The 65,559-nt window shown below is 35.6% G+C and overlaps 5 protein-coding genes across 5 annotated transcripts; 4 read left to right on the forward strand and 1 right to left on the reverse strand.

Annotated features, from left to right (window-relative positions):
- Positions 1-6,531: 6,531 nt before the first annotated feature.
- On the forward strand, positions 6,532-7,434 carry LOC148911600 (somatostatin receptor type 5-like). The gene has a single exon (XM_089029172.1). The coding sequence runs from the start codon at positions 6,532-6,534 to the stop codon at positions 7,432-7,434; it is 903 nt and encodes a 300-aa protein (XP_088885298.1).
- An 11,184-nt stretch (positions 7,435-18,618) lies between these two features.
- On the forward strand, positions 18,619-19,559 carry LOC148911601 (uncharacterized). The gene has a single exon (XM_089029103.1). It carries the CDS (start codon positions 18,756-18,758, stop codon positions 19,545-19,547), a length of 792 nt encoding a protein of 263 aa, XP_088885229.1. The 5' UTR covers positions 18,619-18,755; the 3' UTR covers positions 19,548-19,559.
- A 9,054-nt stretch (positions 19,560-28,613) lies between these two features.
- Positions 28,614-29,504, reverse strand: LOC116286702 (growth hormone secretagogue receptor type 1-like). The gene has a single exon (XM_089029174.1). It carries the CDS (start codon positions 29,502-29,504, stop codon positions 28,614-28,616), a length of 891 nt encoding a protein of 296 aa, XP_088885300.1.
- Positions 29,505-51,791: 22,287 nt separating this feature from the next.
- Positions 51,792-52,960, forward strand: LOC148911602 (uncharacterized). The gene has a single exon (XM_089029175.1). The coding sequence runs from the start codon at positions 51,941-51,943 to the stop codon at positions 52,958-52,960; it is 1,020 nt and encodes a 339-aa protein (XP_088885301.1). The 5' UTR covers positions 51,792-51,940.
- A 2,731-nt stretch (positions 52,961-55,691) lies between these two features.
- Positions 55,692-56,605, forward strand: LOC116290717 (neuromedin-K receptor-like). The gene has a single exon (XM_031697818.1). It carries the CDS (start codon positions 55,730-55,732, stop codon positions 56,603-56,605), a length of 876 nt encoding a protein of 291 aa, XP_031553678.1. The 5' UTR covers positions 55,692-55,729.
- Positions 56,606-65,559: the final 8,954 nt, after the last annotated feature.

Here is a 65,559-nt window from a genome sequence, read left to right on the forward strand (position 1 = left end):
ATGACGAATTTCATGTCAGTAAATTGGCGTTTTTGAATATTTTTTTAGCTTTTTAAAGTGAAAGTCTTGGTATATATAAAAACATCTCTCCACAAAAACAGCAGTATATTTGGTGTAAATTTATATTTTATTTAATAATTAAATAAATTATCTGTAGAAAGATATAAAATTATTGAATGAAAGTTTTCTTTGTTTTGCCGATGGGACCCCGCGATTGGAGGCGAACATGACAAAGCTCCATTTTTCTTGAACGAAAAACATACGACAGTTGGTTAAAAACAACCGAATTATTAAAGACTTACAAAGCTAAATAAAGGACGAATATTTGTTGTAATATGCTCTTCGTGTTATATTTCATCCAGCATTAAAATAAATTGAGCTTATCTATAGAAATTAATATTAAAAGTTTTGAGAGAAAGTCTTTGATTTGTCGGTTCGTCGAGAAAAACGCTTGTCAAAAATGTATATATATATACCATATCAAACTTTCCACATAGAAAAGTTGTCGTTCCGCTCGAGCTGTTTCTTTTACCATATATGGAATGTACTTACCATATTAGGAAATTGGAATATAATTTTCTTCACTAAATAGGCGAATTTCTTGCTCAAAACTGCTCAAATTTACAGTAAATCGAGTGAAAACATCACTAACTAGTCAGCTATCTTGGTTTTGGCCGAAAAAAGACTGGAAATTGTGTAGGGGAGGGGAGCGTGGTTTGTCACCACAGGAAGCCCGCGAATGACAACAATTGTTTGATATGCGATTGTTTGCTAAAAAACGCACACCTGAATTCTTGAAGAACACTTCTTGATCCATCTTTGACTACATGAAAGTGTTTTTTTAATTGTTTTTTGTCTATAACTTGTCCTAAAGCGAATTTTTTTCTGTGCATTTGAGAGCCGCATTTGTGAGTTTGCTTTGACATCAAGCGGGATTACTGTGTTGTGTACAGGGACAGACGGACGGAAGTGACGTCAGCCAAGCCATGAAAAATCAACTCGATGGTTTACCATTTTTTCTTAAGTATGGTGCTCTGCCGCGCGCGCCTTCGGCCCGCGCGGGTGCTCCCTTATTAATAAGTAATAACACGATTTCTCGTTTACGGTCTCCTGCAATTTCAACTCTTCGAAAAACACACTTGAGGCAAATTAATCTCAAATTGAACTCGAAAGCGTGTTATTACCTATACTAATACGTAAATTTATACGCTCTCAATCCTTACTTGGCGTAGAAAAAAAAATTCAAGTTCCAAGACATTTTAACAAGAGAGCTTCCTTCGCTTTTGAGAATCATCATAAATAATGATGATGATGATGATGATGATGATGATGATGATGATCAAGAAAACGAAGAGGCAAATATTTTATGGTTTTACCGTCACAGCTGCAAAAATGTCCAAAAAGTGGTGGAAATCGACTAGATATTATAGCGGAGCACCATACTTAAGAAAAAATGGTAAACCATCGAGTTCATGGCTTGGCTGACGTCACTTTCGTCCGTCCGTCCGTCCGTCCGTCCGTCCATCCGTGTACACAACACAGGAATTCCGCTTGATGTCAAAGCAAAACTTTTCACAAATGCGGTTCTCAAATGCACAGAAAAAATCGCTTTAGGACAAGTTATAGACCAAAAACCATTAAAAAAAAAACTTTCATGTTGTCAAAGATGGATCAAGAAGTGTCCTTCAAGAATTCAGGTGTGCGTTTCTTAGCAAACAATCGCATATATATATATGTTTTTGCGAGCATTTTTCTTGACGAATCGACAAATCAAAGACTTTCTCTCGAAACTTTTTATATTTCTATAGATAAGCTTGATTTTATTTTATTGCTGGAGGAAATATAACACGGCGAGCATATTACAACAACAAATATTCGTCCTTTATTTAGGTTGTTTTTAACCAACTATCGTATGTTTTTCGTTCAAGAAAAATGCAGCTTTGGTCGCCTCCTATTGCGTGGTCCATCGGCAAAACAAGCAAAACTTTCATTCAATAATTTTATATCTTTCCACAGATATTTCATTTAATCATTGAATGAAATATAAATTTACACCAAATATTCAACTGTTTATTAATGCTGTTCGAGCAAGTATGATTATAAAAATGAGCTTAAATTTGTGTTGTTGAGAGATGTTATTGTATAAAGACCTTGTATTTCACTTTAAAAAGCTAAAAAATATTCAAAAACATTTACAAACGCCAATTTACTGACAAGAAATTCGTCATTTCGTATCTTGCATTTCCTTTTGCATTATTTTCCATTTTGTCTCAGTTGTTCTTGTCAAGTTTAACTGAATGTAAACTTCGTGTCGTTCCGTAAAAAGACTTAAGTAAGCTTATTTTCTGCTTGCTTTAACCAGTTTTCAAGTCTGTTTTTTGGTCTCGATTTGTCCTAAATCTCCAGATTTTCGATTTCAATGAAAGACATCCGAGGTAAATTTCACTAGACTTGATATTGTATTGGATTATCTGTAGTTTTCTTTCTTAGAGTAAAAGAGATTCAATGCATAAAACTGTCGGCCTTGGAAAATTTTGTTGAAGAAAATTTTCCAAGAACAAAACTAGCCCCTGGGGGTGGTGGTGAGTTGTGTACAAAATTCCTAAGTGGGAGAGTATACTCGCGCAAGAAAAAAAAGAAAAACAACAACAACAACATTAACAAAGCAATGTACTACATTTCGATTCGATTTCGCTGCATGGTTTTTATTATGGGAGAAATTATCTTCATCTGCAATAAAAAAAAAAATGAAGATTTTTTCCCCCGATCTTATTTTTCCTTTCAGTTTCATTCAAATTGTTCTCCCTTTGACTTCCGTATTGGGAGCTCCGCTTTTAGGCAGTGCCTATATATATATATATATATATATATGTGTGTGTGTGTGTGTGTGTGTGTGTGTGTGTGTGTGTGTGTGTGTGTGTGTGTGTGTGTGTATTATAGTGTCTTAGACAAGAAGAGTAAAACGTGGATTATAGTGGAAGAAACCATATGCACTCCAAGAATGTACAATAGCGATGATAAACAAAAAGGGAAATAAGAATGACAATAGACAGATCACAAAATACACAAAAATAAACATTATCATTGTACGTAGTTATCGTAATGTTTAATTTTCTCGCGGTAAATTATAAAGTCTATGTCTATGTCTATGTCTATGTCTATGTCTATGTCTATGTCTATGTCTATGTCTATGTCTATGTCTATGTCTATGTCTATGTCTATGTCTATGTCTATGTCTATGTCTATGTCTATGTCTATGTCTATGTCTATGTCTATGTCTATGTCTATGTCTATGTCTATGTCTATGTCTATGTCTATGTCTATGTCTATGTCTATGTCTATGTCTATGTCTATGTCTATGTCTATGTCTATGTGAATAAGGATTGAAGAAAAATGATGAAAAAGATATAAATGAATAGCATAAAATAAATAAATATAAGGCAATGGGTGATTAGAACAGTTGAGCGTACAAGACTTATATGAGAGTGTTATGGATATGTATTGTAGATAGGTAGCAATGGTACAGTAAATGATAAAGTACATCGTACAATGTATATTGAGTTAAGAATAAAAGCGTTTCGAGTTTGGGCAACGTTACGCGATGTGGTGGGGAATACAATATAAAGCACAAAAATAAGTAAGCTCTGGGATAGTCGTTCGATCTACCCAGTAGATCGCCTACGGCTCGTGTTTGCACTGATCTGCTCTCGAATTCTCCCAACTACATCTTGGTTTGCATTAGCCTGTGCAAACACAGTAAATGTATTTTATTTGTTGAGTATATATATATTCGTTGTTTTTACTAAAAAGGGCCCGGTTGGTGCTGTTTTTTCCCCGGTTTGTCGGTTTCAGTAACATTTCATAACTTCTAGAAAAGCTTGCCGAAAGTTTGTACTTTGGCAGGCGTAGAACAGTGGATTTAGAGCAGATTCTAAGAAGTACATAAGACTAGCCATTTGAAAGCCTCTTGAGCCGTACTTTGCTCTGTCGTAAGCTCCCAAACATAAAGAAATAGCCGTAGGAAAAAAGCAAATGACATAGGCCAAAGTCACGGTTAGAAAAACCTTGACGAGTTTTCGTTTACTCTGGGCGTCTTCTTGAGCTGCCACGTTCTGTGATAATGCTGCGTTTTCATTGGCTAAATTTGTGAAAACTATACGAAGGTTTTTTATCTAGTGAATATTCATAACACAACCGAAAGCTATCCGCAGCTATTGGGCTTTCCAACTTGCGGGGGGCGTGCTACTTATTATGATTTTTGAATTTTAGAAAGTAATTTTAATTTCAATTTTGTTTTTTTATCGAAAAGGTATGGGTTACAAAATACGGTCTTGGTCAGGATTTTGAAAATTAGTTGCAATAACCTTTTTTGCCATTAAACTTTATTCTAGTGATCGCTTATAGGATACAACATTACTTGTGATGCAATAGGCAGATGTTCACGGCAACTTTTTCATTCTTTTTTTCTACAATTAAATGTGGAACCAATTTTCGAGTAGTTTTCTTTATGTTTTGTCATAAATCTTCTATTGAACCATTTTCAAACCTAGTGTGAAACACTTGTGGTTGACCATACATCTTGATCACGTCGTTCGTGAAACATTGTACATACTATATCCCCCACAATCTTCCAGCTTGTAAACAACTATTACACTATCATGATGCTTCGCTGGTGGTAGAATTGTCAATAATACAAAGAACTCATGAGCGATAAAGTATTGGGGGGATTACATTATGAAATCCTTACAATGACTTTGTCTATATCAAGATAACAATTTACTCATAGAGACGTGCAGCTTATGAATGAGACAAAAAAAAAAAAAAAAAAGTGAACGAGTGGAAGATGGCTTAAAAGAATAGGAGTGACGAACGAGGGGAAAAAGGAAGATGTCATTGGTTATTGGACTTATAATACACTCAACAAAATTACTCGAATCTGATTAGACAAGAGGACTACAATTAAATCCCAAATTTTACTTTGTAGAGTCCCAATTAAATTCTTCAATTTTGTTGAGTGTATTATAAACAAAAAGTTGCACAGTGTTCTCGCACAATTCGGAATTTATAGATACTCGTGATGTTTTGAAAGTTCTCAAATTGGACTCGCTTAAAAGGCTCTTCCAATTTTAAAAACTTTCAAAACATCACTCGTACCTCACTACCATCACTTGTATAAATTCCGAACTTTTACTCGAGATCGTGCGATTTCCTATACTAATTAAGTACTATCGGAATAACAGAAGGAGAAACTAATATGGTCAACATATAGTTTTAGTACATGCGTAATATCAAGCAGGATCGTAGGATCAGGATTTTCACGATAACTTGCCAAGCAACTCACCAACAAAGTTCTCACATACTTTTTATTTTAATTTTATTTTATTACCTTCGCCAACTAAATAAATAACTAGTAATTACACTTGCTGTGGTTCCACTAGGAATTTAACACTGAATTACTCTGGTTTTACTCTCTGTCGATTTACACGGCTGTTACATTTTTTTGCGTTAGACCAATTCCATCGTTGGTGTAAACACCAAGTAAAACCTAGCTATCTGTCAAGAAGTAGACTTCAAATAGTTAGCCTTAGAGTTACACCGATAACTTGTCCTATTTAGCGTTGTTTACTCTGTGGTAAAAGTGCTTTGAAGTATCCTCATTACCAGGGCAACAAACACTAATATCAAAATGTCTACAACAAGAGGTTGCATTCAAAACACTAAAAATCAGAGTAAAAACGGGCGTAACACGGAAAAAAACCCCAAGTTGAACCGCAGCCAACCATCAGTAAAAATGAACAAAAAGAAAATGATTCAAGCCAGGGTAACCGCAACAGAAATGCTAAGGCAATTACTGAGGACGCATGCAGAATAATGAAAAACAGCTGATGTATTGCATGGTAGGTATAAACAATTACGCGGGAAATATTAATTCCCATTAGACAGGTTTGAACTAGCCAATATTCCAATAAGTAGCTGGACTGCAAAAATTGAACAACCAACACACCAACTAACCAAACAACCGCCTTATTATAGTCCCCTTTATTTAATATACTGTAAGTACAAAAGAGTAGCTCCGTGACACTTGTAAGTTATCATTGTTGTTGCCAAATAAAAGAGTTATCTTTTCATACCAAAGGGTTTTAATAGAACTGTCTCCAATGAAGCCGGTGAAAGTGACTGGACAAAGGCACTTTACGCGGTACGCCCACTTTTCTGCTGCAACGTCAAATTTGGTAAGGGCACTTAATATATATAATCTCATCCGATAATACCCGACGCTTAGCTAACAGCAAAATTGCAAGTTTAAAGGTTGATTTGAATATTTGAAACACAATTAACCAAACCAATTGATACACCACTTTAAACCGTGAAGAACGGAGCATTAATTAAGGCTTTAGATTTCCTGCCAATCAAACTTTCTAAAGTGTATTTCTTGAATCTGCCTTGTTGTCGTGAGAAGGTAGGCAATGCACAGACTCGGAGGTGTCTCCCTTGCCAATATTTGGCTATAGTTGCAGGGCATTTAACAAAATGAAATCTAAATTAATCGACGACGCCAAAGACTATTTGGTCGCTATCGCTGGCCCGGTGTTGTACATCTTTGGTGTCGCTGGCAACTCGTTCGTCGTCATTGCAGTATGGAAAAAGCGATCTCTGCGATCAACAACCAACTGTCTTCTTGTTAACCTTGCCATCTCAGATATCGTTAGCTTTTTGTTTTTGCCACTGATGCTAGTTCAGTCCACTCCCTTAAATCCAGATCACTTCGCCGACTTTTTGTGCAAGTTCTTGATTTCTTTTCATATACCAGCAACAGCAAATGTGGTTGCTATCCTCACGGTGACCTTGATGTCCATCGAGAGATATCATGCTTTGGTCAAACCGATGAAGATTAGAAAACGACTTCAGAAAGATACAATAGGACATGCTGTCACCGGTCTTTGGATTTCAGGGCTCCTTCTTACTCTCCCTTACTACATATTTGGTCAATATGATGAAGATTATTTGTGTTGTGTAGTTGGTAAACGGACAAAAGGATTCATAATCTATGAACTAATTTTCCTGGCTGTCATCGTTTTCGTTCCTTTCTTCATTACCAGCTTCTGCTACTTCCAAATCGTTCGTGAACTGTACTTCAAGAACAAAGTCAGACCACAGAACGTGCCATCCGCCGCAGAAGAAGATGCTCGTGATAAGCGTAAACTCGTCAAACTGTCTCTCTCGATAATTTCAGTGTTTGGACTTTTTATGTTTCCTTTGTTTATCACCTTGATCTTAAAATCCATCGATGATGACACCTTTAAACGATACTTCCAGATAGCTGCAGCTTTCTTCTTCGTGGAGGCTGCAGTCAACCCGTTCATCTACACTTTCCAGAGCACGAATTTTCGACAAGCATTTAAAGAGATACTGAAACACCCGTTTTGTGCTTGATCGAGTGTGGGAGACTGGAGAAAGAAATTGATTCCATGCGAGTAGAGTTTTCTGATGATCTAGAACCTAAACTTGGTGTAGTCCAGTCACTAGAACTATCATCTTAGTCTTAGTTTTCTTGATTTACTCAATAGTTCTTTATATTTTATAATCGTAAGTTATATAAAGGACGGCTGGAAAGAGCGTGGTATCATGTGCAAAAAAGCGGACAAAGCTAGAACAGTTTTACTTCTAATTTTGATCTTTAGTGATTGATCTTATAACAAACAAAGGATGTACAATATTTAACGGGTATACGGATAACTGATTGACTCAGTTTTTGATGAGATGAAATGATATGGGACTGTTTGAAAAGAAAATTCTTCCAGATATACTAAGATTATAATTCATATTTTCGAAATAGAGCCAGTCAACTATATGTCTTAATCATTCACGGGTCCGACTCCGACAATAGCGGATCAATCCCCGTTGCAACATTTTGCCCAGTATTTGCCCATATTTTTGAATTTCGATGGCCAACTGCGTTCCCATGAGTGCAACAAGGGGACGTATTAAAAAATACTGCACAAATGATTAAAAAATTTAGCTTATAATACAATGTAAGTATAGCCCGTAATATATACTGATCGGCTGAATACCTATTTACGGCTCGTAGTCCTGCTTACTAACCGTATAATACCTGCTGTATACTTTTCAAAAACGTATTCTTAAAAAATTCAATTTGAAGTAAAACTTTGTAGTAAACATAGCCTTTTGCAAAAAAACAGTCACGTGCTGATATATCACTTTGAAAACGAATCAATTTAGCTCAAGGTCCCTAGGCGGAGGCTCTGTTGTTTGGCAAACAAACTTTAAACTGCTTCGCATCTTGAAATCAAAAGTATCTTATGAAGGAAAAAAGTATTTTCTAAAAAAGTTTGGATACGACATTAGTAATCCAGTAAAATAAAATGAATTCTAATTTTCCTTTTTTTTTTTTTTTTTTTCCTTTTTGCCATCCAGTAATAATCACATGTCAATTTATTGCAAAAGGCCTATTTCACAAGTTTCAAGGGAATGTATGTAGTACTAGAACCCAGGTCCGCGCGGCCAGGAATGGTCATTTTGAATGGAAAATTAAGATTTTGTCGCTTATAGCTCGTCTATTAGTATGGTAAACCCCTATTTTTTTCTTTGAATTCAAAGCTTTGAATATTAATACTACTTCTAAAATAGAAATACTATGTCCACGCTAGTACCACACTGAATTCTCGATATATTTATAACAAGGAACGTATTTCGATGAGATACCGAATTTTGCTTCTAGAATTCAGTTTGAAGCTTATTTGCAACTCGTCAAATGAATCCTTTCTGTCCGGTACTACCTTAACAAGTTATGTGAAATCAATTATGACTAATGACGGTTTGCAGTTTGTGACATGTAGTTGTCATATCTGGCCAATGACAAGCACAATGGTTTCTTTTTTATTTTTCATTGCTATCTCGGGGGGTCCTAAAAGGGGTTGGACACTGCTCGCAATGCATGATGTTATAGTGAAAAGTGACCAATCATAACCTTCTATTTCATGAGAGGAAAAAAACGAAAATGGAGGAGAGAAAAAAAGAAGGCAAGTGCTACATTTCATAGGTTTTATAGTGTTTATTTGTTTAATTTTGAAATGAAATTTTGTAGAATTCAAGTGTACATTATATTGAAGGGGCCATAAAAGCTTAACTTCAAAATCGTGCTTATGACTATTTTTATCTTCATTCATTGCGTATTTTATTTTGAACTGGAGTCATTTTTCCTGGAACTGCTTGCTCCACATTTCTGTTACTTACCCTTGAAATAAAAGGGGTCTCGTATCGAAACTAAAGCAAAATGTAAAGGAGGAAATTACTTTTCATGAGGTATAATCGCGCCACAGAGCGCCCTTAATTATAATATTAGGACTTCTAATATTTGACAAAGAAAACAAAAATACGGCATCAAAGCCACTTATTTGCTTAGATCAATGTAGGATCAGTTACTTCCTTGTTAATACTGAGCTAAATTATCTCTTATCATTATAACATCATTTGCACTGAAAAACATTTTATTTGCCAGAAAACGTCGGTACTTTGTAAGACTCGTGTACAAATAATTATTTTCTTTTCTTTTGAATGTTTTCTAAATCATTCGAAAATATGTGGATGAGAATATAAAATAACTCACTAACTTTCCGCTTGGTCTTATAAATAAATCTTTACATTTCCGCTTCCCTTATTTGTTTAACTCTAATCTCCTTTTTTTTTATAACTGATTAGCGACGTGACTGCATTTATATAATTGACTTGATATTGGTTGATAACGTTTTGATAATTAGGTGTTTTTTAGTGATTTTATTTGTCTATATATTTTTTGTCTTTATATTGTTTAGCATTGAGACCGGTGTGGAATGCTTTGAAATAAATTATTATTATTTTGAATGTATATATTTAAAATAAATTAACCTTTATAACAACAATAATATCCAACACTTAGAAATACATATTTATAAGTCATTACTATATCTATCAAAAATAAAAATTTTTGTTTTTAAAAATGTTTTAATATGTATAATGAATTATGTAGAATAATTAAATTATTGATATAAAGTTATACATAATAAGTTGGAAATTTCGAGATAAAAAAAAAATGGTAAAAAGACAAATTATTATTATTATTATTATTAGAGTGCAAACAATTAATTAATTAACACTAATTACTAGATAGTACAAAATAGTGCTAATTAAACAATAGAAAACAATGGAATTTGCATGAAATTGTGCTATTAAGTACTACTAAAGTTTCATGGTTAAATTGTTTGCACTCTATTAATTAATTAAAATAGTGATTTTGAATCTGTTAAATTTGAAATTCTCTCGATTAGGTCTGTTGGAGTGGAAAACTCATCGTTTATGGAAGTATTCGACCAGCTAGGATAAAAGAAAAACATAAAATGTAATAATAAGAAAAATAATTAACATTGCCATTAGATCCACATATTTCATTTTTTGTAAAAGACGAAACAAAGACTGGGATAATCCTCATTTAATGAATTTTTAGTATTTTCTTTTCAATTCTTTTTACTATTATTGTCTGGGCTTTTTTTCCTTCTTCTTGTATGTATCCGATTACATATTTTGAGCTATAAGCCTTTCATTTCATTAATGTTAAACTGAATTTATTCTTAAGTAGCCAATTGTAAATTAACTAGCTACCAGCGAGATTTGCAATTGTAAAACAAAAAGCATCAAAATAAAGTTTTCATTACTATTATCATTATCATGATCATCATCATCATTATTGTTACTATTACTATTATTATTATTATTATTATTATTATTATTATTATTATTATTATTATTATTATTATTATTATTATTATTATTATTATTATTAACTCGGGAGCTCCCATCCCCCTTCCCGGAAGGGTTTTATGAAATGGGAAACAGGGAAACAGGAAGAAACCTCTAACAAATCTTCCCCTCTAGGTCAGTAGATATTTAACTGACCTTCCCATTCTTACAAAGGCTCAAAATCCATTTTCCTTGCACGCTTTGCCCCTGTTAGATGAATGTCTGACAGCCCTTTGATGCTAGTTAAGTATTACTCACGCCTGGAGCTAAAAACAATTTCCGAGAACAAACTGGCTTGAAACACAATTCGTCTTGCTTTGCTTCATAGAATAAACTAAAACATATTTTTGTACATTATTACATTTGTGACATCTAGAACCCTTCAATGAAGCAATACATTGTTGATGATAAGTTTGTAAGGGTTTTTTGAGCTAATTCATAAACACTTATAACTTTAAGTTAATGGGACAACCATGACGTACAAAAACCGCGATGGCAAATCAATTAAGTCAAGGGCCTTTGTTTTGAGTTTTACAAGGCCTTTTCTTGTTTTCTTGTGGATGACATACTTAAGTTAATCACATTGAAGTTTGCACTTACCTTTCAAAACCTGCCAATCAAATCCCTTCACCTTTCTTTACTTTTTTTGTTTGTTTTTTTTAAATATGTTTTCATATTTTTAAAATATATTTAGTTTCCTCACTAGTATGTACTTTTCCTTGGGCTTCTCAGATTTTGCGTTGGGGTGCTTTCTGCTGCTGAATGCTGAAAAATAACGTTTTTCTTCCTGAAATATAAATTTCTTACAATGTGAAAATGACATACGATTATCACAGCAAAAGAAATGAAGACGACAGAACCAATGACTTAATAGATAAGGTAGCCCAAACGATTCTATGGCGTTCCAATCCCGCCAAAATTCAATGTTGACATGAAACATTCAACTTCATGCATCAACATTCAAGTTTTGCCTGTAACTTTTAAAACTTCGTCCTCCAATACTCAACTTCATGCATCAACATTCAAGTTTTCCAAACAACTTTCAAAGCCTCGTCCTTCAACATCACTGTTTCAAATCAAATTCAGTCATCTTGAAAGTTGAGTATCATTGTGCGTACCACGACCGCCAAAAAGTGTCGAGTGTCAGTATGACGTAACAATCCACAGGTAACCCGGCTGTACAGCTAAAATTATTCCATGGGGGTAGTAGTTGTGTAAATTTTATTCGAATTTGTAATTCAAAATGGCGCAGCTTTCGCTGCGAAGTGTAATTGATGCTATCAATGAGCTCCAGGATGTAGTGGATATTGATTTATTGAGATTAAGAGTCGACTACATTAATAGAATGCGATAGAATGCTAGTCTCACTTGATGTACCCGATAATATTCTGAGCGAAGGAAGGTATCGTGTTTCAATCCTCAGTGAAGTGTGCGCTCGTATTACGATGTTCCCACAAGCCTTCGTCAATGACGTCACATTGACATATGATACTTTTTGGCGGAGTTGGTACGTGTTTGAGTACTCAACTTCCAACTGATCCGATTGCAACATGCAATATATAACGTCCATCCAAAACGTACAATCTACACTATCGAATTAAATGAATTCAAAAATTTGGGTTCAAACGTTTGAGCCTGAAAGTTGTTAGTTAGAGTTTACAAATTCCAAGTTGTTAAATGAAGTTGGATGTTCGAGCCTGTTCGATCTCAAGTTTAATGAAGTTGAAAGTTCCTGTTTGTGAAGTTCGATGTTGGAGCATGTAAACTCCAATGTTGAGGTATGGCATTGAATATTCAATCCCAAGTTTTTTAAGGTTGAAAACTGAACTTCGAAGTTGTATTATATACACTTGAATGTTGATGCATGAAGTTGAATGTTTCATGTCAACATTGGATTTTGGCGGGATTGGAACGCCATACGATTCCAGTATAAATATAGTAGCCGTTAATGTACATAGGTATTGTATAGAGAATCCCGGTCAGCCAAATTGCACAGAAAGCATACTTCATGGTGTTTTCTTTCAGTCTCATCCACCTTTTCGTCGGCTTCACAACAGCGTGGTATCTCTCCACAGAGATTATAGTGTTAGTATAGAAACGATGCTTGTCATAGCAGGAACATTGTAAGATAAGAAAAACTTGCACATAATGCGGTCTGACAGTGTACCATTTGTCAGCACACACTGCCATGAAGTTAAAAATCAAGCAGGCCACACCTGAAATTGCTACATTCACGAGAAGATAGTTTGTAGTCGATCGCAAAGATTGTTTCTTTGATACAGCAATTACCACCAACAAGTTGCCGATAATACCAAAGAAAAAAACCGGTACTCCGAAGAACAACCCAGCTATTATAACTTTGGTATTCATTTCTTAATACTTTTTACTTCCGTTTATAGAGCAGGAAATTGTTTTCTTCCATATAAGCCAGTTTAACTATAAAAAACTAAGCTTACTGGATTATGAGATTCCAATTTACCAGTTTTAATCTGTTTTTATGTGTGAAAAAGACGTGCAAATCATGAACGCAAAAGTTTTCGAAAATTAAAGTTTACATTCAGTTAAACTTAAAAAAGAAGAGACCTGTTTATTAATGCGAATATATATGCATTCCTTTTATAATTTATTCAATATTTTTAATAAATTATCTATAGAAGTATTAAAACTATTGAAGGAAAGTCTTCTTTGGTTTGCCGATTGAAGGCGAACGAAACTGCTTTTTCTTGTACGTAAGCTGAACATACGACAAAATAAAAATAATCCTTGAAGATTTATAAGCTAAATAAAGGGCGAATGCATCTCAGTAATATGTACTAATTGAAATATTACATCCAGCATTAAAATCAATTACCTATGCAAAGTCATTGGATATTAATATTCTGCCGCAATTATAATGATTCCCACGTACTTTCCGTTCCCTGGGGGATTGAAGAGGTTGCTCATTGGTTGGGAACTGATATTTAAGTAAAGGACGCGTGTTTTGGCATGGTTGAACAAGATAGCCGAACTACTGTGTGGCGTGTAGGTTGTTTTGACATCAACCCGGCCTAAACCGATTATCAAACATAGTCTATGGCAGGCCAAGCTCCACAAATCCCTGCTGCTGTTGATGTTGCTAATGCTCTTCCTTAAAATCCAGTAGTACAAGCAGTTTGCTGAAGTAAGTTGAATTTGTCTTTAGTGTTTCTTGTCGTCTTGCTAGTGAGTCGTGCCCGTGGCTTTTCTTATGGGGTTTATCGGTGTTTTGGACGTGGCGACTGCAGTGTGTGTATTCGCTCATGACGTACATTAATTACGGAAAGTTAAATGGCAAACGTGAACTCACTCATGACTGTAGTGAACAAAAGTTACGAAAAGTTAGATTCCAAATGTGTATTCGCTCATGACTGTGGTGAATAAAAGCTACGAAAAGTTAAGTTGAAAATATATACTCACTCATGACTGTAGTGAATAAAAAAAATTGCAATTGTGTACTCGCTTTTGACTGTGGCGAGCGGAAGTTGCGAAAAATGAAATTGTGAATGTGTTCTCACTCATGACTGTAGTGAATGGAAGTTAAGAAAAGTTATATTCCAAATGTGTACTCACTCATGTCTGTGGTGAATGAAAATTTTGCGAATTTAAATTGCGAATGTGTACTCAATCATGACTTTAGTGAAAGGAATGTACGAAAAGTTAAATTGTGAATGTGTACTCGCTCATGACTGTAGTGAATGGAAGTTACGAAAAGTTAATTAAAAATGTGTTCTCACTCATGACTGTGGTGAACAGTTGTGAAAGTTTAATTGTGAATGTGTTCAGTCTCACTCATGATTGTATTGAACGGAAGTTACGAAAATTTAAATTGTGAATGTGTCCTCACTCACGACTGTAGTGAATGGAAGTTTAGACGAAAAGTTAATTGCAAATGTGTTTTCACTCATGACTGCAGTGAATGAAAATTAAGTGAAGTTAAATGCCAATGTCTTTTCCTCGATTGGGGAGAGTAACTCCTATGGTCCATTCTTATTCTGGCATTGGATTGGATTGTAGACATTCCGTTTCGGGTGTGTGCGGTTGCTCTCTCCTGGTCGAGGTCCCCATCCTTGGTGTAGTATCCATAGCAACTAATCATGTATGATAATTAGCTAAGTTGTGAATAATAAATAGTTGATCTAGATATGGCGTCGAGTCACTACATATGGCGACGAGTCGGGATCTAAAAACGCCGAAAAGAAGCAGAAACCAAGAAAAAGGGAAAAGAAATCAACTCAAGAGAAAGAAAATCAACTCAAGATAAACTAGGATCCGACCAGTAAAGAAGAAACAGCAGCGAAAGAAGAAAAAAATCAGAAGAGTCATTCGAGCACGTGCAGAGAAACATGTCCGACAACGACGAAGACCCGACAGAACCACCAGCAGCAGAAAAAACAGAGATCAAAGTATTTACAACAACAAAAGCACTAAGTATTGAAAAGTTCAAAAACCCAGAGAATAGATTAGAAACGGGTAGAGCTTGGGAAGAATGGTTAGAGGATTTCGAGGAAGAAATATCCTACTTAGAAATTGAAAAGGTCAAAGACAAGGTCAGCGCTTTGAAAATTTACGGCGGACCAGAAATCAAGAAACTTGCTCGAAACCTACCAGAACCGATAGGAGAAGAAATCGAGGACGACTACGAGAAACTCAAGAGGAAATTAAACAACCATTTTCTACCTAGGAAGAACAAACACCATGCGAGATACACATTTAGCAAGGAGAGAATGGAATCCAACGAGACAATTGTCAATTACGCGGCAAGGATAAGAGAGAAAGCGAAGGATTGCGAATTCGGAGTCCAACTGGACGAGCGTATCCTAGAACATCTGATCCAAACAGTGTCGAACGAAGACCTCATTAAAGAATGCATTAGAAAGAGATGGAATCTGGATCGATTCATAGACGAAGCAAGCCAACGCGAAGACATCAGCCAACAAGTGAAAGACATGAAAACCGAACACAAGGTGGCGAGACTAAATCGTGGCAAACCACCAACCAAACCACGACAACAAAATAGAAGATCACAGCAAAGACCAAATAACCAGCAAGCAAGAAGACAACAACAAACTAAACCCGGAGGATATAACAACACCGAAAAACCGCGTTACTACTGTGGCAACGCAGGAACACACAAACCAGGTAAAGACTGTCCAGCATACGGGAAGCAGTGTTTAAAATGCGGAAAATACAACCACTTCGCGAAATGCTGTAACAAAACACAGAGACAAGAAAAAGAGAACAGTAGAACCGCGAGACCCCAGAGACAAGTGAAAAAGACCGCAGAATCCAGCAGTGAATCCGACGAGGAATTCCTACAGCAAACAGCCAGCCACATTGACCAGAGAGCCAAAAGCGTGAGATCAGGAGGAAAGACGAATACCATGCGATTAAGAATAGCAGACCTAGACGCAGACATGGAGCCCGACAGTGGAGCTAGCGCTAATATAATGGACGAGTACCAATTCAGAGCACTCAAGCACAGATCCCAAGAGATACAGGAACTGTTTCCAAGCGAAGAAAGAGTAAGAACCTTACAGAGCAAGCTAGAGGTCAAAGGAGAATTTCCAGTAACGCTGAGAAACAAGACCAGAGGAGGGAAGACGAAATTCCTAGTGATAAAGGGAAAGATGGACTCACCACCACTCATAAGCAAGAAGACGCTACTAGACCTAGGAATGCTCAGAATTGAACCAGACGGAATACTAAAAGAACCCAACGACCTGAGAATCAAGACCGTTAGCACAACCTCAGACGACATCGAGAGACTCCTGACAGAGTTCGACGACGTATTCCAAGGAATCGGATGCTTCAAAGAGAAAGATACGGGAGAGAGCATGCAGGTCAAGCTTGAGATGGACCCAGACGCGACACCCATAGCACAGAAACCGAGAAACGTACCCTATCACCTGCAGAAACCCCTGAAGAAATGGCTAGACGAAGGGATAGAGAAAGAGATATTCGAGAAAGTCACACCCGGCGAAGCGATAACTTGGTGTTCACCCCTTGTTGTGCAGCCCAAACCAAAGTTTTCAGAGACCAAGAAAGATGAGCTAGAGCCACACATGATAAGAGCCAGCATTGACATGAGGATCCCCAACGAATCCATGAAAAGAAGCAGATGTGTACAAGCACCGAAAATCGATGACTTCATATACCATCTCCATGATTGCAAAATATTCTCGAAGCTCGACCTCAAACAGGGATACCATCAGATGACACTGGACCCAGAGACGAGAAAAGTAGCGACATTCAGTACACCATGGGGGAATTATCGACCACGAAGACTGATTTTTGGAGCCAAATCTTCTCAAGACGTTTTCGATGAAGCGATGTTCAAAGTATTTGGAGACATCCCGCACTGCCTCAACCAACGAGACGATATTCTGCTAGGGGGAAAAGTTAAAGAGGAGCACAAAGAAATTCTGCAAACAGTACTACAAAGAGCCAGAGATCATGGAATCACGTTCAACAGAGAGAAGTGCGAATTCGCAAAAGAGGAAATCGAATTCTTCGGTCACGTGTTTACCAAGAACGGACTGAGACCATCCCCTGACAAAGTCAGAGCGATCAAAGAGTGCGGAGCACCCAAGAGCAAAGAAGAAGTAAGAAGTTTCCTCGGGATGGCCGGATACTTAGACAACTTTATTGAAGACTACGCAAGCATCGCATCACCACTCCACCGACTGACGAGAAGAGAAGTCAAGTTCCAGTGGGGAAAGAAAGAACAGAAGGCATTCCAGACAATACAAAACAGCCTATCTGACAAGAAGACAATGGCGTACTTCGACCCAGACAGACAAATCATCCTGAGAACAGAGGCAAGCTTCAACGAGGGTTTATCTGCAGCTCTACTTCAGAAGACAGAAAGAGGTATGCAGCCGGTACACTTCATAAGCCGCACAATGACAGATGCTGAAAGAAAATACAGCCAGACAGAGAAAGACGCACTCGCCATCAAGTGGGCCAAAGATCGACTAAGAGTGTACTTACTGGGAGCGCCAAGGTTCACAATCATCACAGCACATAAACCACTATTACCACTATTCAACAAGACAAAGACCAATATGCCTCCAAGGATTGAGAAGTGGGTTATGCAGATGCAAGATGTAGACTATGAACTGATCTATGAACCCGGAAAGGACGAAGCCGACCCATTAGACTACCTCTCCAGGCATCCATTACCCGAGACAGAAGACGACGGCACCGAGAAGATCATCAAATGGACTGTAGAAGCAGAGCATTCAGTAGTTCTGGAAAGGATAAGAGAAGAGACACTGAAAGACAAGACATTGCAGAAACTATCTCAGAGGATAGCGATAGGTGACTGGGAGAAATTCCGAAAAGACAGAGACATAGAACCCTACACACACATAAAGCAAGAACTATCAACAGCGGAAGGATTGATCTTTAGAGAGGAAAGAATTGTACTACCAGAGAATCTTCAAAGAAAAGTAGTGAAGATAGGACACAGTCTAGGACACCTTGGGAAGACAAAGACAAAGAGAATGTTAAGAGAGAAGTATTGGTTCCCGTATATGAATCACATGATAGACAACGCTATTGACCAATGTTACGAGTGCCAGGTTGCAACGAAAGACAAACAAACAGAACCAATCAAGGCTTCAAGTATTCCAGACAAGCCCTGGGACACTGTATCACTGGATCATGGCGGACCCTATCCTGACGGACACTACAACCTAGTCATTATTGACAAAAGAACAAGATACCCTGTCGTAGAAAAAGTATCATCAACTTCTTTCACAACCAACAAAGAGAGGTTGAAACATGTATTTGCGGCATACGGGACACCAAGGAGGATAGAAAGCGACAATGGACCACCATTCAACTCAAGAGACTTTGAAGACTTCGCAAGAAAAGAGGGATTTCAACATCACAAGGTAACACCATTACACCCTAGAGCGAATGGAGAAGCTGAAAGGTTTATGCAGATGCTGAATAAAACAGAACATATAGCGCACCTACAAGGCAAAGATAAACTAGAAAGTCAGAACGCAATTCATGACATGCTCACCGCATACAGGTCAACTCCACATCCAGCAACAGCAGTATCACCCTACGAGGCGATGAGGGGAGTAGCTGTAAGAACGAAGCTCGATTACATAGCACCCAACAAACAGACATCAGAAGAAGACGAACAGATAAACAAGAACAACGCAAGATACAAGGAGAAGATGAAAGTGCAGAGAGAAAACAATCGAACAAAGGAAAAGAGACTGCTACTCGGAGACTACGTGTTAGTCAAACAAGAGAAGAAAAACAAATGGAGCACACCATATGAGCCCATATTCTATACAATCTGCGATATTCAAGGATCCAAGATAACAGCAAGAAGAACAACAGATGGACGCACAGTTTGTCGGGACGCAAGTTACTTCAAACTAGTCAACACTGTCATCAACACAGCAGATGAAACAGAAACGGTTGGACCAAGCCAGGAAGAACCGAAGGAGACAACAGACACCAAGCAGGAAGACCCTAGAGAGAGAATTCTGAGGGAAACCAAAAGTCATGAAGATCGGAAGAAACCACCGAACAACGAAGAGAAACAAGCGGAGCTGAAGGAGAAATCATCAAAGATGACTCAAGTTAAACAGGAGAAAACCGAAGAGCGAGTGGAAAGAGAAAAACCACAAGATGAAGGAGAGAAAGCAAGCCGACCAAGAAGGGAAAGACGAAGACCCAAGAAGTTTGAAGACTACTATATGTACCCTTAGGGATAGAGGACATGAAACATTGTTATAGTTGAGTTTTATTGTACTTGAACATGAAAAAAAAAAAAAAAAAAAAAAAAAAAGATAACAGTATTTAGCAATGATAATAATTAGGTTATATGATTCAGCAATCATACGAAAGAGACACATGGACATTTGGAAGAAAGGGAGAGATGTAGTATCCATAGCAACTAATCATGTATGATAATTAGCTAAGTTGTGAATAATAAATAGTTGATCTAGATATGGCGTCGAGTCACTACACTTGGTGTCTTGTTGGTTTAGGAACTATCTTTTCTATTTTATCATAGGTTTGTGGTGCAAAGAAGAGAAAGCTTTAACTATCTAGTGTGTTTTCTTTCCCTTCGTGGGAGAAAGTGGATAAACAATTTGTTAGAAATTAAAATCTAGTTGGCTCTCATTCGCTTCAAGCTGGATTTCCGTGGATGAGGTCCCCGTCCAGGAGGGAGATCTAACCGATTTGCCTACCATAAGTGCTTATTATTTTGGAAAAGCTATAATTTCGTGTCCCTGATAGATGTTGTCTTTGGTTAACATGGTTTGAGTCTAGTTTAAAGGTAGTGATTATACAGTCGGTACTACATTTGTGTTTGGGTTTTCAGGAGATAAGGTTTGGAGAGAGTAAAATAAAGTAATGTGTAGATTATGCAAAGTCATTGGATATCAATATTAATATCTTATCGTTTAAAATTCTTCTTGAATACATGTGAATAACTTGTCTTTTGGATTTTTTCTGTTCTTTGAGGGAATTCTTTTAAAATACCATCATTATCTCAGTAGTCAGTTGTTTGTCCGTCGTAAAGTTTGCACATGAAAATCTCAGAGAAATCTGACGGCCGCTTTTTCGTGTTAAAATAGCCATAATTCTTCAGTTTTTGCTTATCTGTACCGTTCAAAACCTCAATTCCTTTCCTTGATAAAGTCTGGTCTTTTCTACAATCGATTTTGAAAGATTTTTTAGAGAACAAGCAGAGATTTCGACGAAATTTGACCATGTACTTTTACTTTACTTACTTTTCGCTACACGCTATCTATCACAGGATAGATAGTGAGTACGTTAGCCAATCAGATTGCAGGATTCGTCATAGTATGCTAGTAGGTTTATACTAATAATTAATAGCATTCCCCCGTAGTTTCCAGTCCCTGTGTGGCACCCAGCCACCCACCCGGTTTGAGCCGGGTTGATGTCGACCCTGGCACATCCTTAGCACTTCGTGCTGGATTCGTTTCCGGTCGGAGTGCGCGTCCATATCTCATTAATAACAATGATTAAGGCAGAACAATATACTATAGAAATATTAAAACTTTTGAGAAGAAATATTTGATTTCTTTATTTAGTTTATTTTATTTTGATAATATGTGGAACGAAACGTACTGCTTTTCATGAAAAGGAGAAATATAGGATTGTTTGCTAAAAAAAAACCCATACCTGAATTCTTGAAGAATACTTCTAAATACACCTTTGACTACATACATTTTTTTTCTTTTGTTGGGCTTACGTACGTACGTACGGAAGTGACGTAGTAGTCAAACCATCAAAAATCGAATCGATTTATAGTGCTCCGAAGGCCCGCGCGGGAGCTCCGCTATTACTGTGCAATTTATGTATTACCTACATAGAAAAACCGCACGCCGGCGGAATTTGAGCCATTTTTTCTTGCATGTTATTTTGCGTGGATTCAGCAGTTCTTATGCTGGCAGCCAGTGTTTATAAAAAGACCAGCTGTTTACCAAGCTGAAACATGTTATCTTGAGGAATAAAAATCTTGGACTTAAAAATCTATTTCAAGTAACTGTAATTTATTCAGTGCCCCAGCCTATTGTTTTGTCTCTGCACTATGTATCATAGCCTCCTTCGCAGACATTCTTAGGGTCGTCACGCAACGTTTCCCTTCCCACAAACGTCTGCTCACTTGAGCCGAACATTGCTTTCCCAAAACTGACCAATCAGCATGAACCTACAAAAAACGAGAAGGTTCATGTTGATTTATTGATTTTTTTTTGGAAAGCCACAGAACAAAAATGGCGTCCTTCGAAGAAGTGTTTCAGCGTATTTGTAGTGTTTACAAAATTAATGATTCAAATTCTCATCAAAAAGAAGCAATTGAAGTTTACATAAATCAAAAACGAGATATGTTTATAAATCTAACAACTGGTTATGGTAAATCACTTATCTATCTACAGTAGGCGTAGTAGGCGTAGTAGGCGTAGTAGGCGTAGTAGGCGTAGTAGGCGTAAAAGGCGTAGTAGGCGTAGTAGGTTTAGTGAAAATCTCTAGGCAATCTAAAAGCAGAACGACCGATCAACGTCGCGTACAGTGTTTTTTTGAGAAAAATATAACCAATCAGAATTCACCTTTTGAGCGCTTGCCATCACGTGGTATAAAACGTGTTGGATCGATTGTGTTGCGGTCACCAAGAAGTTGACATTGGAAGAAGTTGACAGTTCTTGGATTTCCTTACAAATGTACTGACTTTCAAACAAATTATATACTCGGTTTGCTTAGTCAGCTCTCTAAATACATGCGAAATATCATTGCTCTAACTCGATTGAAGCTTTTCTTTTTGCTGTTTCGAAAAGTAACTGAAGAAATCGATCTGAATTTTCTTTTTAAATTTAGTGAATTTGTATGGGAATCCGAGAACGATGTCCGAACTTTTTGGCGACTGTAACGCAATCCAACACGTTTTGGGTTAATTAAAAACGTATAGAATAGACTTTATTGGCAAAATTGATTTGCAATCCAGACGATTGAAAAACTCAATATTTACAATGATATGAATTTGTATAAAATGAATAAATGAATAAATAAAGATATCTACATTAATTAAAACATTATTGATAAATCTATAAAAATGTGTACATTTGTAAAACTGTCTATAATTTATTCATTAGTCCCACTTTCCAATTGAACTTGGTATAAAACTGTTCTTGTTCCCGCCTAAAGCAAAAAAATAGCGAACAAAATGGCAAGTCGTTTCGTGCCGCTTCAATGTCCATGATAGAATTTATTCAAAACTAAGGGGAAAACTAATTTCATGTACTTTAAAGTAAGACTGAAATGTGTTCCCTAATCCAGGGTTTGCCTCGATGTCAATGCTGATTCTCAATATACGGAATGTGGAAAGGCCCAGGATACGGAAGTTACTGTAATAGGGAGTTGGACTCGACAGTCACTTGCGAGATTTACTACGCCGTCTGGTTTTATATTTGTTCATGATCCGTTCACAATTCCATTCCAGTATAAGGGATTCTTCTACAGCAGGGAGCACAGGCGGGATTCCTGTGTTAAACTGGCGGGATTCCTGTGTTCCGCTGGCTGGTCGTACCCTAAAATGCTGCCATTGTAAAATTCTTACGGACTTGCACCCGTTGAATAAATACCATTTTGTAAATAATTTATAAGTTATTTAAATTTCGTACGAAAATGCTCGTAACAAGTATTTTTCCGTTCTAGCTCTTTTTATTATTATTATTTCTTCAAACTTTGTTAATCACACAACTTATTTACTAGATCCTTTTAAATTTTATTTACAACGACTATTTTATTAGTTTTGGGGGGTAATCACGCCATTAGGTTTATTTACATGGCTCCTTTTTACATTCTATTCCTATTTACAACATTTACAACAAAGAAGCAACAAACTAAAGAACAAAGTAGTAGCAAAAAAAAACACGAAGCGATAAAAGAGATATGTATTAGATAGCTGGATATGAATTGAATGAAAACAAATATATATATATATGACTATACTTTTACGCTATGCTGCCCCCTGCCACTCAGAACTATTTATGCTAATGCTGGGGGTGTTTTACTCCATTTACTAGTATGCTTTGAAAGAATATGTTTTGATTTGGCCGTTTTATACTCGATTTTCTGGTTGTGTATCAGAATATTTTAAAGCAAGAAAAAGTGGATATTTTTCCTTTTTCTCTAGATTTATAAAGAAATATTTTAAAACATAAAAGAATTTAAAACACTCATTAATAATTCATAAGCTTATGGTCCACTTGGAGCCACCATACACGTCACGTGCATGAACCTTTATACCCGATAAAGTCCTCTTCATTAGTATTCAAGTGATTTTATATAAAGACACATGTGTCTTTATATAAAGACACATGTGATCTTTATATAAAGACCACTCGAATACTATGAGGATGACTTCATCAGGGATGAAGTATGCATCCAAGTTTAGATGAAGATATAGAGCTTCATCAAGGTCATAGTCAACCCTAATGATCTTTGACTAACGTGCCTGTCTTTGCCTTGGCACGCAATATCCAACGTGTGGGAGCTTCTATTGAATCTGGTTGCGCATGCCCGTGACGTCAAATCTCTATCGAAGTATAAAAATCCATGTTCGTGACGTGTATGGTGACTCCAGTTGAACCAAAATCTTATAAATTGTTCATGAGTGGTTTAAGCAGTTCAAAAAACTCGTAGATCGTGTTTTATCAGGTATAAAAGCACTCGGCTACGCCTCGTGCTTTTATACCTGATAAAACACTCCTGCTCGTTTTTTAAACACTACATAATTAACGACAATATCGTCAACACCTAGTATTATATTATTTACATTGGATTCTGGCAAATATATTCCAAACATTTTAAAATGGTCTCTAATCAGATTTCTAAATACAAATTCTTAGACTCCGCACACTCGACAAACAAGTGGTCGATTATTTCAGGATAGAGAGAGCAAAAAGAATAAGAGGAATAATCTAGAATTCTAAAGCGATGAGATCTCGATTAAGATACAGTATATTAACAATTTGTATTGGAAAAAACGAGAATAGGTATCTATGGAAGCTTTATAAAGATGCTTTGTCTTTATTTTGCCTATTTCAATGTTGTTCTTCCCTAATTTTAAGATGTCTTTGTTTTGTTTGAGACTACTCATTTTTCCTTTCATTTGTTTTTCCCCCCATAAAGCTGGAATTGCGTGAATTATTCCAGCCCACCTCATGAAATCCTTATCCTGAAGTCCTTTATGTTTTGCATGTTCCTAATCAGTTACTTTTTGTTCCGTTCAGCTAATTCCTTCAGAGGCAACGAGCCAATCAGCGCCAAGTGAACATGCACTTGTTAGCGTTATCCCGTAGGAAGAAATTATCGGCTGACTGCTGGCCTCACCAGGGTAGGGTACTGTCTATTTTTTTTTTAATTAAAAAAACTTCGAGGCTGAAATACAAGTTAATAAAAATTTTTAAGGTACCTCTCCCCGTTATATTTTTTGGTCAAATAGGAATTTGATGAGGGGTTTTTTTTTTTTTTTTGCAGCAAGTCTGCTTGTTTTCTTTTTTTACGATGACTCCGTTGTTTCAAAGTGTTTTGATATTGCCCATACATTTTGAAAATTTGCTCTTGTCGGTCTTCTTCCTCTCTTTCCAAAGCAAGAGGTTGTTCTTAAAAGTAAGTTATATAGCACAAGTAAACTGCGTGACAAAACATCCTAAATGACCCAGTAAATCTTCTGTTCCTCGCGAACTACTGTAGTTAGCGTGTTTTCGAGGCTACGAAACCTAAGAAACCATGAGAGGCGAATGTATAGGCCAACAGATAGTATGAGCTTATAAAATCAGCAAAAATACGGTTCTAAATTTTAACAAATTCCTATGAATTATATACCTAAATGTTCAGGAAAGCCCGGGGTTTTCAAATCCACTTCTGTTTTTTTGACAGGTTCTGTTTTATTTCAAGGAGAGTCGATTTTCTATCTTGACCCCGGTTATGTCATGCATTTTCTCTTGTAAAATACATCAAAAAGCGTACATTCAACTAGCTCAAAAAGTACGGTGGTTTTTTTCAATAGAATTCAATCTAAACAATATAATACAGTCCGTGAATAGTTGAATTAACTGAATCCACTTCTGTTTTTTTACCTAGATAGTCATTATTTTGAGAAAAGATCCAAAAACTGTGTTTTTGAAACATAATTTGTATGGGTTCACATGAGGGGGCGTGAGCTTGAAATCGTACCTGACCAAATGTTAACAGATTTTTTCTGATGAAAAGTGCAATTGGAGCGATTTGAGTTGCTCTGACAAGTTTGGATTGTTTTATATTTGGAAACCACTTCTCTGGTTTTGGTTAGACGTGATGGGTAGCTAGGTTTTAGTCCGGACTTCAGAGCTTGGTCTCGATGCAGAACCGATTCAAACGAGACAGAATGACATTTAGGATTTAAGTTCAGTCTAATAACATGACCATCAAAAATCTTCGATTCTGATTGGTTGGCTACTCGGTGATTTTTCCCAAATCATAGTGCAAAAGAATTGAAATCGCAGTGAAAAAAAATAAAAAAATAAAAAAAAATAAAAGCTATTTACATTAAAAAGCAATTACTTTTATTATCATTATTATTAGTAGTATTTTTAACAACAAAAACCCGCAGCAAATTTCGCTTCATCATACGAACGCACGCCATGAAATTAAGCAATGGTCAATGCTTAGCGTGCGTAAATCTATTGATGGTGCACGCCGATAGTTGGGAGAGGGCGATGGTAACGTAAGAGTGTTCTCCGAACTATCCAAGTGCACTATCAATAGACTAGGACTCCAGGGAAGCTGTTCCTAAATGTATTCTTAAAAGTTTTCATTCACAAGAAAGTTTTCAAGTTAATTTGACTGAATGGAAGTCGATTTAGCGATTTTCGTTGGTATGGCGCTTGGCTGCATCACAAATTATCTAAAAATTTTGTAATTTTTTCGAATGCATCAGTGGCTTTACTTGGACTCCAGTAACCATCGTGGTGTTTTGCTGGACTACTGTGGTGACCTGTACGGCGGATTGAGCAAGAAAAACTGAACTAATTGACTTCTCAACTTCAAGACTTGTAGTGAGCTGGCCGGTGGAAGGGCGAGTTTTTTAGTAAGCCAAACTTGAGCTCAAACAAATACGCTATAAACTTTTTATGGAAAGGAAATCAATAGTTATATTTTGCCTTAAATGTACAGAAAGGTAGACCAGTTAGTAGTCTTTTTAGTTTTATCAGAATGCTTGCAATTTTCACCGAATTTTTACCAAATTGACTTCACCAGCGTGCTCCATACGAGTGCTCCATGCATTTTTTCTTCATAGGTGGTGAACCAATCACAGCGTGCGTTATATCTACGCCTCGTGTTTTATACCCGATAAAACACTCCTGCTCGTTTATTAAACAGTACTTAAAAAACTCATGATGTATGTTCTCATATTGTACAGAATTCTTTACGAAATGAACCAAGTTTGATAGAGGAAATTCAAGTTAAAGTTTATGCAAATGAAGACCGATTTATAGCAGATAATATATATTTAGGCACTGCCTAAAAGCTGAGCTCTCGATACGGAAGTTTTCCAAGGACGACAGTTTTAGGCTTTGAATCTCTTTTACTTAGCATCAGAAAAAATCTGTTAACATTTGATCAGCTACGATACACGGTTTTTGGATCTCTACTCAAAATAATGCATGACTATCTAGGCAAAAAAAACAGAAGTGGATTCAGTTAATTCAGCTATTCACGGACTGTATTATATGGTTTAGATTGAATTCTATTGAAAAAAACACCGTAATTTTTGAGTTGAATATGTGCTATTGGATGTATTTTACAAGAGAAAATGCATGACATAACCGGGGTCAAGATAGAAAATCGACTCTCCTTGAAATAAAACAGAACCTGTCAAAAAAACAGAAGTGGATTTGAAAACCCCGGGCTTTCCTGAACATTTAGGTATATAATTCATAGGAATTTGTTAAAATTTAGAACCGTATTTTTGCTGATATTATAAGTTCATACTATCTGTTGACCTATACATTCGCCTCTTATGGTTTCTTAGGTTTCGTAGCCTCGAAAACACGCTAACTACAAGTTAGCAAAAAAAACCCAGAAGATTTACGGGTCATTTAGGATGTTTTGTCACGCAGTTTGACTTGTGCTATATGACTTTACTTTTAAGAACAACCTCTTGCTTTGGAAAGAGAGTAAAAAGACCGAAAAGAGCAAATATTCCAATCTTATGGGCAATTTTTTCCAATGAAAAAACCAAAGATAACTACAGATAATCCAATACATTATCATATTTTGGTGAAATTTATCTCGCATGTATTTCATTGAACTCGAAAATCTGGAGATTTAGGGCAAATCAAGACCAAAAAACAAGAACATTGACAAGAACATCTGAGACAAAATAGAAAATAATGCAAAAGGCAATGCAAAATACAAAATGACTAATTTCTTTGTCAGTAAATTGGCGTTTTTAAATGTTTTTGAATATTTTTTAGCTTTTTAAAGTGAAAGTCTAGGTCTTTATACAATAACATCTCTCACCAACACAGATGAATATATTTGTTAAAAATCTATATTTCATTCAACAATTAAATAAATTATCTGTAGAAAGATATAAAATTATCGAATGAAAGTCTTCTTTGTTTTGCCGATAGGACCCCCGCGATAGGAGGCGAACAAAGCTGTATTTTTCTTGAACAAAAAACATACGATATATATATAGTTGGTTGAAAACAACCGAATTGTTAAAGATTTACAAAGCTAAATAAAGGACGAATATTTGTTGTAATATGCTCTCCGTGTTATATTTACCCCAGAATTGAAATAAATTAAGCTTATCTATAGAAGTATAAAAAGTTTTGAGAGAAAGTCTTTGATTTGTCGATTCGTCGAGAAAAATGTTTGTCAAAAAACTTCTTGATCCATCTTTGACTACAAATCCAAATTTCGGAAGGAACAAAACGAGGACACAAACAAAGTCCCTTGAGGAACACCACAGTTAGTGTCTCAAAATTGTCAAGATTCAATTACCATAATCTTGTCCATCGTATTTCCATGAAGATTCCTTTGTTTCGAAAGTATATCGAAAATGTAGTCTGAATCAATGAAAAAATGAGCTTAATATTGGTTACGCCAATTGCGCAGGGAGAGATTACTAGGTCTATCGAGACAGACGATCATGACTAAAGCACTCGCAATTAATTAGGAGCTGATTTTTTGGATAAATGAAAACTTGGCTTTAATAATGAAGACCTATAGATCGTCGTTACAAGTTAAAGTTAAGAACCTTTCAATATCTGTTTGAACGCCTGTCGAAATTTTGTACTTTGAAAAGCATACAAAAAAGGGTTGATACCAGCCTCTGAGAAAAACAAAATGGCGGCTATTTTGTAGTAGCTTCGGTAGGCTCGTTCATTAAAGAACTTCATAATCGCCAAAACTCCAAAAGGAAGAAGAAATACAACAAAAACCAAAGTGACTGAGAGAGAAAGTTTGACTACATGACGCTTGCGTTGATTACGAAGTCTTTCTGCTGCTGAATGCTCTCCAAAATTAACGTCTTTCTTTCCAAAATATAAATCTCTAACGATATGAAAGTAGCATACCACTATCACAGCAAAGGAAACGAAGACGACGGAACTAAGGATTGAGACTTGATAGATAAGGTAGTCCAAGCGATTCCAGTATAAATATTGTCGACACGACTTTGATGTCTCCTTATAGTAGCCGTTAATGTACATAGGTAGTGTACAGAGAATCCCAGTCAGCCAAATTGCACAGAAAGCATACTTGATGGTGTTTTCTTTCAGTCTCATCCACCTTTTCGTCGGCTTGACAACAGCGTGGTATCTCTCCACAGCAAGTACAGTCAGTGTTAGTATAGATACGATGCTTGCCATAGCAGGAACATTGTAAGATAAAAAAAACTTGCACATAATGTCTGCCAGTGTACCACTCGTCATGGGGATATATTCAGCAAACACTGCCATTAAAGAGAAAATTAAGCATGTTACATCTGAAATAGCTAGGTTCACGAGAAGATAGTTTGTAGTCGATCGCAGAGATCGTTTCTTTGATACCGCCATTACCACCAAACAGTTGCCAATAATACCAAAGAGAATAATCGGTACTCCAAAGATCGACCCAGCTATTTTGACTTTGTTATTCATTTTCTAAATGATTTTTACCTCCGTTTATAGAGCTGAAAACTGCTTCCTTTACCAATATTTTTGTATCAAGGCTAATTGTCAACGATTTAACTTTACTAAAGCAAACTAACATAAAATTGACTAAGGCCTGTTTAACATTCAATATATTGGTTAACAAACAATTGTCGCTCCATGATTAGTTAAAAATGTTTGCTTCCGCTGAGTAATTGGCTGATGCAGTCTATGACGTTCATAGAAAAACCGCACAGGGAAATTTGAGCCAATTTTCCTAAAAGTTCTATTTTAATAAATAACCAGCTGTTTACCAAGCTGTACAGTGTAATCAGTCTTGGGGAATAAATCATGTGTGAACTTGAAATTTTTTGAAAGCTTCAAGTAATATTTCAAAAACGAGTGAGATTGTTTCATTAGTGTTTCCAAACACGAGGAAACATTTGAAAGCACGAGGTCGTAGGCCGAGAGCTTTTATTGTTTTTGAGAGTTTTGAAACCCTAATGAAACACGAAGCACGAGTTTTTGAAATTATTTCTCTAATGAGTTAATAATTTGTTATGCAGGAAAAGAAGTTTCCTTGTTTTTATTTTTTATTTAATATACGTAGAGCAGTTGTATTGGGAAAAAAATAAAATAAAATATAGATCCAACCCAACTTTGTCAGAAAATTCTTCGTTGGCATAGTTGGTGAATCAGTAGACTAACACGCAAAGGTTCCGAGGTTCGAGACATGGTAAGTCCAAGGTAAAAAGAAAAGAAAAAGTTGATTACGTAAGTAGATAGTAGATAGAAGTATAAGAAGTAAAGGAGAGAGGTAAACAAATGAGGCAAATGGGTGAAAAGTGGATGACAAATTTTTCTAGCTATTTTGAGACACCCACGACAAATATGTAGATTAAGAAATATTTCAGCACTAGTGATGAAAATATTTCAAACACTAGTGATGAAAATATTTCAAACACTAGTGATGAAAATATTTCAAACACTAGTGAAAAAAATGGTTTTTCATTAGGTTTCAAAACCATCCACGTGATCTGAAAAGTGCCCCTCCATTGGTTGCTGAGCTTATGAATGAGTTTGAGAAGAATTGGTTCATATTTATCCTTTGATGGTGTTTTTATATGAAGCAGCGTTCAGGCCTCAGTTTCTGGTCATTCAGTGAACATTGCAAACATTGACAATCTTATATAGTTGTCAAAGGAAAACTAGTTGTAGATTTGTTTTAGAAGTCAGCAGAGCATAGTTTAGAGTATGGCTGACTACTTTACTGAGAACGTTCGATTTGTGCACGCGTACAATATAAGCGCAAAAACACTAAAAGTTATAAAATATTATTTTATTAATAAGTATTAAACGATAAAGAAATGTCAGAATTTCTAGCGGTAGGATATAAATAGGCTTTGGTTTAATTTTCCCAAGGAAGTTGCTAGTGTTTGAAAATATATTTTCCTAACTAGTGCTTAATCTACATATTAATCATAGAGATCTCAGAAGGACAACAACTCTCCCCACCCCATCATTTACTTCTTTCTGTCTTTTATTAACTATCTACTTTTAAAAATAGCATTTTTTTCACGGCTCGGTAAATGTTCATCGATAATCGCTTCGCGTTTGGCGAATAATTGTTAAATAATCTGGCAGCTCAATCCAGATTGGCTAAAATAGTAGCCATAAACACATAAAATCGGAGCCTTGGTCTTGCATTCCCGTCGAATAGTGATTGCAACATGAAATTTAACATTGCATGATTTTTTCGTCTTAATAACGAGGGTTCTTGAACTCCTTGAACACACATTGGAAACTTCACTACAAACAAGGCGAAGAACCTCCTCAGTTACAAGTTACTTGAGATCAAGGCACTTCCTCTTTTGAGGGCCGTGAGTGAACTCTTTGACTTAAAACATCTACTGCGAATGCTCTTGATTTTGCTTGATCCCCCAAAGAGCAAATAACTGAATAAGCATAAGTACTCTGAAAGCGAAGGGATTTCACGCCAAGTGATCAGTGAACCTTTATTGACAAGTGCTACTTGGACGAAAATCGCTCCAAAATTAAAACTCTTTCATTCGAGCTGGAGCTTTGCTGAATTAATCATTGATACATTAATAATCACTCACTGGAATATTTTTCTGATATTTTAATTAAAGAAAGGTGCCAAAATGTTGCAGTTACTTTTCATCCGCCATTAATTTGTTGTTACAATTTGGCTCAAGTAATAATCAGAAGGTAACCCATGGTAAGCTCATGAAGCTTTTTGAGTACCATGAACTAAGATGATATCAAATGACACTTGATTACTCATTTCATTGAGGGTATTGTGATCCGAGTAAGGCGATAGTCGGAGTTATGTTTTGTGCAAACAAACTGTTGTCTTTATCAATTCAATTCTGATTGGCTTCAATCCTTTCTTTTCCGATTTCTGGTTACAAAATCTTTCTACGATTGAAATTACCTGGACCGAGTCTAATAGATCCAATAATGACAAACCAGGCTGTTTTCGGATTCTTCTTCCAACTTAATGATACATCAGAAAAAATCTGTTAACATTTGGTCAGCTACGATTTCAAGCTCACGCCCCCTCATTTGAGCCCATGCAAATTATGTCTCAAAAACACAGTTTTTGGATCTTTTCTCAAAATAATGACTATCTAGGAAAAAACAGAAGTGGATTCAGTTAATTCAACTATTCACGGACTTATATGGATTAGATTGAATTCTATTGAAAAAAACCACCGTACTTTTTGAGTTGAATGTACGCTATTGGGTGTATTTTACAAGAGAAAATGCATGACATAACCGGGGTCAAGATAGAAAATCGTGTCTCCTTGAAATAAAACAGAACCTGTCAAAAAAACAGAAGTGGATTTGAAAACCCCGGGCTTTCCTGAACATTTAGATATGTAATTCATAGGAATTTGTTAAAATTTAGAACCGTATTTTTGCTGATTTTATAAGCTCATACCATCTGTTGGCCTATACATTCGCCTCTTATGGTTTCTTAGGTTTCGTAGCCTCGAAAACACGCTAACTACGGTAGTTAGCGAATGGACAGAAGATTTACGGGTCATTTAGGATGTTTTATCACGCAGTTTACTTGTCACCATTACTGGCTCTTGGGTGGTCGCTTACGGGAGAGGAAAAACAATGAAAAATTCCAAAATTTCAATACATCTCTTTCGTGCAATATCATGTACTACACAAATGTTCGTAAATGTACACAGTTTTGCGTATCATTGAAGTTCAAATAACTTGAACTTAACATTGAACTTTTGTTTATTTACACACATATAAATGTTTACAAGTATATATATATATAAAATAGATTTTGAAAGAAAATACGAGATTTTTTGAGGAAAAAATTATCAGTGTTGTTGATGGTACAGTGTGTGTGGCTGTCGAAATAGTGTAAACTTTCAAGTCGACAGCCACTTAAATTAATAGTAAAATGATGTGGGTGAAAGATGGGGGAGTATATTATACCAATTACAGTTTAAATTAATGATAGCTATTACATACAAGAAGAATTGGAAATGGATTTACATTAAAATATATATGCTATTACAAAAAAATTACAGAATTATATATCAATATATACATATGCATATGCATATACACATATACATATATATATGCACATACATGTTTTTAATAAGATAAAAAGTAAAATGTACACATATACACATATACATATATATATATATATATGCACATACATGTTTTTAATAAGATAAAAAGTAAAATGTACACATATACATATATATATATATATAAATATATATATGCACATACATGTTTTTAATAAGATAAAAAGTAAAATGTACACATATACATATATATATATATATATATATATGCACATACATGTTTTTAATAAGATAAAAAGTAAAATGTACACATATACATATATATATATACACATATATATATGCACATACATGTTTTTAATAAGATAAAAAGTAAAATGTACACATATACATATATATATATACACATATATATATGCACATACATGTTTTTAATAAGATAAAAAGTAAAATGTGCACATATACATATATATATATATATATATATATATGCACATACATGTTTTTAATAAGATAAAAAATAAAATGTACACATATACTACACACATGCACTTACATGTTTTTAATAAGATAAAAAGTAATACAGAGCGAATTGATAACGAGAAGTTGTTGGCTTCGTAAAAATGTTTTCAACGATTACTACATACGACAAATAAACCGCTCGTATATATTAAATTAAACTCTCATTTTTCGTACTGGCTGAAAATCATGGAATACGAATAAGGAATTTTTATGAAAATCTCTTTTTCAACCATTACTTTCTTCTAGATCGGCTTCAATTTATCTTTTGTACACGATAACTTCTTTGCATTGGTAGCAATTGGTTCTAACTCTTCAGGATCGACAAAGTGAGAATGTGAGAGTCCAAAGCACTTTTCATATAAGGTATCGAAGATTTAAAAAAGACTAATTAGAATCATTCGTTTAACGACGAATGAGTTGAAAATCATGGCTTTTGCCGTGAGTTTAACAAATTAGTGGTTGATGGAAATAAAACATACAATTTTAGCACTTTTCATTATAAATGTATCAAATATTCTTTCAGCAAAGTTCCATCTTCTATGAAGGATTTTTGATTTTGGAGCGATTTTCTTCCAAGTGGCAGTTTAAGCTTCAGTAGTTATTGTGTAACAAATTCTAATGCAAAAAAAAAAAAAAAAAAAAAAAATTAAAACTCGAAGTATTAGAATATTGTCAGATCGTATATGATGCAATTAATTATAACCTAAAAAGTAGTATAGAAATGATTTATCATTGTTAGATTCTTGACAATTTTAGCAAACGCCTTCAATATCAATTGACGACTTCCAAAAAACTGTATCTTTTATACCTGATTTTTCGGGAACTTTCCTTACAAACAGCGATGAATTTTATTTTTTTATTTTAAATAATTTGCTATAAGGCAGGTGCTACACAAAAGAACAGTTGTCCCCTACGAGGCGCAACACCATAATATCATTGCTATATGAAATATTTTCGCTGAAAAAACCCTTCTTTGACCGGCGCTGTTTTGACCGCAAACTGCTCATTGTCTACAACCAAAATTAGTCACCTTAGAATCGATTAATCAAACATGAATATATACTAGTCGTTACATAATGTAAGTGAAGTGCTGCGGATATATGCAAGACCAAATTTTACCAACAGCCGGCAACAACATACTTGAAAACACTCATCAGCAATATTTGACAGTGTTCATGTAATGTGCTCGATGGGCAGCATAGACGCTCAAATAACCCCACAAAGTATCCTGCAAACAATAACGAAAACGTGCTTTCGATAAAATGCGCGTTTCCTCTTGTGAAGAACTCCGCAATCCATATGTACTGCGGCCGAGCCGAGTATTTACCGAGCATTCTCAGAAGACACGGTACGACATGACCGATGCCGAGCATATTCTGAGCATCATCCGAAAAATCCCGCCGCGATCCAAATTCGAGATTTTACTCGCATACGGTCGACAGGGTTCCCAACATGCAAGAACTGTTGTGTCTAGATTAGTGAAAAATATTTTCAATTTATTTTATGAAACACGAAACACTGAACAGCTTAGGTTATGTAATAGGAGAGTAATACTTATTGAATATGGTTAGGTATGGTTCATTTAACGGAATTATTTTGATTTAGAAACTTGCATCGAAGGGCTGTTAGACCTTCATATATAATAGGGGCAAAGCGCGCAAATGAAATGGATTTTGAGCCTTGTAAGAAACTAAAGGTCGGACAAGTATCTAATGGCCTAGTGGAGACGGTTTGTAAGACGTTTCCTGTTTCTCATTTAACAGAACACACTAAGACAACAATGAAAGAAGAAGAAATGCAACTCTCGGACTTTCATTGGCCAGATGAGACAGCTACGTGACAAACTGCAAACACCTTCATCAGTTATAATTGATTTCACATCACTTGTTCAGTGCTAGCAGGTGCAATAGAGAAAGAGAGAATGAGAGAGAGAGAACTCGCCTGGGCAACCTAGGATCTCGACTGTGCGATAGCCAGGTGACATAACAGCTCACTGATTTTCTGCCATAATTGCTTTTTTTCTAGTTTTTAGTTGAAGTTTTAATTCAACTTGAATTTTCTTAGGCTAAATTTTTGAAAACGTACACCGGATAAAACCGCTACTGACCTACATGAGTTTCTGCAGCTACGCCATTAATATTATTTTTTACAAATTTTAAGATTTGAATAATGTAAATTGACGGAAAACTGCTACTATTGAAAAACCAAATAAATCAGTATCGGTTCATTAGCTGATTCAAAGCTATCTTTCGCCTAAATCGTTGTAATGGAAAACATGTCTATATATCCTACTAAGTATCGTTCTTCAAAGGACTATTTGAAAACTGGAATATTTAAAACCAACAGACAGAGCGAAAGCAAAGGTTATGTGTGTATACCGTTTTGGCCAGGCTTGCGAGCCGTAAATAGGTGCGAGCCTACATCTTGTGGGAAATTAGCTGAGCTAAATAATGATACATTAGTGCTTCATCTATTTGTACAATTTTTTAAATACGTTTCAATTAGTTTTTTTATTATTATTGTTTTTTTTTCCTCTCATAGGAGGTTTCATGAGCGACGAAGTAAATAAATAATATCGATATTAATAATAATAATAATGATAATAATATAATAATAATAATAATAACAATAATAATGTTTGAAAACGTAAGTTTTGATGTGAGAGGTACCCTTCCATTCTTGCAATACGAAGTAAATAAATAATATCGATTTTAAAAATAAAAATAATGTTAATAATAATAATAATAATAATAATAATAATAATAATAATAATGTTTGAAAACGTAAGTTTTGATGTGAGAGGTACCCTTCCATTCTTGCAATACGATTGCGTTTCGTTTTCAAGTTTTTGTTAACTCATCGCAAACAGCCGCGACATCTTAACAATTCTTTGAAAGCCTGACGAAAATTGGAACTTTGAAACGAATAGAGGAGTGGGTTGACTGCAGACTCCAAAAAATACAAAATTGAAGCATTTCTGTAATGCTTTGAACCGAATTTGCCTTCATCATAGGCATTCAAAAACAATGTTATGGCCATTGGAAAGAAACAGATAACATAGGCCAAGCTTACAAACAGAGAGATCTTGACGAGCTTCCGCTTGACTAGTTGATCTTCAGCTATCTCCACGTTTTGTGGTCCAACTTGCTTGGGCTTCAAATATAACTCACGAACTATTTGAAGGTAGCAAAAGCTGATGACAAAGAAAGGGACAATCACTACAGTCAACATTACTATTATTACATAACTCTCTATTGCATCGTCTGGCAAATTATGTCTGCATTTACTTTTTCTTGAGTATCCGAAGATGTAGTATGGCAAGGTTAAGCAAATGGCGAATGCCCATACTGAAATAATAGCGTAGTGTACGGTTTCTTGTCGAAGTCTGAAACCCGACTTCATTGGTTTGACTACAGCATGGTACCTTTCTATCGACAACACAAGAAGTGTTATAATCGAGGCGAAACTCGCTGTAAGTGGGATATGATAGCTGAAGAACTTGCACATGAAATCGGCTAAAATCCCTTCTTCAAACCACACGTAATGTTGTATAGCAATGAAAGGTAGAAACGTTAAGTTGATAATGTCTGATACGGCGAGATTGACCAGCAAGTAATTGGTGGTCGATCGTAAAGATCGCTTTTTCCACACTGCAATTACGACCAAAAGATTTCCAGCAAGACCAATAGAAATAAAAAGTACTGCTAAAACTAGCACCAAAACGTCTCTTGTATTTACGATTACTTTGCTTTTCATCTTCAGAGAAAATCAATCGATCGACACTCAGCTATCTTTTTCAGACATCTTCAAGTCAGGGTCTTATTTTATTTCGTCAGTTGATCACAGTCAGTCAATAGATACGATTGGTTATCAAGAATATAAAAAGAATTTTTTTAAAAATAATACCACTGAAAAGTTAAACGACCAAAGCCAACATTAAGCGAGTTTCAATTCCCGTTTGCTTCTCGATGAGTTTATGGTCATGGAATATTGATACAGCATAATAGTAGATTTAGGGAGCAATATGTAAACAAGATTGAATATCACGTGATGACCTTCAGAAACATCTGTTCGCTCATCAAAGACTTTTAATTATTTTGAGGTATCACTACTTCACACCAGTATATAGCTAATTACAAAACACTATTATAATGATAGTAATAAAAAAGAGAAATATAAAGAATAGTAATAAGTTGGTGTTTGAAGATTTGTAACTTAAGAAAATGCTAATTAAAGCGCAGGAGGCCAAAGTTTTTTGGTTTTTTTTTTTTTTTTTCTTTTTCTTTTTTCGTTTTTGTTTTTTTGTTTGTTTTTGATTGTTGTTTTGGTTGTTGTTTTCTGTGTTAGCATATTTATGTGTGTATGTATATATATATACTACACTGCTGTATCTATTCCATTTATATATAGATAGATAGATAAATATATATAAATTATTTTATTTTCAATATCTTATATTATAAATATATAAATTATTTTATGTTCTTTCTTGTATATTTAATGTTTTTATGTATTATTCTTCTCCCTATGAGTAAATAAAGGTTGTTGTTGTTTATTTCTTTATCGTTTCTTTATCAATTTTTGTTCTTTTTTTCTGATATATTTTATATCAATAAATATCTTAAATGCTTTTATTATTATTATTGTTATTAATATTAATATCATTAATATTATTATTATTAATATTATTATTATTAATATTAATAATATCAATATTAATAATAATAATATTATTATTATTATAGTACACTCAACAAAATTACTCTACTCTGATTGGTCGAGAGGAGTACAATTATAGCGTTAATTGTACTCCATAGGAGTACCGAATTAAGTCGCTATGGCAACACGGCCAAGACAATGTCAAAACAATTATTTTCTATCATTTTGTACTTAAAAAACATATAAATAAAATTTTAAAGCCGTAAGAACTAATCTTTTTTATGCATTTCAGTTGCGCGATGGACTGAAAATCGGCCGCCAAATAGACAAAGATGAATGGCGTCGCGTCGCATTTTTTACTGAAATTTTGTTGAGTGAACTATGAAAAAAAAATCGCACGATCTTCTCGTACAATTTGGAATTAATAGACACTCGTAATGCCGGTTTTGAAAGTTCTTTAATTGCACTCGTCTAAAGGCTCGTGCAATTACAAGAACTTTCAAAACATTACTCGTGTCTATTAATTTCCAAATTGTACTCGAGATCGTGCGATTTCCTATACTTTTTATTATTATTATTATTATTATTATTATTATTATTATTATTATTAGTAGTAGTAGTAGTAGTAGTAGTAGTAGTAGTAGTAGTAGTAGTAGTACTAGTAGTAGTAGTAGTAGTAGTAGTAGTAGTAGTAGTAGTAGTAGTAGTAGTAGTAGTAGTAGTAGTAGTAGTAGTAGTAGTAGTAGTAGTAGTAGTAGTAGTAGTAGTAGTAGTAGTAGTAGTATCCTAAAAATAAACTTTATGGTCGTTATGTTTTATCTAAAATATCCTGACATTTAACGTTTGCTGACCTCGGAAAAACAATAATAAATCAATATCTTCGCAGATGGCTGGAAATCCCCATTTCTGGAACCCTAAGTAACACTTATCTATCACGAAATAAATTTGGTCTAAATATCATCCCCCCTTCAGTCAAGTTCATTAAATGTCAAATGCCTTAAAATCATCTAAGAGCAGCGACATAAAATATCTTTGGGAGTCGTCCAGTAACGGCTCAAATATTTAATATCATGTTTTTCAGTCAACTAAAGAAGTACTCAAGAACTATAGAGTGAAGGTCCACTAATATTGAGCATCGGCCGGTCACGGTCAAAGTTTCGATTTTGCTCATTTTTGGTTTGCTGGAAGGTATTACCAAGCAAACGAACGTGGTGTAATTAGTATTTCAAAAAACCGCTAAAATTCTGAGAAATCCGAGAAAAACGGTTGGCCTAGCGGAGACCTCAAAAGTATGCAAATTTTCAGTTGAATCAAACAGGTCCAAAAACAACTAAAGCATACAGAATAGGAAAAAGATATGAAAACTATATGTTTATAAATTGATAGGAGAGATGTTTGAGACTTGATTGGGTATAAAATAATGGTTTTAGCTATTTATTGAAAGCGGTCAGATGATATTTAGAATTGAGTGGTATTCACACATAGATCTGACCCTTGCTACGCAAAAAAAAAAAAAAAAAAAAAAAAGTCAAATGCCCCCCGTTTTTTTCTCAATGAAACTCACGTCACGAACTATATATTTAGATGTTCCTCTAGAACATATCGAAAAATCAGTTTGGGTCATTGTATTTTATGTTCATACGGAGGCCGTGAACACTGGGTATTTTCGACATATACCGTGACTGAATTAAATCGACAAGTGTTTGTCGTTTCTGGTCGCTTTTTTCTCATTGGTTTCTATTTTCATCCGGAAATCAAACCCGAGAATGCATTTCCTTTTTTAAAAAACCTTTTATTAGCAATTTACATTATTTTAGCAGTTACAACATTCGTTTAGGTAGATTCGGATTTCGGAACAATCCCGGTATTTTATTTTCCTATTGCTATTCGGCGACTTTTTGCAAACTTTTGTACATTTTCATATATCTATAAAAGACGGGTGAGCGCCTTCGAAGTGGATCTTATAAAATAGGCAATGGGGAATGACCGGGATTGTGGAATCGGAATGGAGACTGAGAAGAGCAGTCTCCTTTTACCACTCTCACCTGGGTCTTGTGTTTTCATGAGGAGAAATCTTTCAAATTTCAGACCAGTAATTTCTAATTATCAGAAGAAAAAAAACATTCGTTTGTGGTTTGACCTTTTTGTTTGTGGGGGGGAGGGGGGGGGAGAACCTTTTGCTTTGCTCCCTCCTTCCTTTCTTCGATCCTTCCTTGCTTCCTTCCATTTTCCCCTTGCTTTTCCTTCCTCCCTCCCAATTCCTCCCTCCCTCATTCGTTCGTTTCTATGTTTCTTTGTTTTCTTTGTTTTTTTTTTTATTTGTTTTTATGCACTAAAAAAAAAAAACTTTGTCCTCCTGCGCTTTAATTAGTATTTTCTTAAGCTACAAATCTTCAAACACCAACTTATTACTATTCTTTATATTTCTCTTTTTTATTACTATCATTATAATAGTGTTTTGTAATTAGCTATATACTGGTGTGAAGTAGTGATACCTCAAAATAATTAAAAGTCTTTGATGAGCGAACAGATGTTTCTGAAGGTCATCACGTGATATTCAATCTTGTTTACATATTGCTCCCTAAATCTACTATTATGCTGTATCAATATTCCATGACCATAAACTCATCGAGAAGCAAACGGGAATTGAAACTCGCTTAATGTTGGCTTTGGTCGTTTAACTTTTCAGTGGTATTATTTTTAAAAAAATTCTTTTTATATTCTTGATAACCAATCGTATCTATTGACTGACTGTGATCAACTGACGAAATAAAATAAGACCCTGACTTGAAGATGTCTGAAAAAGATAGCTGAGTGTCGATCGATTGATTTTCTCTGAAGATGAAAAGCAAAGTAATCGTAAATACAAGAGACGTTTTGGTGCTAGTTTTAGCAGTACTTTTTATTTCTATTGGTCTTGCTGGAAATCTTTTGGTCGTAATTGCAGTGTGGAAAAAGCGATCTTTACGATCGACCACCAATTACTTGCTGGTCAATCTCGCCGTATCAGACATTATCAACTTAACGTTTCTACCTTTCATTGCTATACAACATTACGTGTGGTTTGAAGAAGGGATTTTAGCCGATTTCATGTGCAAGTTCTTCAGCTATCATATCCCACTTACAGCGAGTTTCGCCTCGATTATAACACTTCTTGTGTTGTCGATAGAAAGGTACCATGCTGTAGTCAAACCAATGAAGTCGGGTTTCAGACTTCGACAAGAAACCGTACACTACGCTATTATTTCAGTATGGGCATTCGCCATTTGCTTAACCTTGCCATACTACATCTTCGGATACTCAAGAAAAAGTAAATGCAGACATAATTTGCCAGACGATGCAATAGAGAGTTATGTAATAATAGTAATGTTGACTGTAGTGATTGTCCCTTTCTTTGTCATCAGCTTTTGCTACCTTCAAATAGTTCGTGAGTTATATTTGAAGCCCAAGCAAGTTGGACCACAAAACGTGGAGATAGCTGAAGATCAACTAGTCAAGCGGAAGCTCGTCAAGATCTCTCTGTTTGTAAGCTTGGCCTATGTTATCTGTTTCTTTCCAATGGCCATAACATTGTTTTTGAATGCCTATGATGAAGGCAAATTCGGTTCAAAGCATTACAGAAATGCTTCAATTTTGTATTTTTTGGAGTCTGCAGTCAACCCACTCCTCTATTCGTTTCAAAGTTCCAATTTTCGTCAGGCTTTCAAAGAATTGTTAAGATGTCGCGGCTGTTTGCGATGAGTTAACAAAAACTTGAAAACGAAACGCAATCGTATTGCAAGAATGGAAGGGTACCTCTCACATCAAAACTTACGTTTTCAAACATTATTATTATTATTATTATTATTATTATTATTATTATTATTATTATATGGCACAGGGAGTAACTGCATTTATTGATGTAAGAGTATCGCATGTTAATTCCAAGAGCAACCAAAACAAATCCACTTCTACAATCTTCAAGGATCAAGAAAGCGAAAAAAAGAGAAAGTACCAGCAAAGAGTAATCGATGTCGATATGGGAACTTTTACGCCCTTAGTTTTTGGTACAAATGGAGGGATGGGGGCAGAATGCCAGATTTTTCTAAAGCACCTTACTGAGAAATTAACCAAGAAGACAGGGACACATATGCAAGTACTATAACATGGATTAGAACTCGATTATCTTTTGAAATAATTAAGTCAGTACACATGTGTGTCAGGGGGACAAGAACCCCTTTTTTATGGACAATGAATTCTTGAATGACTTTAATCTTAACGCCAATGTAGCGGAAATTTAGAAATATTTAGATTTTAATAATAATTGTATAGTTTTAATATAGTATTATATCAGTGTGAAGAGCTGGACTCGTGTTTTGAGCTATTAATTTATTTTACAAATATGTTTTCATAGATAAATAAGTATATATTATATAGATTTGTTATTTTATATTCATAATCTTTTCTTTTTTGTTTTATAATTATAGCAATATTCTTATCACGTCTCATATTATAATGAATTATTAGTTAATTATTATTGTCAATAAAGTTATTTAAAATATTATTATTATTATTATTATTATTATTTATTTATTTATTTACTTCGTTACTCATGAAACCTCCTATGAGAGAGAGAAAGAAAGAAAAAAACTAATGGAAACGTATTTAAAAAAAATTGTACAAATAGATGAAGCACTAATGTATCATTATTTAGCTCAGTTAATTTCCCACAAGATGTAGGCTCGCACCTATTTACGGCTCGCAAGCCTGGCCTAAACGGTATACACACATAACCTTTGCTTTCGCTCTGTCTGTTGGTTTTAAATATTCCAGTTTTCAAATAGTCCTTTGAAGAACGATACTTAGTAGGATATAGAGACATGTTTTCCATTACAACGATTTAGGCGAAAGATAGCTTTGAATCAGCTAATGAACCGATACTGATTTATTTGGTTTTTCAATAGTAGCAGTTTTCCGTCAATTTACATTATTCAAATCTTAAAATTTGTAAAAAATGATATTAATGGCGTAGCTGCAGAAACTCATGTAGGTCAGTAGCGGTTTTATCCGGTGTACGTTTTCAAAAATTTAGCCTAAGAAAATTCAAGTTGAATTAAAACTTCAACTAAAAACTAGAAAAAAAGCAATCATAGCAGAAAATTAGTGAGCTGTTATGTCACCTGGCTATCGCACAGTCGAGATCCTAGGTTGCCCAGGCGAGTTCTCTCTCTCTCATTCTCTCTTTCTCTCTCTTGCACCTGCTAGCACTGAACAAGTGATGTGAAATCAATTATAACTGATGAAGGTGTTTGCAGTTTGTCACGTAGCTGTCTCATCTGGCCAATGAAAAGTCCGAGAGTTGCATTTCTTCTTCTTTCATTGTTGTCTTAGTGTGTTCTGTTAAATGAGAAACAGGAAACGTCTTACAAACCGTCTCCACTAGGCCATTAGATACTTGTCCGCCCTTTAGTTTCTTACTAAGGCTCCAAAATCCATTTCATTTGCGCGCTTTGCCCCTGTTATATATGAAGGTCTAACAGCCCTTCGATGCAAGTTTCTAAATCAAAATAATTCCAATTTTTTGAAAAACTAACTACACCACGTTTGTTTACTCGATAATACTTTCCAGCAACCAAAAATGAGCAAACTCGAAATTTTGACTGTGACCGCGAATTCTCGTTTTGCTGGATATTAGTGGACACCTGTTCTTTTCTACACAAGAGGAAAAACTAAATCATCTGCTATCACAAGGATCTTTCTTCACAAACATCACGAAATACTCCCTCATGTCATCAATCTGATCTACCGCTCACGCGGTAGCCAAAGAATGTGATCAAAAATCTTTACATACAATATCTAAATATATCTGTAACAAATTAATAAGTAAAATATAATATGTCAAACATTTATATATATGGAGGATTTAAATAATAATAATAATAATAATGATAATAATAATGATATAATAATATGGCTTTTTATATAGCGTCAATATCCAGACGTTCAACAACGCTTTACATTTTCTATAACATTCTCAATAACAGAATTAAAAATTAAAATGTAGAAAATTACTATACTAATAATCAATGCATTTTTATTTTAAACATACATACTTATACATAACATGACATTACTAATGAACTTGGTTTAAATATTCCATAACATTTTAATAAAAGTTTAAAATCATAACAACTAAGAGTTATTAAAATTCTAAAATACATTTGTTTCACTACATATATATGTTGCTATCAATAGACGTCACTTCCGGTAATAGCTCTTTTCTGATGGCTTGTAGAATCTTGGAGGTTGTTTTGATCTCTTTTTTTCTGTCGTAGAAATAGTCAAATGCAATAGTTTGAGGACTTATTTTGACATGTTTTGACTTAACATCCGCTAGTTGCCCCTCAGTCAACCGCTTGTTTGCCCCCTAGTCAACTTCAAAAAAGTCACGTGATTGATAGTAAGCAATACACATACGTAAGATAATTTTTTTTATTTTTTTATTTTTTTACTTAGTTGTACTTCAAAATTGCATTGTTAAGAACTTGGTTTTATAAAAATTGCATTTATATATTATGAAAATTTAAACTCATAACAACATCAGACTAATTACTGCTAAGATAAATTGTACGTTTGTTTAAATAGCCAGGTTTTAAGCTCCCGCTTGAAACTGGTAATTGATACAGAAGACCTAATATTTGGCGGAAGTCTGTTCCATATCTCAGGAGCAGCATTCGAAAAAGCTCTTTTCACATATTATTTAAGCCTGAAGGAACCTTTGGTTAAAGGATTTGATGATGCTGATCTCAGTAGAGCGAGCTGGGTCACATGGCTTAACAAGTTCACGTAGGTAGAAAGGAGCAGCATTACTTAGAGAATTCAATTTGCTGCTCAATAGGCAACCAGTGCAAGCGAAAAAGAACTGGAGTGATATGATCATGTTTGTGACCACAAGACACGAGTCGTGCAGCTGCATTCTGAACATGCTGAAGTTTTTGCGGTTTTTTGGCAAGCCATACAACAAAGAATTGCAAAAATCAAGTCTGGAAGATATAAGGGTATGGACAAGAGTTTCGCATGCTTCAAACACTTATTTAGCTAATTGCTGCATTTGCAGTCTCAACATCCAAGTCTATGTCCTTTATGTTCCTAGGTACTCTTCTTGTGGTTCTTGAGCCCCTAAGGCATAGAAGAGCTGATCTCAAATAATAATAATGTAAACTTTATTATGTTTTTCAAATTCAATCGTAAATCTCACTATATATAGGCAATTTACGATCAGCTACATGAATCTTTTACACATAAGTATATGAAAAATACTTAAAACGCTAATTACACATTTTTTTCTTCACATTTAGTAAAAAACAAAAATAATATTAATGATGATAATAATAATAATATTAATAGTATTAATAATAATGATAATGATAATGATGATAATAATAATAATAATAATGATAATGATAATGATAATGATAATGATAATGATAATGATAATGACAATGACAATGACAATGACAATGACAATGACAATGATAATGATAATGATAATGATAATGATAATGATAATGATAATGATAATGATAATGATAATGATAATGATAATGATAATGATAATGATAATGATAATAATGATAATAATAATGATAAAAATATCAATAATAATAATAATATTATTATTATTAATAATAATGATAAAAATAAAAATAATGATAATAACAATGATAATAATAATAATAATAAAATTTTAACAAAATACTCTCTTTCAATATATATAAATTGCATCCAAGTCAACAAAAACAAAATAATTACATAAATATAAAAGAAACTATATCTTAAAAAAACAAATATATATAAATATATGTTGTAATTTTTTCTTGGATTTTATCCCTTCAGTTATTTGTCTGGCTCTACTCAATGTGAACACTGATCACACATTTGATTTGTTTTTATTATTACTTTTATTATTTTATTTTATTTATTTTATTTTATTTGGAAAGTCCTGGAACTGTGTGTATCTTTGATCTTTGCCTTAGCGTTTTTCCATTCCATGCTAAGTATTGACTTTTATTTTTGTGCATTCGACATCCTGGATGATATTGAAAAGATAACAAGTGGTCTGAAAGGTGGAAAAATAACTGTACATATAAAAATGCTATGATATATAGAAATTAAATCTTGATACATATGAAATATTATAATATTATGATAATATATAAATATAATTGCATTGCAATATTTTCTTTCTTTTTTAGCTTCGATTCTAAGTGAGCAAGGTAGCCAAGACAATTCGTGTTACAGTAAGCTATAATCATGATTACAGTGCGAATCGAAAAACCGTGTGCACCTAGAAATATTTCTTATTTATTTCTTTATATCTTGTGGTTAGAAAGTCAATTCTGATTGGCCAAAGAAGAAAAGAACATTCCACGAATATTTCTAGATGCCCACTGTTTTTCGATTCGCACTGTAAAAGATGATTATCACAATCATAATCGGATATTCACATTGCTCTTAATATTCTACAGAACGAATACAACACCAGACACAAGTGCAGTTTTTTAAGAATGCTGTACCTACATCGCCTTTATTCCCCGTTGCTAATTATTCAGCGGACAGTAGACAGTCGACTGGTGTCTACGATAGTATTTACGAGCAGCCTATCGACCCAAAAAGTACTGCTTATTCAAAGCCAGCTGATGATACGCATCCGACAAACGAATTATGACACAGTAAACCAAGGCTCGCCTTATTACCAAGACCTTGTTCTGCCACATATAACATCATCAAAGTGTGCGTCATGCAACACCAAAATACAAGTCACTTAATGACGGACACCTAAGACCTAAGGCCTAATATAGATATTTAGGCACTGCCTAAAAGCGAAGCTCCTGATACGAAATTAGAGAACCAGGGAATCCAATTTGAATGAATCTGAAAGGTAAAAATAAGATCGGGAAAAAAATCTTCAATTATTTTTATTCGAGATGAAGATAACGTATCCCATAATAAAAACCATGCATTGAAATCGAATCAAAATGCACTACATTGTTTTTTATGCGCGATTATACCATCCCACTTAGAAATTTTGAACACAACTCACCACCAGCCACCACACGGGCTATTTTTGTTCTTTGAAGATTCTTCGACAACGTTTCCCATGGCCGACATTTTTAAGCTTTGAATTTCTGTTTAATTTTACTTTAAAAAAACGAAAGATAACTACAGACAATCCAACAAAATATCAGGTTTAGTGAAATTTACCTTCGATGTCTTTCATTGAAATCGAAATTTTGGAGATTTCCGATTCTTTTAGGACAAATCAGGACTATAAAACAGACTTGAAAACTGGTTAAGGTGAGAAAAAACTAAAGCTTACTTTCGTCTTTCACATAACGATGTTTGGAAAACCATAAGAATTTTGATATTTTTATATTAAATGTATTTTTACCGCAATGAAAATAATAAAAAAACAAATGCTTTGGTAGCATCAGAGAGAAAATTGCCTGGAGATCGTCAACTAACAAAACTTGAGAAATGAAGGCCCTGAACATTTAAACCCAAATGTGTCATCAGTTAAAAGGAAAAAGTTTTCTTAATTACTTCATTGAAATAATTTTATTCCTTACATATGAGAATTAACTACTTTTCGAGTAGATTGAAATCTAAGCTTACTAAATTTTGAGATTCGAATTTACCAATTTTCATGTCTGTTTTCATGTGTGAGAAAGATACGAAAATCACGAACGACTAAAAGTTTTCGAAAAGCAAAGTTTACATTCAGTATTAAACTTGACACAAACAACTGAGACAAAATAGAAAATAATGCAAAATACAAAATGACTAATTTCTTTGTCAGTAAATTGGCATCCGTAAATGTTTTTGAAAATTTTTTAGCTTGGTTATAAAGTGAAAGACAAGGTCTTTATACAATATCATCTCTCAACAACACAAATTTAAGCTCATTTGTATAATCATGGCTAGCTTGAACAACTTAATAAACAGTTCAATGTTTGGTGTAATTTTACATTTCATTCAATATATAAAGAAATTATCTGTAGAAAGATATAAAATCATTGAATGAAAGTCTTCAGCTTTGTTTTGCCGATGGGACCCGCGATAGGAGGCAAACAAAGCTGAATTTTTCTTGAACGAAAAACATATGATAGTTGGTTATAAGCTAAACAAAGGACGAATATTTATTGTAATATGCTCTTCATGTTATATTTCCTCCAGCATTAAAATAAATTAAGCTTTTCTATAGAAATATTAAAAGTTTTGAGGGAAAGTCTTTGATTTGTCGATTCGTCGAGAAAAAATGCTTGTCAAAAAATAATAATATACGATTGTTTGCTAAAGAACAACACACACCTGAATTCTTGGAGAACACTTCTTAATCCATCTTTGAATACATGAAAGTTTTTTTTATTGTCTTTGGTCTATAACTTGCCCTAAAGCGATTTTTTCTGTGCATCTGATAGTCGCCTTAGCTAGTAGTTTTGCTTCAAATTCCTTTGTCTTTCACGCTCATTTTCTATTTGTTCATCCGTGAAGTTTTATCTCAAATTCCTTTGTCTTTAACGTTCATTTTCTCTTTGTTCATCCGTCAAGTTTTGCCTCATATTCCTTTTTCTTTCACGATCATGTTCTCCTTGTTCATAATCGAAGTCCCGCCTGGATTTGCGTTTTCTCTCTCTCTGCTTGCCGCTTTTCTTTGGTGAGATTCCTTCGTTTTTGCCTTTCTTTTTCACACCTCCAGAGTTTTTCCTCTTCCGAAAAAACTCTTTTACTTCTGGCCTTTCTTTTGGCTTCATTCTCCTCTGAGCTTTCTTTCGACATGTCGATTTCGGAAAGAGGTTCCATCGTAAATAGAGTAAATATAAATATAGATATAAACTTGACTAAAAAATTGTGTTGTTATCTTTCGGTATTTCTATACGTAACGCGTCGACATTCCCGCCAAAAAAAAAAAGATAATCTAATCAGCCAATCGGGATTCTTGCATACACGGACGGACGTACGGACGGAAGTGACGTCAGCCAAGCCATGAAAAATCAACTCAATGGTTTACCATTTTTTCTTAAGTATGGTGCTCCGCTATTACCTCAATGGATGAGTCTACAAATCCTTTCCAATCATGGCAATTGAAAAATCCGAATACCAAGAGCTTATTATTTACTAAACAAGAGCAAAATTGATAAAGCTCAAATACCGATAATGAGAGTATGAAAGTTTCCATTTTCATTTACTCGCGATGAATTGAGAAATAACTCGGTTCAAGAAACTTAGCTACAAGTTAAACGTTTTAGTTTAATCATCTTTCAAAAATATTTTGGTGTTTTAATAATACATGCAGGAGGAGAGCAAAAAATAGTATACTCAAAATAAGTAATCTACAGGGCCCGGTTGTACGAAGCCTGGATAGCGCTATCCGGCGGATAAATCTTATCCAGTGGATAAATGTATTGGATAACAGCATCGACTTATCCACTGGATAATGATTTATCCACCGGATAGCGCTATCCAGCCCTCGTACGACCAGGCTCAGATGTATAATAAAATAATGATAATACGAATAATATATGAATTGCGATTACCCCCAAAAAAATGTTTGGTAAAAAAATAATTTAAAGTCAGCATTTCTGGATGATCATTGTAAGTACATATACGAGCCGAATAGTTGAGACTGCGTTGAATACAACCAGCTCAAATTACGTCAACGAACTACTAGCGTTCGAATCGTCAGTCATAATCATCAACCTCCGTTTTACACGAATGGCGCTTATGTTTTCTTCTTATTTATGTCTTTTTTTTTTTTTTACTGAGAAACTTAAGGTTAAAACCAAATAAAACAATCCTCTGCAGCTGATCTTATACACGAATAATATATATATATTTATAATATAACTAGATTATTACGCGCGCTCTGATTGGCCAAAAACCAATGAACTATTTCCCCATGGGCTGCACGCTCTCGCACGCTGATTTCAACGGACGCTCGCCTTTTTTCTCTAAATTTTCAAACCCGATGGCGTCAATAGCGCGCGCACGAGCGAGATGGGTGATATAACGCACGCTTTGATTGGCTGAAATGCCTATGAACTATTTGCCCTTGGGTCGCACGGTAGATTTTTGGTCATATTATAAATCAGTTAGACGACAAAAAAGCGCTCGCCCATGGCGATATAGACGCACGAGAGAAAATATAAAGAACTCTCAACAAGCTAGAGTGTCACTCGGCTTCGCCTCGTGCCACTCTTTCGCTTGTTAATCGTTCTTTATATTTTCTCTCGTGCGTCTATATCGCCATGGGCGCGCGCTTTTATGTCGTCTAACTGATAATTAGCCACTGCCTAAAAGCGGAGCTCCCGATACGGAAGTCGCAGAGAGAACAATTTGAATGAAACTGAAAGGTAAAAATAAGATCGGGGAAAAAAGTCCTCAATTATTTTTTATTCGAGATGAAGATGATTTCTCCCATTTTTTACCTTTGTCTTTAACTGTTTTAAAGTTTTAAAAGTTTAACTGAATGTAAACTTTCTTTTACGAAAACTTTTATCGTTCGTGATTTCCGTATCTTTCTCACACATGAAAACAGATGAAAACTGGTAAAATCGAATCTCAAAATCTAGTAAGCTTAAGTTTTCAAGTTTCTTTCTTATTAGGGTAAGAAAGCTATTTTTTAACTGATGACACATTTGGTTTAAACGTTCAGGGCCTTCATTTCTCAAGTTTCAAGTTAATGATCTCCAGCCAATTTTCTCTCTTATGCTACCAAAGCATTAATTTTATTTTCATTGCGGTAAAAATACATCTTCATATAAAAACATAAAAATTCCTATGGAAAACCAAACATCGTTATGTAAAAGACGCAAGTAAGCTCAATTTTTTGCCCACCTTTGTTGACCAGTTTTCAAGTCTGTTTTATAGTCTAGATTTGTCCCATGTAAATCTCCAAAATTTCTATTTCAATGAAAGACTTCCAAGGTAAATTTCACTAAACTTTATATATTACCTGTAGTTATATTTCGTTTTTTCTTTTTAGCAAAATTAACCAGGAATTCAAAGCTTAATAAAAAAATGTCGGCCATGGAAAACTTTGTCGAAGAATCTTCCAAGAAAAAAACTAGCCCCTAGGAGGGCTGGTGGCGAGTTGTGTACAAAATTCCTCAAGTATACAAAGGTTTTCAGTGCATGTTTTTTATTATGGGAGACATCTTAATATTGATTTTTCCGATTCTAATTTTATCTTCCACATTCATTCAAATTGTTCTCCCTGTGACTTGCGTATCGGGAGCTCCGCTTTTAGGCAGTGCCTAAATATATATATATTACATTTCTTATTTTGTATTATATTATTAATTCGGAGGATCGACCAAGCTGGAAAAAAGATTAGCTTTACCTGTTACATCCTCAGTAAATAAAGTGTTATTATTATTATCATCATCATCATCATCATCATCATCATCATCATCATCATCATCATCATCATCATCATCATTATTATTATTATTATTATTATTATTATCGTTCACCTTTGGTCTAAGACATCGATGGACATACTACCTCAGAACACTACCAGATATTGAAGATCTACTAGAACCACTAGAGCGTGCTGTAGCGGATGTGTTAATACCATCAATTACAGAACACAATTGCACACCGATTGAGCGAGATATCCTGGCATTGCCAGTGCGGATGGGGGGACTTGGATTTACAAACCCAAGTCAGGTCGCAGCCTCAGAGTACACAACGTCAATCAAGACAACTGCTCCACTTGCTGAACAAATAATATCTCAAACGCATAAACCACCAAATGACACTACAATGAGAAAATTGCAGCAAAATGCACGTAAGGAGAAAGATGAAAATCTACGTGAGTTGGTAGAGAATTTGAAGAATTCCTTACCCCAAAGGACAAAGAGAGCTGTTGAGCTTGCTACAGAAAAGGGCGCATCTAATTGGCTGACGGTAATCCCCATCAAGGACATGGACTTCGATTTGAACAAAAGAGAATTCAGAGATGCTATCGAACTTAGATACGACTGGGAAACCACTGACAGCCCATCGGTATGTGTGTGCGGGGATTCGTTTAATGTGGACCATGCTATGATCTGTAGACGTGGCGGATTTGTTATTCAGCGCCACAACGAGCTGCGCGATCTTGAAGCAGAACTGTTGAGCATGGTCTGCAATGACGTTGAAATAGAACCAGTACTTCAAGAAGTTACAGGAGAAATACTGACCAGAGGTTCTAATAAAGCTTCTGATGCTCGCCTTGACGTTCATGCACGTGGCTTTTGGGAAAGGCAGAGATCTGCATTCTTTGATGTTAGGGTGTGTCACCCAAATGCAGAGTCCTACAAAGACCTCACCCCCCAGCAAATATACCACCTGCATGAGAATGAGAAGAAGCGCAAGTATGCTAGCAGAGTCTTGGAAGTTGAACAAGCGACTTTTACGCCATTAGTATTCACTACAACTGGAGGTATGGCAGATGAGTGTAGAAGATACCACAGTAGGCTCGCCGAACTAATTGCCAACAAGAAAGGAGAAGATTATGCCACCACTGTATCCTGGATACGAACAAAGGTTTCTTACTCCCTTTTGAGATCAGCTCTTATATGCCTTAGGGGCTCAAGAACCACAAGAAGAGTATTTAGGAACATAAAGGACATAGACTTGGATGTTGAGACTGCAAATGCAGCAATTAACTAGATACTTAACATATATATATATATATAAATGTTTGCCATTATTACTATTTTTTTAAACATATACTATTAGGATTAATTTTTACTAAATAGATTTTATGTTCTTTTTATAAAAAAAATTATTATTATCGTTATTATTATTATCATCATCATCATCATCATCATCATTATTATTATTATTATCATTATTATTGTGAACTTTATTGATAAAATCTCACTAAATGTATCAACATCATTGCGGGCTTAGCCTAGGCAATGTGGACTAAGTATACTATATAGTATTTACATTATTATAAAAGTAATAAATAAAGAAATAAAATGAAAATATTATTATTATTATTATTATTATTATTATCATTATTATTGTGAACTTTATTGATAAAATCTCACTAAATGTATCAACATCATTGCGGGCTTAGCCTAGGCAATGTGGACTAAGTATACTATATAGTATTTACATTATTATAAAAGTAATAAATAAAGAAATAAAATGAAAATATTATTATTATTATTATTATTATTATTATCATTATTATTGTGAACTTTATTGATAAAATCTCACTAAATGTATCAACATCATTGCGGGCTTAGCCTAGGCAATGTGGACTAAGTATACTATATAGTATTTACATTATTATAAAAGTAATAAATAAAAATAAAAATTTGCAATAATCTATAAAATGGATATGATACAAAAAACAGAAAAAATAATTAAAGCTAAAATATACTAAAAGTTATCAATTGAGTATATAGTACATGAAGCTAAGATCAACTTTGAGTTCTTCAAAACTAAAATGAGTCTCTCTTAGAACTACAAACACATAAAACGTTTAACAATTTCACAATTCTGTGAAATGATCCATTTCTGAGAGCGTTCTATGGTTAAGCTAGCTACTTGCTGTCCAAATAACACGTTCAGTTCTTTACTTAGATTTTTGTAGTGAGCGCCTAAGAAGTCAAAAACTACAGTTACTTGTCTAACTTTATATCCTGGATATAAGTTATTTATTCCTAGTTTCAGGTCCACGTACTTATATTGCTTGTATTGGGTCTTTTGTGTGATTGTTCCTGGAGTGCATACGATTCCTTCTACCAAAATCTATTCTTTGTTTTTCTTGTCATGCACACTAATGTCAGGTCTGTTTGCTCCCTCTTTTGGGGCTTTCCGCTATGTGCCATGGGATGTCCCATAGAATCTTGACATCGTCATTTTCTTGACTAGGCTGTGGCGGTGTAGATTGCTTATATTATTATTAGTATTGCTCTTGATTTTCAGATGCTTATATGCTTGGCTTTAGCATATGCTAGGTTTTGAAGATTCGTTTTCAATAATGAATGGGTGTTCGAATAGGTAGAATAATGAAATCAAGAATCCAAAACTAAAGTCATTAATAACCTGCAAGTGCAAGTGCATGTGTTATTCGCTTATTTAAGACAGGCAAGGCTGAAGATGTGGATAATTATAGACCTATTATTTCTATTCTTCCCCCCACGTCTAAGTTGTCAGAAAAGGCAGTTCACGCTCAGCTTTATGAATATTTAAGTCAACATAAGATCTTAAGCCTACTTCAATGTGGCTTTGGGAAGGCACACTCCACTGAGACTGCGGCATTATTATTTGCAGACACTATACGTAGGAACAGTTGTATTGTAATATAAATGTATTGTATGTATTTTTACATATACAAGCAAAGACATTATTATTATTATTATTATTATTATTATTATTATTATTATTATTATTATTACTATTATTAACATAGATCAAGGTCATATGGTAGGGGAAGTTTTTATTGATATTGATAGTATTGATCATTCTATACTGCTACATAAGTTATCTGTTTTGAGAATCCTTTTGGTAGATCTTCTTTTGTTCGATTTTAAGGAGTATTATCAGAATCTGAGCCCATAATTGTTGGTGTGCCTCAAGGCTCAATACTCGGCACTCTTATCTTTGTTATCCATATCACTATATCGATATATTATTATAATTATAACAATAATAATCATATATTATTATTATTATCATTATTATTATTATTATGAATATAATTATTATTAATTAGGAGCCTAATTAAAAGAAAATTATTGCTTTCTTAAAAGACATGGAATTTTGTCGTTCAATTTTGACCTGTATATGATAAGTAATGGTTCCTCGGAAAATTAAGAATTCATTTCACTCGTCGCTTGAATCGGGCAATTCAAAATCTTTGAAAACACTCTTGAAATGAATCCTTAATTTTGATCGTCCCCATACGATAACCTATATTTATCCTTCCCAATGAGTTAAATTGCTTTCATAAAGAAAAAAAACGATTTCATCATTTTTTCAATCAAACTTAAGATTCAATCTTAGATTCCGGACCACACGGGCAGTCAAAATTTTTCTATTTCAAACCCTCTCTTATCTCTATATTCGCTTTTATTTGTTCTGCTTTTTAATTATAATAAAAATGTTTTGCGTAGATATTGCTTGGTGTAATTCAATTGAAATAGTATTATGAAGCTCATTATTAAAATTGATAGAAGGGCAGAATTTGTAACTTGTCATTCAGCTAGTGACATTTCAAAACGATACGCCGGACTGAATTATGTATATTGATAACAACCTATTGTACGAAAAATCTGGTTTTCTCGAACGATAAAAGCAGAGGCTTTGCTCCAGTCAGACAAACATTTTTAGCAGGTGTTACATGATTCTTTATCACTTTTATTTCTACATTGACTACATTAGATTCAGGTTTGGACCACTTTCCGATAATTTCAGAAGAAGATGGACAAAAGCCTCCTCTTTTCCATCTTCGCATGCGTGCTCGTTTCTATCGCAGTTGCTGGTAACTTGTTAATCGTCATAGCAGTGTGGAAAAAGCGATTCCTACGATCCACTACGAACTACCTTCTCGTCAATGTTGCCTTCTCGGATCTCGTCAGCCTGTGTTTCTTGCCACTAATGCTCACCCAAAGATATGTCAAATTTAACGAAGGTGTTGTAGCCGATATGTTGTGCAAGTTTCTCATTTCCTTCAACATTCCTCTCACAGCAAGTTTCGCGGCAATTTGTACTCTTGTTGTACTGTCTGTAGAGAGATACCATGCTATTGTGAAGCCGATGAAGACAGGATTCAGACTGAGAGAGGACACCGTTAAATACGCTATTGGAAGTTGCTGGCTCTGTGCAGGTTTAGCAACCTTGCCTTTGTACATTTATGGGAAATACAGTAATATAGACCAAAGGAATTTATGCATAACGAACCTGTTCGATTTATTTCCATTGATTTATATTCTACATGTATCATTTTTCTTCGTCGCAGTTCCCTTCATCACCATCAGCTTTTGCTACTTCAAGATCGTTCATGAGGTTTACTTCAAGAACAAAGTAGGGCCAAAGAATTTAGCAGCACAACAAGAAACTTTAAATAAACGAAAACTCGTTAAGCTTTCTCTCTCGATAACCATAACATTTGTCATCTGCTTTTTCCCAGTAACTATTGCAGTAATATTAAAAAGTATTGATCCACGACATGCTAACAGAAGCTTAGTAAAGTACACCAGTGTTTTGTATTTTTTGGAGTCTTTGTGCAACCCTTTCCTTTATGCTTATCAAAGTACTAACTTTCGTCAAGCTTTCAAAGCAATACTCAAATTATAACAATTTGTAACCACAGGCAGCCAAGCAATCTAATTGTGGTGTGTATGATAGCAAATACAGTAAATGTATGGGACGAAAAAATATGTAATTTTAAAAAATAAAAATACCTCGCTCCTGTGTCGTTGTTAATTGCATTTAACGTCATTCTTGATGGTTTTGCTGTTTAAAACAGTTTTTGAACAATTAGCCTACTAGGTAAATAAAAATAGAATCGCTGGCGACTCGAGCTCGACGGCACCACTCGTGTTCGATCGCCGAAAAAAAAAATTTAAAGGTGGTGTTACAAGGAACAACTTGCAACACCGATTTTTCGTGCAACGCTATTGCGTCATTTGTGTGTTGGATTTATTTCGACATGTTACACGGGAACAACTTTTCGCGCAACATTTACTTTAGTATTCAGTCCACGCGCTGCCAACTCACCCACGGCTATCTTTTTCTTCTTTTCTTGCTTTTATCATTTTTTTTCAACTACGAAAGTTTTATCTTGTCTGTTTCAGTAGGTTTAGACAATCGTTGCAGTTGCTGTACTCTTTAAACTTACTTCTTCTACAGTCGGCGCCATTTTGTTGCGCGTCAAATCGGCGATGGACATGTTACATTCATCGATTTGCTTGATCTTGTGTTGCAAGTTTTTGAAGCCAGATCAAAAACAGAGTGAAAAATTGCGCGAAAAATCGTCCTCGGCTCTATGTTACGCGACAACGATTTTTCGTACAACAGTGTTGCGCAAAAAGTCGGCGTTGCAAGTTGGTCCGTGTAACACCACCTTAAGCCATCGTTTGGCTCCAAAATCCCTTTAGCGCCACCTTTCCATGATCCTTTTCTCCAGAAAACTGCATTATTTCTTCAGATCTCGAGTTTAACTTTATGAAATGCTCAATTTTGAGCGATAATCTGCTTTATTATATGGCAAGGCATTAAGATTAAACAGAGGCAAAGCAACAAAAAGTAAAGCTGACAGCGCATGTCAAACGAGAACTGCATTGATTCGACTTCAAGATATTCGCAACCAAGATGAAAAATACTACCGTCTTCCGTTTATTTTCTTGCCTTTTATTGGGAAAAAAACTGAAAATCTTTCCAGTCTAATTGAATGAGAGGCTTTGAAAAATAACGCTTCGCTGAATATGGATAGTTTTTCATCACTTTTCAACGTTTTGACTGTTTGAAGCAGGCCGCCATATGCACAATGACTGAAGTCATGAAGACACACTTTCGACTCAAAAGATACTGCCCACTCTCCTATCCACAAATGCATTTAAATTCAAGCTTGAATGAAATATTCCTGAAATATGGAAACACTTCAAGAGCGGATGAGCCTAGAACACTGCATAAAACGTCAACGAAAAAACCACTGGCCTCTTCACCCGATCGATTCAGATAAGTTCAAACTTGACGTCGTAAGCTTACTGAAATAACAAATTTACGTTCATTCTTCTTGTAAAACTATCTTGATTTCATTTACTGAATTAGCCGCTATTCACCACCCTTTAGTTCGTAGTTTCGCCTAGTTTTAGATTTAGTTTTCTAGTCGTACAATATCGCTCAACAAGTGCCGTGTAGAGCCTTTTCTTTTCCACTACCAAGAAAATAAGAGTAAAAATACTGGCGGTTAGTTATAACATGAATCGTATCACTTTTGTAGGCACAGAAAAACGGAAATCTTGAGAATACGAATAAAAGTGTTAATTTTCTTTCATCCGAAAAAGTTAAAACACAGGAAGGAAGGCTATTCAAGGTTGATCATGCTTTAAGATGTTGGCCGCTGATCGGGTGCCAAACGTGTATCGTCGATGATTTTGACATTTATTACTACAATAAAATTTATATTAAGATTGTTTAGAAAAGATGCAGCTTTGAATATCCCCATGATTAAAATTATTCAAACCAAGAAAAGACAGTTAGAGCCTTCATTTTAAAAGAAATACCGGGCAATTTTTTCTTTCACTATATTAAGATCTGCTATCTTCAACTGACGACAGCTCGTTCATTGAAAAATAAATTTGAATGTCATAATAAGGCACTATGAAATTCATATGAGAGATGTTTTCATTACGTTAAGGTGGCTGACTTCTTTTGAACATTCGATTTGAGCCCACGATGTGCGCGCTTAAAAACCGCTGAAAAATCTACAAGATTTTATTGAAGAACCATACACGTTTTGAGCTTCAAGAGCGCAAAACCCTCAAATTTTGAACGGGGATATTTTTTTGTTATTTTCCGTAATAACAAGTTATATCCCATTATTATTCAAAGTTTAAGAAAATTCTGTTCATTAGAACAATGTAAAAAATCGTTCTGTTTGTTTTGTGCTCAATTTTTACGATAATTTGCACACCGTAGAACCTGAACAAAAACGTTTTTCCATTGTTTGCGATATTTCATTTAAAAAACTTTTATCACATGTGGACGCAACCCGTATCCGCAAAAATGAATTTGCGGATATAAAAGTTTCCGGATACGTGTGGACGGGGCCTAAGTTACGTGTTCGGAGAAAATTACTCATGTTTCTTCCTTTAGTTTCGGTTTAATGATTTTTTTTGTACAGAGTTTGATTTTCGCTATTTTTTCCAAAATTGTAAAAATGCATGGCATTCCGGAGTGATTATCCCAAAAACAAGCTCGGGACACCCTATTTTTCCTTGCATTTTTAAAATCAATTTTCTGTTTATTATATATATATATAGTAGTCAGCCACCTTAATTGAACTTTAATCAAGAGAATATGAAGTAAGAGAGCATATCCCTGTGACCCATGAAAGTTTCTTGAAAATCTATTTTTAGCTCCGCGCGCAAGCCTGAGCTATTTTAGCATGCGATTCCTGATTGGTCAGATTGTAGTGATGTCATGGGTACACAAGAGAAGTGACAAACCAAACTTTCTTCAATTTTACGAGAAAATGCGTTAGAGGAATTCCTTGAGAAATTCTGAAAGGATTTAGAAGGAATCCATTATAACAGCATATGTAAAAAATACTCAGCTGAAACAACATCATTCAAGCTTGTTTTTAATTCAAAACAATGGTCGCTCGATTGAGACTCATTCATTTTGGAGTTGATTGCAAGCTATTGCAGTTAGATGGGACTGTAAGTTATTCCACAATTCTCACCTAAACTGAAATACAGTTAATATTGCTGTATCCCAAGAACACGTACTTCTGACCTGAACTTCAGTGTTTTCAAAATGACAAGTTATCTAATGGACATCTAAAATGAAGGTAGATTGGACTCGTTTACGAAAGAGCCGGATTTTCGATGAACAAGCTTGTTGACTTCACTGAGTCAAAAGTTTAAAAAACTTTAAGCTTGAGAGAATCAGTTGAGTTGGAATCAGTTGTTTACCAGTAAAAAGAAGAGGTTTTAAGATAGCTGAAAACAGTCAAGGTGCTTGGAATGGAAGAATTAAACATAAAGGCACAAATACGCCGAACTGAGAGGATCTGGCGGAGAAAATCGCAAGTAAAATGCCCTTCAATCAGGTAAAAATAATCTCTTTTTTATTAGTTTGAATCCTCAAATACTAAGTTTGATTCACTTTTTGTACTTGGCCGATATCGTGATTGTATTTCTATAGTCTGTTGGGGATTTTAGAATTTGAAAAGTTAGGGGAAAAAATGAATAAATAAATTGAATTGAATTGAACGTTGAGGCGGAGCGAAAATTCATGGTGCAAATAGTTCTAGTTTTAATAGTCAAACTTTTTCATTAATTCACCTTTTCTCAATGGGCAATGTCTTTTACATAAAGTGACATACAGTATTTTGGCAAGCTAAACATATTAAATAATTGTGAAAAATACTGGTCTTGTTCATCGTCTTCTTAAGAGGCAATGTCCACAAGAATCGAACAAATGGTGGCAAGGGTCAAAAAATCAAATTCGCTCTTCTTTTGAAGTTAGATAGGCCATTATTAGATATGGATCCCTGGGTATTTGGTTTTCGAAAATTTTATTTTATTTTCGAGAAAACGGCCACAGAAGAGGTTCGACCGAAACCCAAGCAAGAGACGCTCAAGAGAAGTGAAAATGGACAATTTTTGAACAGAGCGTGCGTAAAAAATAAACCATCTATGACCATTTTTGAACTTTCTTCTTAATGTATCACCCTTTTTCGTTCATTGGACTGGATTTCAAGCTTATTGGGAAAGGGACGAATTTTTGGCGAGGGAAAATAGGAGGCCTGTGTTTACATATGCTAATTAGTTGCCTCAAAAGAAAAACAGATTTAACTATGGGCAAGTTCTCTGATTGAAATAATATTTATGCTGCAAGTTGAGGAAGAATAGACCTTTTCAAAACTTTAAAGATTGATTTGGGGAAATTAATTATGACTGCATAGAAACCTGTTGAATTTGGTTGAAATACATGCGAAAATCACGCTTCTCCAATCAACGCAGGACTAAGGATTTTCGTAAAGATTGCCATGAAATTTACCCTGAAAACTAGGAAATTAATGTTTGTGCCGTTGTTTGAAAGTTCAATGTGGTTTGGTAAATTTAAGCTCCATTGGAAAGGTTTTGAGATTGTCGGTATATGAGCAAAAAACGCGATCTTTGGTGATTGCGTGACCGAGGTTCCACTTTACGTTTAGAAGTTTGATTACTGTAAAATTCACGCTAAAAATTGCGATAGAAACGTTCTTTAAATAGCTTTATAATCTTATTTTTCCCAAATAAGATTTGGGTCGATGAAAAAGCCGAAAGAAAAACCGTAGCTTATCGCGATGTTTAGAAGTTAGAAATGTTTCCTGGTTAAATGTGACATTGATTCACTGCCATGTTTAATTTGTTTGGTCAATGATTCCTTCATTTAACTCGAGTAGGATATTTACATAGTTTTTCCATCTATCAAAATGTTTGTATACTAGATTTACAACTAGAAATGTTCTTTAAGTCAGTCCATAAAGCAAAGCCAAATTAGAGCTCAATTTTGTGACAAAGGCACCCGGCCTTGGGCTGGTTCCACTGGCCCGTTTATTTCGATTTTATTTGACCAGTTTTTTCAAAATTTGAAAGGTCAATGTATGGATTTTTTCGTCAATATAAAGATTTCTAAGATGTCGAATTCAAATAGCAATAAAATTCCTTGTATTATTTATTTAAATTAAGAATCTTGACACCTGCGATCTGCTTACTTGTTTTGTTACCCGGAAACATCTCCCCATATATCTTTCTTGGCTATATTCGGTATTACTTTGCGACTTCACTTACTCTTCTCTAGCAGCAGTAAGGGGGACTCGCGGCCACCCCCCGCAATTACATGGGTATTACCCGCGCTCACGTACGTGCGTCGGCCGCGGGTATTACCCGTAAGGTCGTTCTGGGTATTACCTGCGTAATTCGATTCGAAAAGCTCTCTACGGGTTTTACTGGTGCCCCACATTACTAAGTTAAAATGTTACCCCTAATGTAGGACAAAATATCGTTAAGTATACGATGAGTGGTAAGCTTATTTGTCCAAGATGTAGCAAGAGCTTCACAAAGTGTGGTCTGATTTCCCATCTACGCAGGAAGGATCCCTGTGAGATTGTGACGACTTGTACCACAACGCGCGAGGAATACGTAAAGGAGTTGACAAGAAAGACCGCGGTTCCCAAACCTGCTTTTAGACGTCGTCCTATGAAATATTGGATGCGTCCGCGTAAGGTCGTAAACGAAGGTTAAAATATTTCCTAGATATAGATGGACAACATCGCGCGCATTCAAAACAAAACCGTACGCAAGCTGCGAACCCAGGTATTGGATCGTTTGTATGCCGACTTCGCCTTCACGACATTCACAGAAGGAGACACAGAAGAAATCATGGATGAAGAAAGAGCCGAAAAGATAATAGACCTGATGCCTGAAGGTAACTACCGTTTACAGTTAACGTTTATAAAGTATTACGACGGCGACTGGGTAATAGAAAGAGGCCGTAACCCTATTCGGGCGTCTGGTAAGCAGAACCTGTTTGTCTTAAATAAGCAAACGCGCCCCGGAGCGCTGGTAGGCATCGACGCGCTGTTCTACGAGGTTGCTTACCCTGTTACGGTAGTTATCTACGGTGCGTATGAGATCAAAGAGCCAGACGTTAGGAAACTCAAGCCAATGCGACATCCCGGAAACTGCGTCGGGAAACTGGTAAGGGAATTCTTTGAAGATTCCGCCCGCGGAGGTAAGTTAACTCCGAAAAGAAAAGAAGCCATCAGGAAATGGGAAAACGCCACCTACAAAGCTGGGGCTACGATAGACAACATCAAAAAATTAGAAACTGCCTTAGAAAGGCGGATACACGTAAAAGATATCACAGACGGGTACATTTATCCCGGGACACATAAATACGGCGGCAGAGGTGCTCCTATAGTCATCTACCAGCATAACGGACACGCTTGGCGAGAACTTCGATTCCCGCGAAAGAAAGAAACCAAGGTCTACGAAACCTCCCCGTTGGTGAACTTGATTCATGAGAACTCAATATGGTTAATGGATTCGGAAGGAAGCCAGTTTATGACCCAAGACGGCACTTTGTATCGCCCGGAAATCGAACACCAGCGCATCCAAAGCGCCTGTAAAACCCTTGGGGAAGACTTCTCAGACGAGGTCCTCAGCTCTCGCAGCTTGGACGTCTTAGCCGCAAAAAGAAGGAATGGCTGGAAACCGACCCCCAAAGAATTCAAAGACATAGCCAAAGCCTGCGTAGAACACGGCCACGGCGGTCTTTGGAACATGGAGTACGACGAGGAAGAATACGTGTCCTTAGACATGAAGCACTGCTATCCTGCGTCATTTAAAGGCCTGGGAGATTGTAAGGAATATTACGACCGCTACGGCCATCCAGATTCACAGTTCTTTCGTGTGTCCTTAGACGGCAGCTACGACGCGCCAGCTACGGGGTTCGTCAGATTAACGTCTTGGAAGTTGGCTAAAGACTTGCACCCCATAATTTACGCATGGTACGGGAAGCATCTACAAGAGACAGAATGGATACCAGTGCCATTGTTAAAGTTCTTTGAAGAGCGTAAGCTCCTGAAATACACAGCGCATGAAGCCATACTTTGCCATAGCGCCTACACGAAGTGGCTTCCAGAGCACAACCCAACCGCCCGAATTGTCATAGGCAAATTTACCCAGGGCGCTAAGGAGGGAGAGAAGCACATGCAACGGCGTTTAATAACAGACGAAGGAGAGTTAAGCTTCCTCATAAAACGTGCCCACGATCAAGGAACGATGGTGTCTGTAGAGAAATGGGATTACCTCGTAGAAGATCAGCTGCACGAATGGAATGCGCTGTGTTATTACCAGGACCATCGACCGCAATATTATCACCTCCGCGCCAGTATGCTCGCATATGCGCACATTAACCTTCTTGCAATGCTCTTGCGGTTTGACAAAGAAGACATTCCACGCGTAGCCACGGATTCCCTATATGTGAAACCGCACGTATTGGAAAAGATGAAGGAATTCTACACTGCCGATGAACTCGCAGAAAGTGGACAATGGCGCGTTAAAGATGAGGAGATAAGAGCCTGGAGGGCACGAGTAGAATATCACGGAGAACACACCCGCGGTTCCATTACGCCGACGGAAGAGCCACTGCCCTCAGTTGCGGACCCTATTTCCTACCAACGCTTCTCTTACCTTTACGGTACGGGAGGCAGCGGTAAGACGACGCGTGTGCTAGAACTCTTTCCTAAGATAAAGGTGCTAACGTCAACACATCGTTTGGAAAGAGAACTCTGCGAAATGGGCTACGACGCACAAACCTACCACAGCTTCTTTCGCTGGAATGGCCAAAAGTGGGTGCCGGAAGCCATCCACGACATACCTCCCGTGATACTTTGGGATGAAATCTGTACCGTGCCCTTAGAAATCCTGCAGGAGTTCGTAGACTCCCTCCGCGGAAAGTGCCAAGTTGTATTTGCCGGGGATCCATGTCAACCACCTCCTATAGCCGGAGAAATGCCCCATGAATGGTTAAAAGAAATGGTAGACTATCATGAAGAAATTAACACAGACTACCGTAGCAAGGACCAAGTGAGGAAATTAAAGGCAGAATTAAGGGGCCTTAGCGACGCCGAACAATCTAAGGTGTTACGAAAAAGAATGCGAGCGAAGTCGTATGAAGACTTCCTGTATTCTTGGCATCCTAAGGATCTGGTGCTAAGTAGTAAGCGCGCAGCACAGTCGCGCATACAAAAAGATCTACTGAGAATACACCAGGAGCGGTTCCCTAGTCATTTGGTGCCCGTTTGTTATAAGCCGCGTGACACTCGCATGCAAAGAAGAGATGTCTTAGTACCCGGTACCGACATCCAACTGCAGAACGCAGTTACCCACGATAAAGCCTGGGTACCCATAGAAAAGGTGGAAAAAATAACCTCCCATCCAGACTGGCGCTTAGGTTACTGCATGACGGTCCACAGCGCGCAGGGGCTTACCATGAAGGAAACCTTATGGATCATAGACCAGCGGCTGTGTTGGAGCAACCTTATCTACACCGCCGTAAGTCGTGTGGAGTATGCCAAACAGTTAAAAAGAGCCTGGGGTCCGCAATTGCGCTACGATAAAACGCCAGAGGACGTAGCCAAAGAGAACATTGCTAGGAAACTCCTTCGCTACAAGCGGCACGACGAAGAAAAAAATATGACGTTCGACCTATGCGTGGACGACGTCTATAAGAAAGGGGCGCGGTGTGCCAAATGTAACATACCTCTACTATGGAGGTTTGACCCAAATGACGATCAGCAGTTCTCCGTGGATCGTATGAATAATAAGCGCGGCCATTGCAGAGGCAACGTAAGGTTGACATGCCTAGAATGCAATCGGGCGCGTGGAGCAGCACTACTCTGAGTCTTTGGGGACTATGAGCAGCTCTTCCTTGACGAATCCGCGACTTGGGCCATTTAGGTAATACAACACGGGTTGCCCTTCCTTGGTGACGGACTTCGAAATCTCATACGTTTCCAGAGACCAGTT

Source organism: Actinia tenebrosa, unplaced genomic scaffold (genome assembly GCF_029948245.1).
Source record: "Actinia tenebrosa isolate PJP-AT-01 unplaced genomic scaffold, QUT_ActTen_1.0 PGA_scaffold13__45_contigs__length_12533684, whole genome shotgun sequence".
Lineage (NCBI taxonomy): Eukaryota > Metazoa > Cnidaria > Anthozoa > Actiniaria > Actiniidae > Actinia > Actinia tenebrosa.

Excerpts from the sequence above, each read along its gene's own strand:
- LOC148911600 (XM_089029172.1), top strand. The coding sequence starts at position 6,532 with ATGAAATCTAAATTAATCGACGACGCCAAAGACTATTTGGTCGCTATC.
- LOC148911602 (XM_089029175.1), top strand. The coding sequence starts at position 51,941 with ATGGGGGGACTTGGATTTACAAACCCAAGTCAGGTCGCAGCCTCAGAG.
- LOC148911601 (XM_089029103.1), top strand. The coding sequence starts at position 18,756 with ATGCAGATGCTGAATAAAACAGAACATATAGCGCACCTACAAGGCAAA.
- LOC116290717 (XM_031697818.1), top strand. The coding sequence starts at position 55,730 with ATGGACAAAAGCCTCCTCTTTTCCATCTTCGCATGCGTGCTCGTTTCT.
- LOC116286702 (XM_089029174.1), bottom strand. The coding sequence starts at position 29,504 with ATGAATAACAAAGTCAAAATAGCTGGGTCGATCTTTGGAGTACCGATT.